At 40.1% G+C, this 60,372-nt stretch overlaps 6 protein-coding genes across 6 annotated transcripts; all 6 read left to right on the forward strand.

Moving 5' to 3' along the window:
- Positions 1 to 4,202: 4,202 nt before the first annotated feature.
- best4 (bestrophin 4) lies at positions 4,203 to 7,999 on the forward strand (the record flags this gene model as incomplete). Its single annotated transcript, XM_083990769.1, has 9 exons — positions 4,203 to 4,354; positions 4,458 to 4,558; positions 4,654 to 4,887; positions 5,610 to 5,764; positions 5,868 to 5,945; positions 6,465 to 6,617; positions 6,715 to 6,795; positions 6,906 to 7,060; positions 7,705 to 7,999. The coding sequence occupies 9 exons, from the start codon at positions 4,203 to 4,205 to the stop codon at positions 7,997 to 7,999; spliced, it is 1,404 nt and encodes a 467-aa protein (XP_083846895.1).
- Positions 8,000 to 9,118: 1,119 nt separating this feature from the next.
- Positions 9,119 to 18,889, forward strand: hectd3 (HECT domain containing 3). Its single transcript, XM_083990919.1, has 20 exons — positions 9,119 to 9,214; positions 9,613 to 10,106; positions 11,024 to 11,277; positions 11,396 to 11,531; positions 12,416 to 12,537; positions 12,656 to 12,769; positions 12,889 to 12,971; positions 13,755 to 13,920; positions 14,222 to 14,303; positions 14,548 to 14,730; positions 14,822 to 14,874; positions 14,980 to 15,148; positions 15,239 to 15,352; positions 15,964 to 16,053; positions 17,051 to 17,257; positions 17,737 to 17,866; positions 18,014 to 18,088; positions 18,276 to 18,357; positions 18,452 to 18,523; positions 18,692 to 18,889. The coding sequence occupies exons 2-20, from the start codon at positions 9,765 to 9,767 to the stop codon at positions 18,774 to 18,776; spliced, it is 2,559 nt and encodes an 852-aa protein (XP_083847045.1). The 5' UTR covers positions 9,119 to 9,214; positions 9,613 to 9,764; the 3' UTR covers positions 18,777 to 18,889.
- Positions 18,890 to 19,794: 905 nt separating this feature from the next.
- On the forward strand, positions 19,795 to 23,539 carry rps8a (ribosomal protein S8a). Its single transcript, XM_083990783.1, has 6 exons — positions 19,795 to 19,870; positions 20,975 to 21,081; positions 21,345 to 21,444; positions 21,677 to 21,852; positions 22,345 to 22,474; positions 23,387 to 23,539. Exons 1-6 carry the CDS (start codon positions 19,867 to 19,869, stop codon positions 23,494 to 23,496), a joined length of 627 nt encoding a protein of 208 aa, XP_083846909.1. The 5' UTR covers positions 19,795 to 19,866; the 3' UTR covers positions 23,497 to 23,539.
- A 1,155-nt stretch (positions 23,540 to 24,694) lies between these two features.
- Positions 24,695 to 34,126, forward strand: acadm (acyl-CoA dehydrogenase medium chain). Its single transcript, XM_083991667.1, has 12 exons — positions 24,695 to 24,806; positions 27,031 to 27,136; positions 27,728 to 27,825; positions 28,398 to 28,467; positions 28,665 to 28,765; positions 29,380 to 29,460; positions 29,557 to 29,687; positions 30,247 to 30,355; positions 31,074 to 31,214; positions 32,370 to 32,465; positions 32,956 to 33,204; positions 33,295 to 34,126. Exons 1-12 carry the CDS (start codon positions 24,792 to 24,794, stop codon positions 33,364 to 33,366), a joined length of 1,269 nt encoding a protein of 422 aa, XP_083847793.1. The 5' UTR covers positions 24,695 to 24,791; the 3' UTR covers positions 33,367 to 34,126.
- Positions 34,127 to 35,909: 1,783 nt separating this feature from the next.
- On the forward strand, positions 35,910 to 37,731 carry LOC311000137 (major histocompatibility complex class I-related gene protein-like; the record flags this gene model as incomplete). The annotated part of the gene is made up of 4 exons (XM_083990770.1): positions 35,910 to 36,159; positions 36,510 to 36,754; positions 36,903 to 37,194; positions 37,631 to 37,731. The coding sequence occupies 4 exons, from the start codon at positions 35,910 to 35,912 to the stop codon at positions 37,729 to 37,731; spliced, it is 888 nt and encodes a 295-aa protein (XP_083846896.1).
- Positions 37,732 to 40,953: 3,222 nt separating this feature from the next.
- Positions 40,954 to 51,270, forward strand: rabggtb (Rab geranylgeranyltransferase subunit beta). The gene is made up of 9 exons (XM_083990906.1): positions 40,954 to 41,016; positions 41,378 to 41,485; positions 43,048 to 43,245; positions 44,032 to 44,137; positions 44,349 to 44,401; positions 44,495 to 44,605; positions 44,909 to 45,034; positions 47,333 to 47,482; positions 49,193 to 51,270. The coding sequence occupies exons 1-9, from the start codon at positions 41,014 to 41,016 to the stop codon at positions 49,331 to 49,333; spliced, it is 996 nt and encodes a 331-aa protein (XP_083847032.1). The 5' UTR covers positions 40,954 to 41,013; the 3' UTR covers positions 49,334 to 51,270.
- The last annotated feature ends 9,102 nt before the right edge of the window (positions 51,271 to 60,372 follow it).

The raw sequence follows: 60,372 nt of genomic DNA on the forward strand, positions 1-60,372 counted from the left end.
TTCAACCTAATGACACTGGAGAGGAAACCTACACAAAAGAGGAAAGAAAAGAACGTCGAGGTCATTGTGGAGGAGCAGGACGCAGACAGTTGATCGTTATCTAACATGTGGAAAACAGACAGGCGTCTCACTCTCACACTTGTTGGCTTTGAATGCTAATTGGTTTGTGTTCAGTGAGACGGGGAGAGAGCGAGGGTGCAGCGGCGAAGGGTGTGGAGCTTCCTGGAATTTAAAAAAGATGAGGTGTATGTTCCACACGGGTTTTCACATATTTTCCATCAGAGCTTTATTTATCAACATTATTATATAAGATGTACTGAACTTCCAAAAACCAAACGCCTTCAGGTCAAAAGACAAAACGGATAAATGAGTGAATGTTGCATTTTGTTATTTTTAGTACAATTGTGTGTTTAGCTTTAGACACTGAGGTCACAGCCTCACATTTTGCTCTTTTTTTTCTACATATTTTTGGGAGGAAATGTGGGACTTTTGCAAACCTGCAGGGAATTTACAATATCCAGTTGGCTGTTCAGTAAACCCTGCGATGTCCTGTCAAACTTTGGATTTCTCCACATGCTGTGAGATATTTGATGTTTAAAAAAACAAAGGACAAAGCTGATATGCCTTCAGCTTAAGTATCATATTTGTAGCGTGCAAACCAGTAAACACGGAAACACTTATTTTAATTACCTTGTCAGATGTGATCAAATCTAAAATGTTAGTTTGTGAAATCTTCCAAAGTTTGTCTCCCTCTGTCTGACATCAAGAACTCAGTGTCTGCTGCTGTTGTGTAAACTGCGTCATGGGCCATGTGAAAACACAGAGGTTGACAAGCACAGCAGCAGGGGGGCGGGGCTTAATGAACTGTCAATTAAAACATTAAACATACTTAGTGGAAGGAATTTGAGTGACTTTTATTTTTACTTAGTTTATTTCAGTTGGACTACTTCAAGGTCAGTAGGATAATAAGTGAAGAACAACATTTAACAACATCATTTTTAATCCCAGATATGATGTTAATGGCACTATGAAGAGGAATAAAACAACACTTTTCGAGAAATACAATTTCTAACTAGATAAATGAAATTATAAAACTGCATATACTTTGAATATTTTCTGAGAGTGGTGAGGGAGAATCCATGACCTCTGTATTTCTGAAATCTTCTCTCCGGTCCTAATTTTGAAAGTGAAACTGTAGGAATAATGTTAAAATGATACTATGTAATAACATGGATGGATAATTCTTCATTGGATGAAAAGCACTGATCTTTAAGTTTTCACTGGCAGATGATGCACTATCTTGATCTTGTTTTGTTTTTTGTATGCAGCACTTTTGAATATTGTTGAAAGTCAAATAAAAAAAATGCTTTTTTTCAAGGTCTCTGCTTCAGGAATGTTTTTGATAACGATTATTAATAACACAACAGACATGCTGAGAGGAAGCACAAACCAAAACTGTGTCATTCGCTCTCTGCGGCCCCTCAGCTCTCTCTGCCCCGACAATGACCCAGGTCGGCCCCCGTGCAGCAGCTACCTGAAATCCTACTTTTTCATTTGAGCTCTAATTTCACTCACCGTGGGAAGCTGTAATTACTGCATTAGGTTACTCAAACGGAGCTGCTCTCCCTGGCCCGTTCTCAGAGGTCTCAGCCCCCCGACCAGTATATCCAGTGGCCGAGGCCAGGAGACGACTGGGCAGAACCAGTTGTTGGGAGGATCCATGAATGTTAATCTGGGGGTGAATTTCATCTAGATCAAGATCACAGACCAACCATTGTCCATTCATCGGATATAGACTGGGACGAGACATCAACATGAAAGTGGAAAATATTCGATTTAGTGACATATATGCTGATTTAAGAGCAATAAGAAACGCTAATTAGCATATTTACATGATGGAAAACAGCTGTGGGCTCCAAGACAACATAATTAAATGATGGCTCTCTGAAAAACAAGTTAAAAACCCAGTTGATCTGTATTTACACAGGTAGAAAGTATCATGAATAAACTTCTTACACAGCATCTAACATGTTAAACTTTCTTTTTATTGTTTTCTGTCAACAACACAGCCTTTGGGTGTCTTTGTTTATGTGATAAATACAGACAGTGACTCTTCTGCAGGGAGCCAGGCTGCACATCACAGGAGCGCCATCTAGTGACTGATATTTATATTGTGAAGAAACTGAACGTAGGGAAATACTCCACCAAATGCATAAATCTGTTGTTAATGAGTGTAATAAAAGATACAGATACAAACAGGGAGGCTCATCCGTCCAGAGCAGCTGAATGAGTGACACAGAGTCAGGCACAGAGAACAGGGAAGTCGTCTGATGGAGGATGGGTGGCCTCGTAAATATCCAGTCAGGGGTGATGAGCAAACAGAGCGAGAAGATAAAAAACCCAGCTAGAATAAAAAAGACTCTGATTTACAGTGGACTGCTGTAACGATGTGAAAAACAAACAAGCGAGTGGAGCAGAACAGCCAATGACAAAGGCTGAGGGACGGGAGGGGGTGGATCCATCTGACGGTCTACCTGCATCACCCTGCAGAAAGATGGTTGAGACGGCTGTTATCAGAGCCACTGACGACCAGAACAGTAAATAACAGTGAAAAAGCAGCTGCTGTGTAATCAATCTGTGTGCACAATGTTTGATTTTCTGTGGAAGGGCGTTATTGTCTCTTATATAACAGGTCCAAACTACTTTAGAAACAAATTAATATCATCATTCACCTCCTGAATATTAACATGACTTTAAAGGTCCTAAAATAAAAGTATTTTTTACAGATGTTGGTTGGTTTCAAATATTATAGCACATAGGTTTGTATAGATTTACAATGAAGTATAAGACTTGTAGAGAGTTACCAAGATTCACAAAGATCAAAGATAAAGATGAAATAACAGCAATAGATGAGCCCTATAGCAGGACAGGGACAGAAGAGCAGCAGACTGTGATTCTTGAAAATAACTAAACCCTAAAACTCCTGACGCTGCTCACCTCTTATCTATAAATCCTTCATTTCAGTCAGTCGTCTAAAGTGAGTTCAGCTGCCTCTGGTCCAAACTGAAACGATTTAAAACACTAAAGAGGAAACATTTCCTTCTAATTCCAATTTCACAGCTGAGAGCTTCATAAAAACAAATCAAATGTTGGTCTTGGACGTGAGGTCGTGTTTGTAAAAACCAGCTGTAATTGGTTTATTATGGTCTGTAATGACACCAGAGTCACACAGTCTGGTTTTATACCCACGTGCATTCCTGCCTGAACAAACAGCACAAACTGAACACGGCTGATGGGGAAGTGAATATGAGTCTAGAGACACTTTTTTTTTATCTTTACAAGTGCGTTTTTACACAAATGTACATGGATATGTATATTTTCTGTAGTCTCTTATATGATCACTGCAAAAAATTCCCTATATTTTCTGCATTTGCTGCTTTTCTTTGTCTTATGTGATTTTTCTGTTGGGGTTTGAAAAGACAAAAGCTACAAAGTTTGAGGATTTGTGGGGAATTTTGATATGAGAGTGCGATTTCAGTGTGAATGGACCTAAAAATATAAAATTGATAATGTGATTTTTGTTTGGTCTTGAACCAAACAAACACATCATTTGGACACTGCACTTGGCCATATTGTGATATTGATTAGATTTCTCACAATTTGTCATCAAAACAATTGACTGATTAACAAGAGGCAGAATCTACAAGAAAATAATCTGTAGATAAAGGGTGAGCCCACACCCAGCAGGGTTCACTGGACACTTTTGGACACCACTGAACAATAATCGATACCAATAAACTCTGTTGATTTTGTTTGGAGTATAGTAGCTATGTCAGATTATAGAAAAGTGAGCTGGTAACACTTTACAGACAACTGGTCAGTGACAGTGTAGTTTATGTAGAGGTTGTTTCCGTGCATGCAGTCACTGTACTGTAGGTGTGTGTCTCTTTAGGCATCAAGTTCCCAGGTAATAAATCTAAAATGTTAATTTATGGCTTCACAGCAGAGAAGTTTAAATTGAAACTCAGGGGAAGAACTTTTCTTCTTAGGGCAGCTCAGGACCAGGTGATACACCGGCCTTCACAGGTACGACGGGCTCTATTGTGCTTTATACACATACATCATGCCTAATGTGTAATACATTTCAAATATTTGTTTGCTTTTTCATTTTGCAGGAGTCCTCCGCCGTTACAGCAGTAAACATGACGGTGTCTTACACACTCGAGGTGGCTGACGTCCGGTTCGGCGGCTTCTCCAAGCTGCTGTTCAGGTGGAAGGGGAGCATCTACAGGCTGCTCTACAAGGACCTGCTGGTGTTTTGTTTGGTTTATCTGTTCTTCAGTGTGTTTTACAGGTAAATGAACTGATTTCTTCTTTTAATTCTGCTGCAGCATGATTCAGTTTTATCTTTATTGCTTTAGTGCGTCCCAGTGAAAACATTTTATCTGCTTTCACAGGTTCCTCCTGTCACCATCACAGCAGGATCTGTTTGAGCGTATCGCCCTTTACTGTGACCAGTTCACCAACACCAACTTCATCCCAGTTTCATTTGTGCTGGGTGAGTTAGACTATAATATATGTACTGGAGATATATATATTAATATAAGACACTGCATGTGATGTGACTCAGTGATGATGTTGTATATATCCCAGGTTTCTATGTGTCTCTGGCCTTCAATCGTTGGTGGGGTCAGTACACCAGCTTCCCGTTGCCTGACAACCTGATGATGGTGGTGTCTGGAAACGTCCACGGCGCGGACGAGAGGGGTCGTCTGCTGCGACGGACACTCATGAGATACGCCAACTTATCCTCGGTTCTCATTCTCCGCTCCATAAGCACGAGAGTTCTCAAGCGTTTCCCCACTTTGGAGCACATCGTGGAGGCTGGTGAGTCCAACACTGGAGCCGCAAACTAACTAACTATTCACAGCTGTTAGAAATGTGCTGCTTTAAGACTTTTAAGTATTGTGCACTGCACTTCTCTGAGTTAAGGCTTATATTAGTTATTAGTTCATAAAATATGAGACATGAGTGAAAATAAAAGCTATTAAAACTATTCCAATAGGAAGGACCCCTGAATAATGTCAATTTTTTAGTAATATTTCAGCTGGACATCTATATTTTTTCTTGATTGCTTCTCTCTGCTTTGTAAGTTGCAAATTGTGTGCATCATGCAGTTCTAAAAATCCTAAAGGGCTGAAACTAACAGTTTTAATAATTAATCAATATGCTGATTATTTTCTTGATTTATTATTTGTCCATATGAAAATGTAAAAAAAAAGTAAAAATATTTTTTTTTTAAATGACTCTCAAGCCCAGTTTTATGTTGCCAATGACTTAGTTTTGTCCCAAACCTTGTAATAATGAAAATAAATCTTACTTATTAGAATATCTAGTTATCAAATTGGATCACTGAATGACCACTGAAAAATTAATTATTTAATATACTTAATCAAAATAGCTATTTGATCTCCTGATCAGTTACCTCCAGGAATCGTTGCAGCTCTATACATATACACTATACGTTGATATTTTTGATCATTATGAACTTTTTCATTTGCTGTCTGAATGATACCTGAGTGATATCAGAGTGTGTAACGTGCGTGCAGGATTCATGACCACACAGGAGCTGAAAAACTTTGAGTCGCTGCACTCCGAGTTCAACAAGTACTGGATGCCTCTGACGTGGTTCTCAAACCTGGCGGCCCGAGCCAGAGAGGAGGGTCGAGTCAGGGACGACATCGCTCTGAGGCTTCTGATGGATGTGAGTGGTTTAACATTTTCATTGTCTTACACATTTCAAATGGGAAACAGACAAATCTTACATCATACACAACCAATGCATCGACTGCAACTTGTGTTTGCAGGAGCTCAACAACTACAGAGCCAAGTGCAGCCTCCTGTTTCACTATGACTGGATCAGCATCCCTCTGGTCTACACTCAGGTACGATGAGTCAGTGGTGAAGTGTTTGAGCGATTTCAGTACTTTCAGAGATTTGATATCGTAAATATGGCCCCAGTTCTGAAATGAGAGGATGTGCTGTCTTTTCTTTATCAGTATCTCTCTGTTAGGTTCATCATTCTGGACCCTATAGGTCATTTTGATGGGTACAAGTCTTACAAACTGAGCAATCAATCAATTTATGCTGACAATACTTTTAATTATATTTGAATAAAATTATTGTTTTTTTCTTCTTTTTATGATTCAAATAAGCTCCATCACCCAACTGCAATAGTAAAATGCTGCTCACATGTTAGTGCATTATTTATAAATATCATCTAATGATAGTACAACACTTCCCCGGCCCATTTCACTTTTAATACTACAATATGTGTATTTATTAATGCAGGACTATTTAGTTTTATTTTGAAATGTAGTTATAGTATTAAATCACTTTTATACAAACTGAATCCAAAATGCATTAGAAAACTGATTGTTTGGCTTGATTGTTGCTCTCTGCAGGTAGTTACTATTGCAGTTTACTCGTTTTTTGCCTTCTGTATCATCGGCCGTCAATTCCTGAACCCAGAGAAGGGATACAAGAATCACACACTGGACATGTACGTCCCCGTTTTCACGCTGCTGCAGTTCTTCTTCTACACCGGCTGGCTCAAGGTAACACAGCAGCACATCCATCCGCTCGTATAAAACGACAGATTTAGACCTGATTCTGTGATTCCTGTGATCCCATCTGACGCTGTCTTCTTTGCAGGTGGGCGAGTTGATCATCAATCCGTTTGGTGAGGACGACGATGACTTTGAAACAAACCAGCTGATCGACCGAAACATTGAGGTTTTACACTCAAGATTTCCCTCCAATAAAAAAAACACTGAAACATCTTGTATGAGTCCTCACCATCCTTAATTTAATTTTCTTCCTCTCTCACACTCTCTCTTTTGTAGGTGTCGATGCTGGCTGTGGACGACATGTACCAGAACCTGGCTCCGATTGTGAAGGACAAGCACTGGGCACAGAGACATTTCTCCATCCCTTACACTCTGTCAACAGCAGCAGATAATCTCAAACCAGCTTTCAAAGGCTCTACCTTTGACATGAGGTTAACTATTACTTTACCTTTCATGTTTCATCGCCTTTTGCTTGTTGCAGCTGCACAGTCCAGACTCCAGATAGACAGGGCCGTTGCTAGGAATTCTGGGCCCCCTGAAAGAACACTAAAGTGGGCCCCCTACCCCCCTGACTTTTCCACTTTTTTTTTCTTAGGCTACGTATGTATTATCATTTTTTATTTAGCCTATACTTTGTCTATGGATATTCTCATTCATCCAGGTCATCGTTCTTTTCTGGGCGAATTGAATCGTAGGCAACTGGACTTGTATTTGTCTGGGAAGACGTTTCGCCTCTTATCCAATGGGCTTCATCAGTTCATACGCAACACACACACAAAAAAAATTGCCTACTTTGTTTTGATGCTAATGCAGCATTTCTATATAATCAGGGTCTTATGCAGAACTAGAGAATGCATTTCCTGAAGGAAATACGGGTGAATGCTGAAAGCCGCTGAATGCTGAAAACAGAATAATTCAGTCAAACAAAGATTAGACTACTGGGTTTTTGGGGGCCCTACTGGGCGCTGGGCCCCTAGAATTATCATCACCTTTCTCCCCTATACAACGGCCCTGCAGATAGATAAGTCACAACCACTGCAACATTTAGTCTTAAAACTGTCTCCCATGTTTGCAGGATGAGTGCAGAGGATCTTGAGATTCACCAGCCTGCAGACGCTCCTGTGAAGAAACGGTATTTGCATCCGAACGGCTCTCTGGGTGATGGTCTCAACGGTCTTCTACAGAACGGTAAAGGTATCCTGCGTGGCGGCAGGAGTCTCCCCTCTCTGCTGGACACCTCATCACATCCATATGAGGAAGAAGATGATGAAATAAACGAGGAAGACGATGTTGATGTTTCCCCTGAGGATGACACCAATCTCCCAGAACAAGAAAAGACGCTTATTAAAATTTCAGTGGAACAGCACTAGAGTGAATGATGTTTAGCTCCATGTTGCATCCTGGTCCTAGCCCTGCTGCAAACATGGTGTTTTTTAAACCAAAAATGAAAACCATCACTGTACAAAATATTTCTTGATTTAACACAAGTGAATTAATTTGTGAAATAAAATAAACTATTATGTAAGTATGGAAATGCATACAAGCAATCCTGTTTTTGTGTGTGTTTTTTTAAATCTCAGTCCTATTGTTACTGTCTGATCCCATGCAACCAACAGCAGCTCTGTAACTTGGCATCTGTCTCATTTTTCATATTAATCCTGAACAAACATAGTTTTGAAGTCTAATGGCAGACTGATGCAAAAAAGGCCAGTAAGACACCTCAATGTAAAGATAAAAGACATACATTTATAATTTTACTGAGCAAAGGAGACCTTAGAAAGCATGATATCATCGGGAGTGCCTATGTTCCCACAGCCCTATGTTCCCACTGGACTCTCTCTACCTGTCTAGCCTCTACCTGGTCTTTTTTACTAAACTTAACCAACTCCTTTCTTCATTGCCTAAACCCAACCAATGGTGGGACCAAAGGGCTGTGGGAACATAGGGCCTAATTTTCAGTGACAACAAAAGTTAGAAATGTGGGAACATAGGGCTGAGGGAACATAGGAATGACCCCATATCATCACAGTAATTATGGACTATGACGGATAGGTGGATCTTTTGACTGGTTAGTAGCCGACTTCAGCTGCCAAATTCTACTACAGATTTTACGTCCACATTATATGTTGTCAATGATTAAAATTGTACCTAAGTACGCTGCGGTAAGCCACTATACGAAATACTACTCCTATGTATGTGACCCTGGAGCACGAGAAGCCTGCTTTCAGCCTACTTGAACCCACGTGCTCTGCCTGTATCTTCAAAAGCATAACGTTTTAGCTTCTCAGAGTCATCAAATTAAAACTGCCTAAAATCCAGTCACAACGATGTGTGTACTAAACTGTGGGATGATATTTTTTAAACAGTAGTTTGCAAAAAAAGAAAAAAGAAAAGAAAAAGAAAGTAAACTGCATGCGTAAAAAAACAAAAACACATTTATAAAATTGGAGACCTTTATTTTGAAATGAGAGAAAACGACGGAAGTTCGAGAGGGTCAAAAGTCTTCTTCTTCCGCGTTGTCAAATATCCGCAACACAGAAATCTTCCACACCGTTTCACGTATTAAACTCTTTCCAGCGACAAAGGTATGTTAACGGGTCTTATGTCTACACATCACTCTGCATTTGAGTTCACAGATCACGTTTGTCGTCTTCACTTCTGACTTTATTTAACGAGTCTTTCCGTTTTGTTGTCAGCGTCGCTAACCGTCACTCACCACAACACCTAGTTAGCCGGCGTGCTAACGTCAGCTAGCTCACTCTTTAACTGTTAAAAGAAACTAAACGTTTTCTCACAGTTTCTAGAAACTTTGGTAGCTGATAGGTCGGCTGTTGACCTCTTGTTGTGATTATTATTATGATCATTATTATTACGTTGTAAAGCTAAAATGTGATTTACAGTGTGGGGGTTTTGGTTGCTTCATATGGAAACTCCTCCTGATTATTGGAGAATATTCGGTTTTGTTTTGTGTTTTGTTTGACAGGATCACCGGGGGACAGTGATGTAATGTCAGCTGACGCCCCCCTCCTCCTCCTGATGCTGCTGCTGAGCTGCTGACTGTCACTGACCCTCACCCACCACCACCACCACTAAGTTACAACTACAACAGCCATCCTCTTCTCCACCAGCACCACCATGTCTGTGGGCAACAACCCTCACCTGCTGCTGGGCAGGATCCGCTTCCTGAACAGGTGCATTGAGTGTTTCAGGAAGGGCGAGCCGGTGCCGGAGTGTCTGTGTTATGTCACCAGAGAGGTGTGCTACAAGATCTGCAAGGATTCATCCTCCACCTCTGGACCATCCGCAGGAGGCTCCACCGCTGGGAAAACCCTGGTGTTCATCTTCGAGAGCCCGCACCAGACGCCCCACACCAAGAGAGCATGCAAGTACAGCGCTGAACCAAAGAAAGGGACCTGCATCCGGACCACAGGGGAAGAGTACTGCAACAGCCAGGGCCTGTGGGTCAAAATGAATAAGGTAAGTTAAACTCATTCGTTATGTGAAAATACTCCCTTACAAGTAGAAAATACAGTACCCACACTTTGACTAAAGCCAGGGCTCCAGACTAAGTGGGACATTTTGCCCGTGCAAGTGAAATTTATCATCTACTTGCACATGTGCAACCAGTAAATTTGCTGTTTTTGTTTAAAAACTGGTAAAATGTGGAAGAGGCCAACGTGTGTGAGAATTATGAATGAAAAGGAAATGCAAATAAGGCGATTTAGAGTGCGCGCCTCTAAATTTTATGTTTGCACTCAAACACGTATGCACACCTACGGAGGAAGACAGGTGCATAGCAAAGGACCAGAACGAATTTGACTTCTAATGCATCTCTGCATTCAGAGCATATTCACAAAAGTGGATATATATCAAATTGCACAAAATAAAGACCCACAAAACAAAACAAGATTCACTGCATTCAGGCCACATTAATAAGAAACAGATATCTTTGCATTCAGAGCAAATGGAGCAAATAATAAGAAACTGAGGAGGAGCATTACAACTGCATGTGTTCACATCACGTGTCTCGTGTGCCTTTCAAAATAAGTTATTTTTCAAAATAAAAAATGTCCAACATCAGATGTGCATTAAATATTATTTACTTTTTTGACCAGCTGTCCGCGACCCATCCAGAACGGGTCCGCGACCCACTTTTGGGTCCCAACCCACCAGTTGAGAACCACTGTCCTAACCCTAACCCTATAAATGATGAATTCAGTACTTATTGCTTAACTAATGCTTAATAGTGTGTACTTATAATGTGTTATAAGTATTATAAGTGTTACCAAAATTTAGTCTGGAGCCCTGAAAGGTTTAATGCAGTTAGTTTAGTAGATTAATGAATGGTGGATAAACACATGTTGACATTATGTTGTGTGTGTGTGTGTTCTCAGGAGCAGCTGGAGGAGCTCCGTCCAGGTCAGGAGTTGGAGGAAGGCTGGATCCTGGTGTATAAACACACGGAGGGAGGCGACAGGCTGGTGCCGGTGGAGTCGCCGGAGAGCGTGAGCAGGCAGCAGCAGCTTCTCGGCTACGACCACAAAGCCTGCAACAGGTGGGAGCAGGTGGTGGACGTGGAGAACGCGCTCTACATGGGGGCCAAGCCCAAGATCGCTGAACGTGATGACGCCGCCGTCCAAAAGCTGAAGTGAGCCCCGTTTAATGTGAAGTCAAAATACAGAATCAAACCTTTTTTTTTTTGTTAGGTTGGTTTTTCTTCTGCGGGAGATTTTCAATTTGAGATTTTATTCCCTCAAACCTTGAAGGTATGTTCCTCCCACCTGGACGTACGAATGTGACGAGGACCTGGTGCACTACTTCTATGACCACATAGGGAAAGAGGACGAGAACCTGGGGAGTGTGAAGCAGTGTGTGACCAGCATCGATGTTTCCTCATGCTCAGTGAGTCACACACACATGAAGCTGTTTACATTTCCTATCCATTAGATTAAATCAGTGTTAAAGGGATAGTTCAACATTTTGGCTAATTGGCCCATTGCCATAATCCCGATAGTTTTAGGAGTAGGTTGGTTACCTTTAATTGTCGGTGCAAGCTATTTTTAGAACGGCGGAGCAGAGCCGCGAGCTGCTCAGAGCTACGCTACGGAGGCTCATGGGATTTCTTGGTTTCCCTCATCAAACTCATCAAATACACAATCCAACAACTCCAAAACGCTCTGGTGGACAAGTTGTGACCTGCACATTCACCACGCTATGAGATAATAACAGAACGTTACCAGACAGAGTTGTTTTAGAGGGAAATGCAGAGACTGCTTGCTCAAAAACTGTCCCTGACAGGAACGTGCATCAGCGGTTTTGCATGAATTCACCTCTAAAACAACTCTGTCTGGTAATGTTCTGTTATTATCTCATAGCGTGGTGAATGTGCAGGTCACAACTTGTCCACCAGAGTGTTTTGGAGTTGTTGGATTGTGTATTTGATGAGTTTGATGAGGGAAACCAAGAAATCCAATTAGCCTCCGTAGCGTAGCTCTGAGCAGCTCGCGGCTCTGCTCCGCCATTCTAAAAATAGCTTGCACCGACAATTAAAGGTAACGAATCTACTCCGAAAACTATAGGGATTATGGCAATGGGCCAATTTGCCAAAATGTTGAACTATCCCTTTAAAGCCAAGCAATTGAAAACTCTCAGCTATTTGTTGTTGTTATCTTCTGATATAACAGAAATGACATCGGCAGTGATGACTCTTAAAGTGAGATTGTTCTTGTGTTAAAAAAAGAAGAAAAAAAACGACTAATTAATTGTTTTACACTTGAACTCGACAGGAGGATCCCAGTGGAGGTGCCAGCTGTCTGACAGACGGGGACACTGAAACGTACTGGGAGAGCGACGGCATGCAGGGACAACACTGGATCCGCCTGCACATGAAGAAAGGCACAGTGGTCAAGTAAGCAAAAAAAAAAAAAAAAATCTATGCCTGCTTTAAGATGTGCAGTATCTCATGTGAACTTTAATCCAGTCATTAACGTCTTTCTTTATCTTATCTGCTTCTCTTTGCTCCTCAGTAAGCTGATACTGACTGTGGACTCTACAGACGATAACTACATGCCCAAGAGAGTCACAGTGTTTGGGGGAGAGGGAGACAACCTGAAGAAACTGAGCGATGTCACCATTGACGAGTGAGCTTGTGAAAAATTGATTTAGCATATTTGTGTCCCACACTAAGCCGTTCATTCATCTTCACTTTAAGTGTCCAGATACTTTCAGTCAGTTTGACTATAGTTGTTTTTGCCTCTAGCAACCTGATTGGAGAAGTGTGTGTGCTGGAGGACATGACATCCCACCTGCCTGTCATTGAAATCCGTATTGAGGAATGTAGAGGTGAGATTCTTTTTTTTTTTTTTTAACAGGTGTGAGTGTATTTAAAGGGATAGTTCAACATTTTGGCAAATTGGCCCATTGACATAATCCCTATGGTTTTAGCAGTAGGTTCGTTACCTTTATTTGTCGGTGCAAGCTATTTTTAGAACGGCGGAGCAGAGTCGCGAGCTGCTCAGAGCTACGCTACGGAGGCTAATGGGATTTCTTGGTTTCCCTCATCAAACTCATCAAATACACAATCCAACAACTCCAAAACGCTCTGGTGGACAAGTTGTGACCTGAACATTCACCACGCTATGAGATAATAACACAACGTTACCAGACAGAGTTGTTTTAGAGGGAAATGCAGAGACTGCTTGCTCAAAAACTGTCCCTGACAGGAACGCGCATCAGCGGTTTTGCATGAATTCACCTCTAAAACAACTCTGTCTGGGGCAGTTTTTCAGCAAGCAGTATCTGCATTTGCCTCGAAAACAACTCCGTCACCGTTATTATCTCATAGTGTGGTGAATGTGCAGGTCACAACTTGTCCACCAGAGCGTTTTGGAGTTGTTTGATTGTGTGTTTGATGAGTTTGATGAGGGAAACCAAGAAATCCCATGAGCCTCCGTAGCGTAGCTCTGAGCAGCTCACAGCTCTGCTCCGCCGTTCTAAAAATATCTCGCACCTACAATAAAGGTAACAAACCTACTGCTAAAACTATAGGGATTATGGCAATGGGCCAATTTGCCAAAATGTTGAACTATCTTTTTAATCCCCTGGTTTCTCTGTCCTTCTCCTCAGATGAGGGAATAGACGTCCGGATCCGAGGTTTGAAGATCAAGTCTTCATGTGAGAGGGATCTGGGTCTGAATGCTGATGTTTTCCAGTCGACCAACCTGGTGCGCTACCCCCGTCTGCAGGGCACCGTGCCCGACGCCCTGTACCGCAGAGCGCTGGTCATCCAGAGGTAGGTCGACGTTCATCATGCTGCCACGGCTCCTGAAGTCAGTAGAGTTACTGTCACAGATTTAAATGTTTGTCCCAGTTTTTATGAATGGTGCATTCCCTAATTATTTAAATCTGATTTGAATCTGATTAAAATGTATTTTAAATCCACCTGTGATGCATTTAGAGTGAAATTTCACCTCCATAGATATTAAAATACAAGTTAGACACCATTCCCCAACTATAAATAGACAATGAGCAGTAATCAAGATGAATTTCTCCAGGTTTATGATGGTTATTTTGCTCTTTCTCGCTCTCTGCAGGTTCATCTGCCTCCTGGACAGTGTGCTCCCACACTTGGTGCCGGCCTGGGACTACAGCCTGGGAACCTTCAATCAAATCAAAGTGAGCCATCTTAAAATGTTTTGAATGTACAGAGCTGAATAAAAATCTCAGGCAATTAGTCCCAAACTGACAGCGCTGCCAAACCCTTAATAGATTACACTATTATTTAAACTGCCTAAGTGATTTATTCACTCATAAATATAAGGGAGTCATATACACTGTGTAAATGGATGCATCTTTAAACTTGTGCCAGCAACTGTTCACTTACAACAGACTTGTTTGTGTGTTGTCTGGCTCCCTCTAGAGCATAAAGCAGTTCCTGCTGCTGTCAAAGCGCCGCTCGGCTCTCATCACCCAGTGCCTGAAGGACTCAGAGACCAGTAAGCCGAACTTCATGCCCCGACTCTACATCAACAGACGTCTGGCCATGGAGCACAAAGACAACCCGTCTCTGGACCCGACCTGCAAGAACGCCGTGTTCAGTCAGGTGATGACTCCACTCTTATCTCTAGACGCTGTGATATAATACCAGCGTTGTTACTGTTGCTTTATTATTAGTTTGTTCTGTCTCTTTGCAGGTGTATGAAGGTTTGAAGTTTGGTATGAAGTTTGAGAAAACATTGGATTATAGGTGGGCTTTTTTCTTTTTTCTTTTTTTGCTTCAGTTTTCCATCTCAGTTTCAGATTTTTCTTCCTGTAAAGAGCATTCAACTCTAACATGGTGTTGATTCATCAGGTGGCCTGCTCACTATGACCAGTGGTGGGAGTGCAAGTTCATCGCGGAGGGGATCATCGACCAGGGAGGTGGATTTCGCGACAGCTTGGCCGACATGTCCGAGGAGCTTTGCCCCAGCTCAGCCGAGTGTCCCATGCCTCTGCCGTTCTTCTCCCGCACATCCAACCAGGTACTTACTGTCCACCGCTGCCCCGTACACTGTGAAGATTTTACACAGGACGCAGCGTCTCCATTAAACTGTCTGTCGCTGCTCTCTCAGGGCGCCCTAGAAGCCAGAGATTACTACGTCCCCAACCCGTCCTGCAAAGACTTCTACAAGTACGAGTGGATCGGGCAGCTCATGGGAGCTGCTCTCCGAGGGAAAGACTTCTTGGTGAGTGATTCTCCCATCCCACCTACTTTAGAGTTTAGACTGTATGTGATTTTATGAATTAAAAATGGATGGGTGTACTGACTTATTACTGCAAAATCACAACAAAGCTCTGTTTACCTTATTTTTTAATGTAATCTTATCTATTCTTATTTATTTTTTATTTTACTTAACAAAACTACTGCTGTCTCTTCTTTAGAAATATTGTCTTGTTTTAAATGTGTCTCCTTTTTATTTTGCAAACAACATGACAGGGAGAACGGCGTCTCGCTCCCATGTTAAACAAAGGTTTTTCATGAAAGTGATAATAAATTGAATTGAATTGAATTATTGAGTCAACGCTTTGTCAGGACCAACATTATATATTATCAACAGTATATTCAAGACTACAATAAAAAAAACTTGTGGCAATCTAGAAAAGAGAGAAAAAGATAGACATTATCTCCACCAGCAACCCGTCATAAAAAAAAAGGAATATACATGTCATGAATGAAGCCAATACACTTCATTCTTTATAGGAAACACCCATTAAAAGCTTCCATAAAGTTACAATAATATAACAAATGTTTAAGCAACTGTATTGACTTTTTTCCCTGACTTCTGCTGGTGTACAGGTCTTGGCTCTGCCCGGGCTGGTGTGGAAGCAGCTGACTGGGGAGGCTATCAGCTGGATTAAAGATTTCCCTGCTGTAGACTCTGTTCTGGTGAGCGTTGTTTTGTTTTTTTGTTATTAAACTTTTTATTTGAAGAAGAAATAAGTTATGTTGCTCTGTACATGTCACCAAGTCTTATTATCAAAGCAGATGATGAAAGAAAAATAGATAAATAGATTTTTTTTTTTAAAGAGAAAGAAAGAAGAATTCACATCATTACAAAAGCACCAACACTCCTATACAGGTATACATACTTGTATCTAAACTGGTAGGCAACTTAAGGATCCCAAAAATGAGAAATGATAATGACAGTTTGCATTGCTTTATGTTATTTTCGTTCCCATGTAGATCACAATCTGCTGCACTGATCCAGTTTTACTAAATCTGATCACACCTACTGCACGTCACACTTTTCTATGTCTACATTAAAATAGACTTTTCTGTCTGTCTGACATAACTAATCATTGTCCTGACTCACTCTGTCAGGGTTCCTACAGCTTAAGCCAACTTTAATTTAAGACTTTTTAAGACATTTTTAAAGCCACTTGAAATGAAATTTAAGACAGACTTCACATTAAACACAAATGCAAAAAAAACAAAAAACAAAAACGTCACCACATACATAGGGTTAGGGACAATTTTACCTACTTTCCTATGTGGTCCAAGGTACAGTGACTGCTACATGAATAATTGGGGGGGGGGGTGTCCTTTCAAAATAAATGCATAAAAAGTCCGAAAAAAAAAAAAAAACTGACTCGGGAGCTGGTGGCGGTGAGAGATTTAGCGGCCACTAACTTCTCTATGTTGGAATGTTACCAATTATTTTGAGATTTGAGACTAATTATAATCAGAAAATCCCACTTACCATGTGTTAACATTTTTAAGACGTTTGAAAAATTGATTTAAGACATTTTAACGCCAATTAAGGCCTTGTTTTCAGATTAATGAATTCAATGCCTTTTAAGACTTTTTAAGGATCCGTGGCGTAAGAACCATGCTCTGTGCTCCAAGTCGCTGTCTCAAGGTAAATGTGGATGTGTGTGTTCAGGTGAACCTGCTGGAGGCCATAGAGAACCTGGACCAGGAGACGTATGAGTTCCGGTTCGGAGAGGAGCTGGTGTACACCACGCTGCTGAGTGACGGCCAGATGGTGGAGCTCATCCCCGGCGGCAGCAACGTGGCCGTTCGCTACGAGGACCGCAGCGAGTTCGTCCGCCTGGTGCAGAAAGCTCGACTGGAGGAGAGCAAGAAGCAGGTCCGACATCGGAGCCGTTGTACTTGTACAATGCTACTTTGGATTAGGGCTGCAGCTAACGATCATTTTCATTATTGATTCATTTGTTAAATGAGTATTCAATTAGTTGTTTGGTCCATAAAGTGTTAAAAAATATCAATCAGTGTTTCCCAAACCACAAGATGACGTCCTCAAATGTCTTGATTTGTCCACAAACCAAAGAGAGACTCAGTTCATTGTCATAAAGGAACAAAGACGCCAGAAATATTCACATTTAAGAAGCTGAAATTGAGAATTTTGACTTTTTTTCTTTTAAAAAACTACTCAAACCAATTATTCGATTATCAAAATAGTTGAAGATTAATGTAATTATCTATTATTGTGCGAGTAATCGATTAATTGTTGCAGCTCTACTTTGGATGTGGTCAGACTTCCTCCTATTGTATATGCATGAGCCTGATCATTGTGTGTGTATGTGTATGTGTGTGTGTGTGGTATAGATTGCAGCCATGCAGGCGGGGCTGCTGAAGGTGGTTCCTCAGGCGGTGCTGGACCTGCTCACCTGGCAGGAAGTGGAGAAGAAGGTGTGTGGAGATCCAGAGATCACCGTGGAAGCCCTGAAACGACTCAGTGAGTGTCCAGCTTGGAGTTTCGTTTTAAGAGATCTGATTCTGACTGAGATGATACTGTGTTGTAGAGAGATTTACTGAAGCCAAATGGTGTTCGATGCTTGAATACGGACTCACAGCATCGTCATTGTCTCTGTCTCTCCACCAGCACGATATGAAGACCTGGAACAAAGTGACGTTAGGGTCCAATACTTGTGGGAAGCACTGACGAACTTTACCAATGGTTAGTTCTCTGTTTATTTTACAACACTTTTAGTCAACGTCTTACAACATTATCAAATTAACCGTGTAGCTTGAAGACTGTCCTGTATTCCAAGTGTATATGTTGTGCTGAAAATATGCTGCATTATTGACTTATTGACTGCTGTCGATGACGCGTGAGTGACTGTGGTTTTGAATTTTGTTTTCAGAGGATCGCAGCAGGTTTCTGAGGTTTGTAACTGGTAGAAGTCGTCTTCCTGCACCTATCTACGTCCTTCCTGACAAGCAAGGGTGAGAGACAATTATTGTTTGATATTCATAAAAAAAAAAAAACTAACTAAAAACACAGACGAGATGCTAAATTGTTGTCTGCTTCCTGATTTAGCTCTGAAACGACAGATGCCCTCCCACAGTCCTCCACATGCTCCAGCACTCTTTATTTACCCAACTATCCAAGGTATGCACATGTTCTCTGTTTTATGTAATAAAATATACTACTGGGGTTACAAAGTTCACAAGTTGCTATTATGTTGAAGCCTAAAGTATCCTCCAGTTATTTTCCTGTTCTAAAACGTATATACATATTTAACTGATATCTCATCCTGTCCTTTGTTCTTTTCTGCAGTGCAAAAGTTTGCGAAGAGAAACTACGTTATGCTGCATACAACTGTGTGGCCATTGATACAGACATGAGTCCCTGGGAAGAGTGATCTCTCTGCTGCTTCACTGAATGAATGGAGAAAGCTTGCCAAGTTTATCACCGTATCTACACAACTGCCATTTAATCAAAGCTGTATATAATAAAGAACTATATGAAAACATGGATATGATGTCGAGCTTTTTGTTTTTCTTGAATGAAATATTAAATGGATGTGTTCAAATCTGTTTTTTTTTTTTAAATATTTATGACAACGGGACATTATGAGAAGACATTTGACTTCCAGGAAAGTTTCTTTATGAGAAATGTTATACAAATAAAACAGGGAGCAGCAAAAGTTTTAGAAGTTACAGAAAATAAAAATGTATTATTTGTATGAAACTAGGGGTGGCTCTCAAGGAGATCTGTTTTTATTGTAACCACTTATTAACATAGCAACGCCAACCAAAAAATTACAAATTTGCTTACACAAAATACTCAGCTCCACACTTTATGTATGTCTGTTTGTTGTTGTTACATTTACTCATTCAGGTACTTCTATCCAGATCAACTTAGAAAATTTAGATACATGTTAGATAGTACTTTATTGTCATTCAATTATACACACTGTTGTACAGAGAATAAAATGCAGTTGCACTTGCTCAGACAGATAAAAACTGACCTAAAAACAAACCAGAATAAATAGGAAAATATAAAATATGCATCTCAGAAATACTAAAGAAACAGTAAAGTGCTAAGTGTGAAATCGGACCCTAGGTTAAAATAACTGAAACAGAATAAAAACAAATAGATATAAAAGAAAAATAATATTAGAAAAGGGGAACATATTTTACTGCACTATGTACTACATCCATTCATTTAGTGAAAGCCAAGGAGATATGAAATTGGAATACTAATAAAAAGTAAAATGGAATAATAAATAAAAAAGTAACATTTAAATCGGTGTTATTAGTTTGAGACTTATAATAACAGTATATAAACAAAAATACTAATTGGTGTATAAAAATTCACTAACATCTCATGATCCTACCACGTTGTTGCGGGAAAATCTCGTTCGCGGTGGCGTCAGTTCTCGCGAGAACACGTGGCTTCAAACCTCCCCATGATCCTTCACGGTTCCTCTTTCTAGCCGGCGCCTGAGAATGGGTACGTGTTTTCATGCTCGGGTCGGAGGGAGAATCCTTGTCCATCTGGGGTTTAAACGAAGGAATAATCCGATAATGGTTGGCTATATTGAACATAAATGTTACTTGAACAGATGTAGCTTTATCTTTATTTTCTACAGTCCGTTTATTTTATTTTATAAACGTAAATTGTAGTGGATGCTGGATGCTAGATGCAAGATGGCTGCCCGCATTGTAGTTCGCGGAGTTTGATAGAAGTATGGTAGAAAACAGGCCCAGGTGGCAGTTTGTGGGTTTTTGTGTCTTTTCAAAAGATTTAGTTTAGCTTGTTTTAACGTGTCGGGTGTTTAAAAGTTGTTTTCTGCTTGTTGTAGTTGGTTGAAAAGCGCCAGGCTGACTGTTAGCTTGGGTTAGCATTAGCTAAGCAGGCTCGTCGTGATCCTGACATGCTGCTGCACGTTTATGCTGTTTAGTTTTCTGGTTTCTCAAGCATGTCTTGTGCATTTAACCTGACTTATTTTACATTTTTGGTTGTAATTCAGTTTAATAGCACGCTCCTCTGTTCCTTGAGGAGCGCACTGCTTCCTATGGGTGATGGTTCAATTTCCAAGAAATACGCGTCTAATGTAGTTGGCCCTCCATTTTTGCTTACTTGAAATCAGACTGTAAAGCATGGCATGTATTATATTAGGACTGTAAACGGTAGTTGCTTTTGTTACTGATAATTCTTGCCGAAGCCATTTGTTGAATGGGTAGTGTCATAAACGTGCACGAGGTTACGCCTTGAGTATCTTGGTTTTAATTGTAAAACTGCCGATTATTAGGATTTGCAAAGATTAAAGTAATATATACTGCCAGATTAATTAGTGTTGTCTTCAAATGCCAAAGGTGTATATTTATTTTACATCAGAAAGCCAGCGTCCATCTCTTACAAATGTAGTTTTGATGATTGCAAACAGGTGCTTGAGTAACATGATGAATCTTTTTAAGCGGAATCCGAATTAACACTGCGGACAACCTACCTTGGAGAACTGATTACTCGAGCACCAAAAAAAAAACCTTTGTAGTAAACATCCTGAAACTTTATCTGGTGATCTAACTCCTGACTCTTTTCTCATTCATTCAGGTATCTCAAGGGACAACTGGCATAAACGCCGCAAAACCGGCGGTAAACGCAAGCCCTACCACAAGAAAAGGAAGTATGAGCTCGGGCGCCCTCCTGCAAACACAAAGGTGAATGAGATTTGTGATTTACCTCCATCTAAAGTTGTCTTTGATGCGTGGGTGATGAAAACTAATCCTTAGGTAAATGTCCTTTTTGGATCGTTTTGGTTCAAAGCTCTGGACTTACCGATGTTAGGACTTGTCATAGTTACACTGACACGCTTAAGAGCCAATACATGGTGCTGTATTTACCCATAAGCCCTGACTAACGCAGGCTGTGAATATGTATAACCTGAGTTGTATTGTAATGCATAAAACTTCTGTTTCTGTAGATCGGACCTCGCCGCATCCACACAGTGAGGGTCCGTGGTGGGAACAAGAAGTACCGTGCTCTGAGGTTGGATGTTGGAAACTTCTCTTGGGGCTCTGAGTGTAAGTTTATCTCAAGGTCTCATTGATTTCATGGGACCATGTGAGCCCCCTTCATCTTCTGCATCATGTCTTCCTATGATGATAACTTTGTCCAGTTCTGCTACTGAATGAAAGTGATGATAACCGTGACTCTGAGAAAGACCAGTTTAATATTAATCTGCATTTTTTTTTTTTTAAATATTGATCTAAACTGCAATGTCAATTAACACTGGTTGCTTTTGTATATGCGCAGGCTGCACACGTAAGACCAGGATCATCGATGTGGTCTACAACGCCTCCAACAACGAGCTGGTCAGAACCAAGACCCTGGTGAAGAACTGCATCGTGCTCGTCGACAGCCTTCCCTACAGGCAGTGGTATGAGGCTCACTACGCCACTCCTCTGGGGCGCAAGAAGGGAGCCAAGCTGGTACGTTGGAAAGATGCAACATTTCTAGTACCTTGTGTTTTCATTTGTGGGTTATAGTGCAAAGAAATTTTTTTAGCAAGTTGAACTCGAGCCATTCTTGAGTAGATGGATGTTAAGTGTCTTTTTGTTGCATCTACACAAGAGTAATGCTGTGAATCCTACTGGTCTTGTGTATTGCAATAATTCTTGCAACCAATTACAACTTTTTCACTTTATTGGTTAGATTTACATGTCTGTTGTTTATAAATACATTCACTTTGACATAAGACAGGATATTGATGCTTTTTCTCACTGATGAGCTGCTTGTCTTTCCATGAAGATAACTTTGTCCAGTTCTGCTACTGAATGAAAGTGGTGATAGTCGTGACTCTGAGAAAGACATGTTGCCTTCAGTGACATCAATGTTAATTTAATTACACATTTAAATCCTCCAGTGAAGTGAGGTTGATTCATATCTCTCTAATAAGTAAACCTTTTTTTCCTCTGCTCTAGACTCCTGAGGAGGAAGAGGTCCTGAACAAGAAGAGGTCAAAGAGGACCCAGAAGAAATACGATGAGCGTAAGAAGACAGCTAAGATCAGCACTCTCTTGGAGGAGCAGTTCCAGCAGGGAAAACTGCTCGGTAAGTCTGGTGTTTGTGGTGTTATGGACAACTCTTGGGTGTTTTTTTTACTAGTATCAGCATTTGAAAATCTCTACCACAGACTGGATGTTCACTGAAAGTCATGGTCTCATCCCAGGGCATCAAATGTCATTGTGCATGTGACCCAAATTCTGCACATCTTTGCACAGACAGTTTTTGTAATGAAGAGTCTGTGTGAAAATGTGCTGACTGAAGGACAATATGTAGTTAAGTTTGTACACACGAGCCAGTGTTTAAAAAAGGAAAGTAAGAAACCAGTTGGATATGAAGTTGGTCCCTTGTAACTGAATCATACCACTAGATGTCAGACTTTACTTGGTGTATGAGCCCATGAATGAAAGTCTTGCCAACTGCGACACTGACATTTGATCTTCATGTTGGCAGCCTGGGCAGTTAGATGTTTACATCTAGTGGCCCTGTTTTTATTTATTAACCCACATGTTAATCCCACACACAATATTGCTTGATGCTAATGAAACACAAGTTTTATTTGGCACAGGTTGCAGATGAAGCTGTAATTAATTTGTCAGTAATGTTAGTTCAGTCAGTTTCTATGAAACTTTATTGTTTAGATTTACAAGTTTGTTACTTATGAATACATTCACTTTGACATGAGACAGGATATTGATGCTTTTTGTCACTGATGAGCTGCTTGTCTTTCCATGAAGATAACTTTGTCCAGTTCTGCTACTGAATGAAAGTGGTGATAATCGTGACTCTGAGAAAGACTTGTTGCCTTCAGTGACATCAATGTTAATTTAATTACACAGATGCAGCTGTGATTAATTTGTCAATAATAAATGTTAGTTCAGTCAGTTCCTATGAAATGACACTGGTCTTGTTTTGAGAAGGCTTCTCCACCCTCATCACCGTTTCTCCTCTCTCCTGCAGCTTGCATCGCCTCCAGACCCGGCCAGTGCGGCAGGGCTGATGGTTACATCCTGGAAGGCAAGGAGCTTGAGTTCTACCTGAGGAAGATCAAGGCCAAGAAAGGCAAATAGATGTACAGCTGTTTGATAACGTGAATAAATTCTTCCCACCACACGACCGTCTGCTGTTGCTCATTAAGCCGTTTTGTTTTATTGCTGTTTTTAAGGCTCTAAACTGACTCATTAAAATTAAAACTCTGAGGTTGGTTCAGCTGTTATGTTCAATCATCACCAAGGTCAAGATTCATGACTCCTTTCATAGGCTGAGATTCATTAAGGTTTTCATCTGAGATGTTAAATAAAAGAAATCAATCACTATAATTATTTTTAATTGAGTTAAAGTTGGGTTGCTATTAGGGCTGGGTATCGTTTAAAAATTTTCGATACCAGTATACATCCTGACATACAAGTGCACAACCATTTACAGATCTCTGCAGTCCTTAACATTCATAAGTAATTGGTTTACAATTTAACATAACAGTGAAATCCCCATATTTGTTTTTACTTTGGCCAAATCTTGTTTAATTATCAATCAAGCACTCAGTCTGGCTTGTTGATGGAGAATTTGTCTGATATTTTTACTTTTTGGCCAGTGAGTACTCAATGTTTGATCATGGCTGCTCAATCTCAATCAAAATAGACATTTTAATGCTGTGTGTAATTTTCACTGTGACATGCTTTCACTTGTAGATCTGAGTGTCTCACACCTGTTCACATACTAGTAAAATGCACTAATTATTAGAAACGTTATAAATGCCAGAATTTTCACTACGAATGAAACTAATGGGCTCTATGCACAGCTCCACTACTTCCTGAACTCTGAGTAGTCACAATGGTCAGACACACCTGGATTAATCAGTTTGTCCAATAATGTAAGACAGGAAATAAAGGAGCTGTCTTAAATTCAGGAAGTAGTGGAGCTGTGCATAGAGCCAATTGATGCCCATTTTTCAAATCAATTATTGGATAAGAACACCAAGCATGGGGTGTTTTCAGAAGACTGCTTTTCTGTCATAATAATGTGAAGGGAAAGGAGGCTGTTGGTTTGGATGCATCATCACAATGTGCTTGGTGCCTTATAATGGACATTTAAAAAATGAAGTGGTTCATTTAAATGAGAAATTAAAATACAGCTGGTGATGCTGCAGTAGTATAAACACCATCAGCTGCTGAGTGCACGCAGGCAGTTGTAAAACGCAGTAGAGGTTAGGTTAGGTAAGAAAATGGGTCAAAAGTCGTTTTACGTACGACGTAAGCCCACACGTGACCAAATCCGGCCGCTGTGATTGGCTGAGACGACCTTCATCTGGATGTAGGGTAAAGGTACTGCTCCAGTTTGTACTGTGTCAGCGACGAGAGTCAAAACAATGCTGCTTAACAAGGTACGTTTACTTGTATTAACTAAGCTTTAACTCAGCTGTATGTTTATGTGGATTTAGTCATCAAAATATTGTTGAGAGATTGTCATCCTGACCAACACCTTCACTTGTTGTCCAGGCAACATTTTGCCAGCTACGTCGTTAGCTAACGGCAGCTAGCATGAAGCTACAAAGGCTAAAACCAGAGACGTTATAAAACACATAAGAAACTGTTTATCAGTAATGTTTATCAAATTTATTAAACAGAAGTTCAGCATCAAATGTTTTATCTGCTTCAGATTTTGTGAGTGTCCGTGTGATGGTTTTTAAATGTCCTCTTGGTCTGATTAGTACAGTCCCGTTTAATGGTTTTATGAGTCTGAACCTCCATATAAACATGCAAGGCAGTAGTTTAAAAGTTACAACTGGTCTAAATTGGTTGATTTAAAAAAAGAAAAGAAAATGTATTAAGGTAAGTGTCCAAAACGAAATATATATAAGAAGCTGTTAGCAGTTGTATTTGACTATACAAATGTTTCTGTATAAGACTTAGTTAAGTGCAAAATATTTCAATTTGTGTGCATGCTGTTAAAAGGGATAGCACACAGGACCTGTAATTTCCTTGTTTGCTGTGAAAGAAATACAGTTGTAGTTTGAGAAATGTTCAGTTCAGTTCAGACAACTTTATTAGTCCCCGGGGGGCAATTCAGTTTAAAGGGATAGTATCATTTTTTTTAAAGTAGGGTTATATGATCTACAAATAGCCCCTAAGTACTTTAATTGCAGTAGAAGACTCTCTGCACTCCTCCCGTTAGCAACGCCAGCCCATAGCCCTGCCCAGAGATTTACAACATACAGTGTTGTGAACAGACCCAAAGAAACGGCCTATTTTCGCGGCCTAAAAGAGGTTTTATACATACACAGTTGCATTGTTTGCTATAATATAATTTTTTCCAGCCCCTCAAAGTGCAGGAAAAACACAGTTTTTATTTGGAGCTAACCGACTGCTGATCGGCGGGCGCTAACCCTGGGCGGAGGGATACGTGAGTTGGTTAGGTCCAAATTTTTTTTTTTTTTTTTCAATTATATTATAGCGAACAATGGAACTGTATTTTTTTTCAGGTAAAACCTCTTTTAGGCTGTGAAAATAGGCCGTTTCTTTGGGCCTGTTAACAACACTGTATGTTGTAAATCTCTGGGCAGGGCTATGGGCTGGCGTTGCTAACGGGAGGAGTGCAGAGAGTCTTCTACTGCAATTAAAGTACTTAGGGGCTATTTGTAGATCATACAACCCCACTTAAAAAAATGCTACTATCCCTTTAAGCAGTTCTGGTAGAGAAAAACACACAAACAACAACCATGACTTAAAGCAGAAGTGAGTGATATATTTGTGTTAATATAAGTCTTAAATAGTTATATCTTCCGACAGCAATCACTTACATAGAGTGTTTGGACTGAAACACGGGTCTCTCAGTCACTCTGCTCTGCTCTGAGCCGAAGAGAAAACATTTATCGTATCCTACAGTTTTATCCAATGAGGAGAGAGAACGGCATGCAGGGCTGTGTGTGCAGCCAAGGGACGCCGTGAATGTGGTGACGTAGCGACGAGGACTGTTATGGTGCGTTCAAGGAAACTCGTATTTTTCCGACCGTGAAGTGGTACCAGTTCGATCTGGTACGAGTTCACCGGTCGGAAGTTACGAGTGGCCGTTATAGTGACTTTCACCGGTAAAACAGGTCGGAAAAACACGAGTGGGTTGCCTGGAACGCTACAAAGTCGTAAGTTGTGACTTGAAGCTGTAATTTACGATTTCAAAAGCCTGCCTGGAACGCAGCATTAGCGAAAACGACCGGATCACTCACTTCTGCTTTAACAACAAGCAGCAGACAACAACAGGAGTAAAATATACATCCCCAGGGGGCTAAGGCACTTCAGCCACTGTCTCATAATTGTGTGGAGTGGCACAATTTGATAACAGAGACCAAGGATAAGAATAAATAGTAATATATATATATATATATATATATATAAATAAGTTTTAAACAAAACAACTTAACATTTTGCATTTCTACCTCAGAAAAAAATGCCTGGCTCTGTTAATTAAAATGTACTGTGAGGTGGAAACTATGTCTAGCTGATTATGTCATAACACTTATGTCCTATGACTTATCCTCCTCACACACACACACACACACACACACACACACACACACACACACACACACACACACACACACACACACACAGGTGCTCAGAGCCAGTGTGCGGTCTGGGATCAGGCTACAGGGCTCCGCTGCCGCCAACGCTGCTCATTCCTCCAGCGGCCACGCTTCACCCCAGGGCTTCTCCTTTGGTGAGTAGCAGGTGGAAATTTTACACTATTGCAAAGGAAGAGTTCACAGTTTTTACCTGTTTTTAAATTACCATTCACTTGCTTTTACGCAGAAATGAAAGAGTCACTGGTGCTTTTGTAGCTGTAGCTGTTTTTCCTTCCAGTGTTAGTGCTGGATGCCAAAATCCACAGTTGTCGTGTTGGATGCCAAAATCCACAGTTGTCATTCTGGGGAAAAGTGTAAAAGTTTATTTGAAGTTGATGTGAGGCTTAAAGGGCCAGAGTTAGATAAAGTATCTCTGTTTTTCATTAACTCTTAAACACATGCCTCAGTTATTTAGCAACCTACAACTGCCTTACTCTCTGTTGGATCCATTCATGTCCTTCACTTAAACACTCAAGTTCCTGCTGTTCCTCAAACTACTTGTCTGACTATGGAGATGACTTGCTTCATTGTAACTCTAACTGTTAGTTGAAGCCTCATTTGCTTTGGCTCAACGATGCACAATTCATTGCAAGTGTTTTGAAGGGATTTAGCAGAAAACACACTTATTATACAAAGTGTGTGTCTGAGTGTGTTACCATGTGTCATCTTGCTGCTTTGACCCACAGAGCTGACGGAGCAGCAGAAGGAGTTCCAGCAGCTGGCCAGGAGGTTTGCACGTGAGGAGATCGTCCCTGCTGCACCTGTTTATGACAAGAGTGGTGAAGTGAGTTTTATATAACCCAAACTCACATCTTAATGTTTTTTGTAGGGTTTAATGTATTATTCATAAGACACTATACATTTTCTGACTGTGAACTTCACTGTGACACAGAACCTTTAGTGATGTCAGGGCAGAGTGTGTTGGTGTTTGCTGTCATGAGGCTGAGGTGCCGCAGACGCTACTGATAGTGTTAAACAGTGAGATGTGAACAAACGGTCAGTCACCTTTGATAAATAAATGCACCTGTGCACTGGAAATTTGGCTCATTATTGATTCAAGAATAATTAGACTAGCTTGACAAAAGTCAGCTTGTTGTGGGCCTCCACCAAGGGTTTGGTTGTTTGTCTGTTATCAATACCTGTGTGTGTTGTTTCTATTTGTCTAGTGTGTTTATCAAATCTATTTTTATTTCTTTATTGAAAGAGGTCTTTGTTTTTCTACCTTTCACACCCTCTTCTGGATCATGTGAACAACAAGACCCCTGGCACTCCATGAAGTCTTTATTTACTTTCTACTTTTCTCCTTTTTTTTTTTTTTTTAACATGAATATAACTCTAAATGTTGTCCTTTTACAGTATCCTTTCCCCATCATCAAGAAAGCATGGGAGCTCGGTCTGATGAACAGTCACATTCCCCAGGATTATGGTACGTTAACATTTAGATTTTCCCACTGAAGCATCCTCTCTAGTACCAGACAGTGTAGTTTCTTAGCTCATGACCTGAACAATACATGTTAAATTGGCTTTGTGAGATGATTAGATCAACATGAATGGATTATTTCAGGCAAGTTGTTGGACTTCTGTTTTGAAAACGCTGTTATGTTCGTCTCTTTTCGTGCTCAGGTGGAATGGGCCTGTCGATCTTCGACAGCTGCCTCATCACAGAGGAGTTGGCTTACGGCTGCACCGGCGTCCAGACGGCCATAGAAGCCAACTCTCTGGGCGTAAGTTGTTGTTTAGCAGCTCCTCATCAATGTTAAAAGAGCCAGTTCATTCAAATCACAAAAGATCTCAGCACGCTAATTTAAATATTGTAAATTTTTCTAGAACATACGAGCAGTTTTACACATAAAATAGAAGCACATGCTCTATTTATCTGTTGATTGTTATTGGTTAGGGTGAGTGTACATCAAGTGCAGATTGGGTGATTTGTGTGTTAGTGGTGACATACTTGTTTGGGATGTGTTGGAGAAGACTTTGCGCAGAGGTCTGGCTCTCCTAACTCCTATCAATACGAGATCTTGGCGAAAAAACAATGCAACTCTGGAGGGAAATAAATGTTGTGACATTGCAGAAGCTAATTGAAACAATGCCACAGTGAATGCATGCTGTAATCAAAGCTAAAGCCGGTCCAATGAAATATTAGACTGTGACTTTTTTGGGACGGGCAGTGTATATTATATTATATTATATTTAATAACGTACAGATAAGTCTGTGTTTGCATATCACATCCATAAGCACTTCTGATAAAAGAATAGAAGAGAATTGTTTTAAAGGGGGAAAAAAAGACTAACCCTACAGTGAGGAGGTAATTAAGTTGCTGTTTCTCCCTCACAGCAAATGCCTGTTATTCTGGCTGGCAATGAAGCACAGAAGAAGAAATACCTGGGGAGGATGACTGAGGAGCCACTCATGTGTGTAAGTATATTCAGGACATCACGGTGTTTTACGAGCCTCGCTGTGTGTTCAGTCAGATGAGACGACGTTAACTCGTGTCTGGTTGGTCTCCTGCAGGCGTACTGTGTCACAGAGCCGGGGGCGGGCTCGGATGTGGCCAGCATCAAGACCCGCGCTGTGAAGACGGGAGATGAGTATGTTGTTAATGGACAGAAGATGTGGATCACAAACGGCGGGAAGGCAAACTGGTATGTACTCAGATACCAGATTATTAGGTTACAATGCAGTCTAATGTAACAGTCCTTTAACAAAGAGACGGTGAAGAAGATGAAACTGTTCAGTCTTGGTGTTGTTTAAATTGATGAAATTGGCCCATTGCCATAATCCCTACAGTCATGGCAGTAGGTTTGTTACCTTTAATTGTCGGTGCAAGCTATTTTTAGATCGGCGGAGCAGAGCCGCGAGCTGCTCAGAGCTACGCTACGGAGGCTCATGGGATTTCTTGGTTTCCCTCATCAAACTCATCAAATACACAATCCAACAACTCCAAAACGCTCTGGTGGACAAGTTGTGACCTGCACATTTACCACACGTTTTGGAGTTGTGTGTATTTGATGAGTTTGATGAGGGAAACAAAGAAATCCTGTGACAATTAAAGGTAACGAACCTACTCCTAAAACTATAGGGATTATGGCAATGGGCCAATTTGCCAAAATCTTGAACTATCCCTTTAAGGATAATGAACGCAAAAACACATCTGTTATTCTATAGGTTATGTGACCATTTATACGTCTTTTATAATCCTAGGTACTTCCTCCTGGCTCGCACCAACCCAGACCCCAAATGTCCAACCAGCAAGGCTTTTACTGGCTTCATTGTGGAGTCCGACACTCCAGGAATTCAGATAGGAAGGAAGGTGAGACGAGGAAGAATATTTGCTTTTTTTTCTAAATCATGGTCTGGTTTGATGATATGATCAGCGTTTTTCTTGGAGGTTCAAAACCTTGTATGAACAGGGAGATGTAGTTTTATTGAAGACAAATAACAAACCCAGAGCTCTCTGTACTGTAGGTGATAACAGAAACTGGTTTTCAACACATTCTGCAGATGAATGGAAACAATCCAACGGACTGTTGCGTGCGTGTTAATGAATATCTGTGGGGCCTGTTGTATGAAGGTTAACAGTAGTGTCAGGTTACATCTGCTGAGTAGAACCAGGAAAGGCCCTCGGACGTGTTTTTGCAGGGACTGATGTCATGAGAAACAAGAAGGAAATAAAACAATGCTCCGTTTTTATCCAGATGAAACTGCTTATAACAAACCTCTGATTGTTCTGGAAGTGACACAGGAGACGTGTCTGGTGGTTTTTACACCTGCTTCAGTTTCAAGGGAATCGTGCTCTGTATTTGTTTAAATGGAAGAGGATATTTCTGGTGATAAAGTTTCAGTCAATCCCCTAGAGATCATTAAAATATTTTTTTTTTAGGATTGGATTAAAGAGACTACTAATCTAGGTTTATAAAAACTAAAGAAAGCATGTTCTCCAGCCAGGACGGTCCTCTAATGTCCGTCTGTGGAGCAGTCCTCCCGTCTGACGCTATGACAACATGTCTCTGTTTGTTCTGTGCTCGTAGGAGATGAACATGGGTCAGAAGTGCTCCGACACCAGAGGCATCACCTTCGAGGACGTGAGGATACCGAAGGAGAACGTCCTGATCGCAGAGGGATCCGGCTTCAAAATTGCCATGGGCGCCTTCGACAACACGAGACCACCGGTATGTTTTCTGTTGTTGTTAATTAAAGCAGAAGTAAGCGATATTTTTGTGTTAACCTAAGTCTTAAATAGTTATATCTTCCGACAGCAATCACTTACATAGAGTGTTTGGACCGAAACACGGGTCTCTCAGTCACTCTGCTCTGAGCTGAGGAGAAAACTTTTCTTGTATCCTACAAGTTTTATCCAATGAGGAGAGAGAACTGCATGAAGGGCTGTGTGTGTGCAGCCAAGGGATGCGCGTGAATGTGGTGACGTAGGGACGAGGACCAATAGATCCATGACGAGGGCGGGGGCTGCTAACTCCATCGGCTGACAAGAAGTTATGGTGCGTTCAAGGCAACTCGTAACTCGTGTTTTTCCGACCTGTGAAGTCGTACCAGTTCGATCTGGTACGAGTTCACGGGTCGGAAGTTACGAGTGGCCGTTATAGTGACTTTTACAGGTAAAACGGGTCGGAAAAACACGAGTGGGTTGCCTGGAACGCTACTAAGTCGTGACTTGAAGCTGTAATTTACGGTTTCAAAAGCCTGCCTTGAACGCAGCATTAGCGAAAACGACCGGATCGCTTACTTCTGCTTTAACTAAATCAGTCCAAACAGGAAATAGTTGGTGTCTGAGTCTTTTCTTTTTCTTTTTTGACTTCAGTTAATCAGAGTTCTTTTTCCACCTTGACTGGACATCACATTGAACTGGATATATAAGATATTATTTTTTATATATTTTGGCAATAAGATTAGAAACATTTGGAGTCCTTATACTAGCAGTGTTGCATTATGTGTTTTTGCATTTTCAAGTCTGTTTCTACTGGATTTCTGAGTTTCTGAGCCTAAAATAGTTCAATTTGACCAGTTAAAACTGCAGGAGTCTGGTGTCAAGTGTTTTACAGCCACAGAAGAAGAAAATTCCTGACAACTGAAAACTTTCTTTGACGTCTTTAATGCGGAAATGATGCAGAAAGAAAATATTTTAGTTACAGGTGGTAGAGCAGGAAGACTGGAGTCTGACACAGACACCTAGACCTACAACACCAACTGAAACAACACTTTACCTGCGTCTCTCCAATATCTAAAAACCGCAAATAGAAGAAATCCATGTTTAATTGTCATATATTTGTCACTGTATATTAATGTCTCATGTTGCTGTTGTATTGCAGGTGGCAGCAGGAGCAACAGGCCTGGCACAGAGAGCGCTCGATGAAGCCACCAACTACGCGCTGGAGAGGAAAACCTTCGGCAAAGTTATCGCTGAGGTTTGTTCACACAGACCTTAAAGTGTTTTTTTGTGTCTTTATACTACTACTACTATTATTATAGGGGCTTCCCTTTGTCACCATCTGTACATACTGGTCTGAAGGGCTTGTACACATGATATAGGTGTAGGTGTGAGTGCACAAACGCAGTAAAATGTCCAAACATTTACTTTTCTTTGCTGATTTATGACACACAGCCATTGAAAACAGATTGCTTTACCCAACGGCCACAACACAGAACACGTTTCAATCCCAACTTTGATGAATAAATCTGACCTGTGGGGTTACACGCCATGGCACGGTCAAAACCCTTATGGCTTCCCCAACATGTGCACCTAACCTGACCTGACTATATAGACACAAAACCCTGAACAGATACTGCCACCTACTGGCATAAATGTGCACAACACCCATAAACTAAACAAAATGAACAACCTGGCTCATACAATTAGGTTGTTAAAAGCTCCGCCCGTCTCCTCCCGTCTCTTAGCACCAGGCCATCTCCTTCCTCCTGGCTGAGATGGCGATGAAGGTGGAGCTGGCCAGGATGGCGTACCAGCGCTCGGCCTGGGAGGTGGACCAGGGCCGCAGAAACACCTACTACGCCTCCATCGCCAAGGCCTTCGCCGGAGACATCGCCAACCAGGTGGCCACCGACGCCGTTCAGGTGTTCGGAGGCAACGGCTTCAACAGCGACTACCCGGTCGAGAAGCTGATGAGAGACGCCAAGATCTACCAGGTGGGTGACGATGTTGAGCGCTGAGCGACGGCCGGTAGAGCTGTTGTTTGACAGATTTAAATTTTCTTAAACTCCTATTTCTGTTCTCAGATCTACGAGGGAACGGCTCAGATCCAAAGGCTCATCATCGCCAGAGAACACCTGGGAAGATTCAAGAAATGAACTCTGCGCCCTTGACTTACCGTCCTCATCCAAATGCCGTTTTGTTGTAACTTTTCTATACATATATACGTGTAGCAGGAAATAGATCTGGTTGCATAACCTCAGGGTACAGAGCAAAGATGTTGTTTGCCTTAACGCCGTCTCGTCCTGCCTTGCTTCTTCAGACTGATTCACACCCTGGACTGACAGCAGTCCACACAGCCTTTGAGCAGATGTTTGCCTCATTAAGTCAGAAAATATCACACGACCATGTCCCGTTTACCTGCTATTTGCATTCAGGTGATCGTCTCCCTCTGTAAATATATCACATGACAGGAAAAATAAGGAAAAGGTTCTCTGTAGATTGTAAACAACGTCAACCAGACACAAAGTCCTCAGCCTGGCCGTGATGTTAATTCCAGGGCATTAGAGAAAATGCTGTATTTATTTAACATTCTCCTGGTTCACTGTTCGCCAGATGTCCATCATAAGTTAAACTGTAAAGTTGATTTTATCAAGTGAAATGAGATTTGTCTGGAGGGTGGTGTGCTGCAGCACTTAAATACAGCTTGTGGGTTTTATTTCTAGCACTCTCTTTTTCTGATTGACAGTGAAATCAAGATGATGGTTACGATGCTGATGTTCATGCCTTATTCTGTCTCTGACTGAGTGTTTGTTTGGCCACTCAAAATAAACTCACACTTAGAAAACAATTCCTCAGACTTTGTGGATGTAATGTACATTTATCAAACCTACAATAAAACTTGAATCTTAATCACAACAGATTTGGTTCCCATCAGTGTGTAGGAGACAGGAATGTGTGACTAATGATGTAACAACTGTAATTACATGATGTCAGAAGATGATTTTCAGTCAGATTTAGCAAATAATCCTCTAACTGTATCTATCTAATACAGAGCCATCAGCTTTACATTTCCCCATGGAGGATCTCTGAAGCACTGATGTAACATGTATAATATCATTTGTTGCCTGTGTTCAGTTGTCACTGACATGATTCATGACAATGATCAATTCCTCCAAAACCTTCTGTACATCATCCATTCATTAAATTATTCCATTCAGTGCAGAAGTGATCATGGTTTTATGTTCTTTCTTTTTGTGGACAGTAGTGAAGAAATGAAAATATGTTCTGACTTAATTTTGAAAATGGATGAAGCAAGAAAACCACAACCAACTACCGTAATTTGTGTTTTATTGATTTAATGACCTCAGCAAAGACATTGTAACACTTTTCTCCTGTATTTTAAGATGACAGGATAATGAGAATATATCGTTCATTAAAATGTGATTAGATGGACGGATAGATACTAGTGTAAGATGATGGTTTTACCAAAACTAACCCTTAAAGGTAAATTCCTTTTCCTTTTCTTTTTTGAACTAGCAACTTTATGTGTTGTGGCTTAATCTAAGATATCTTAAAATGGTGGGGTCAACATGAACTAAAGAAATACTTTTTAATTTATTTATTTTTGCAAAATATGAATAATGTGTCTTTTTAAACACTTTTAACTTCTAGCAAACAATTTCTGCATTACTCTTAGTTTATCAAATTTATATCAACAATATTAAATGATCAGAACCGCTATACTTACAATGTGAAACACAGAAAGAGGAAGGGTTGATTGGGCAATTGGTACTGTAGGTTTTGTATTAAAATGGTTAACTAAAACAACACTTGAAAAGTGCAAAAACAGCCTTTGTGAATTTTAAATGATGTTGCAATTCCACCAAGTTACAAGAAACACAGCAGTGCAATTAATTCAGTCAAATTCCAAGTATAATCACATTCCTATATCCTGGGTTATTTTTCCCATTTCCGTGTAGCTAACTTATAATCATGTGCACGTCCGTGTTTGGGACGTCTGTCCGTCAGTTTTGCTTCCTCTGCATGTCTCTCTCGTGATCCTGTCTACAGCTGTACAGCTGCCGATTCCTTTCAATAATTTTCCCACTCTCTTATTCAAATATAATGCGCATTTTATATTTGTTCCTGCTTTTCCTACAATCTTCATTTTCAGGTAAGTTTAATTTTGAATACATCTCAATTTCAGCGCAACGCAACTGCGTCACGCCTATAGGCTACTGCGGTGGTCCCATATTTTTGATTCGATTTCTCATTTCAATAACGTTTTGTTTTTCCTCGGCACGGTCTGTGGGGGACACCCGACCATATGGGTTAGCACAAGTGGTGGCGGCAGCATACCCTATTCAAAAAATAATAATAAAATAATAAATCTAATTATCTGATTAAGATAAAGTTTATTACATTACTTTTGAGGATTTAACATTAAACATTAAACGTTATGTAGCTATTCATAACTAACACAAACAATTATTTCATATGTGCATGCAGTGTGCTTTCGACAGTGTTTGAGAGTGAATGTGCATCTAGTCACAAGACTGTGGTTTGTAACATGGCATTTCCTTTTTTATTTCAGGTTTTTCAGTCATGCTTTAGACTGTAAGTTTTAACTGATGAGTGTTATGATGATGGTGAATGTATAAATTATTTTTGTCCCACAGCAAAACACTCGCTGACCCTGATGTATTTCCTCACCACATTCAATGGAGTCTTCCCTGAGTTCACTGGTGCTGCTCTGCTTGATGACCTTTTGGTGCTTTACTGTGACACCACCACAAAGTCTGTGGTATCAAAAGAGGACTGGGTGAAACAGTACTTTGATAAAAACCCCAACAGGCTGAAGTGGTATACTGTCCAGTGTTTTGACGTTCAGCCCCATGTCCTTAAGGCCAGGATGAACAATATGATGCAGCGTCTAAACCAAAGTGGAGGTACACTTTTGTGAATTAACGCTGTACACACAATGATTACTAAACAATAGAGCATAGTTTTCAATACAGTAACTATGATTCTGTCAGGTCTTGGATGTGATGTTTTTTTATGCCTTATTAACTTTAACCCTTTGACAAGGGATGTTGAGTCAGAGTTGGCATCTTACCCAAAGCCTGTTTTTAAAGGTGCTAAATAAATAAATAAAGGAATTATTATTTATTATGCTTTGTTTTGAAGCGTGAGCACGCCAAAATACTGAATCATGCAATGCAAACTTATAAGGTCCCATTGCCAATGGCAGTATCATCTGTATAACATAGTCCCTCCTGTCTGTCTGTGTCTGTCTCAGTTGTCCACACTTTACAGTGGATGGGAGGCTGTGAGTTGGATGAAGAGAGTGCAAAGATTACTGGTTTTAATCAGTATGGCTACGATGGAGAAGATTTCATATCACTGGACCATAAGACTCGGACATGGGTCGCCCTGAAACCAGAGGCTGTCTACACTAAGCAGAAATGGGATGCTGATAAAAGGAGAATAGAACTAAGTGAAAACTTCTATACCTACACCTGTCCTGACTTGCTGAAGGAGTATGTGAAGTATGGGAACAACACCTTGCTGAGAAGAGGTAAAACACAACATCAATAGTAAATAATGATATAATACATATAGACTGTATTGCTATAATCCCTCTCTTCCCAACCATCTATCCCTCTCTCTCTCTTTTCCCCCAGTTCCTCCCTCAGTGTCTCTCCTCCAGAAGACTCCCTCCTCTCCAGTCAGCTGCCTCGCTACAGGTTTCTACCCTCACGAAGCCGAGATGCTCTGGACCAAAGATGGAGAGGAGCTTCATGAGGATGTGACCCAAGGAGAGATCCTCCCCAACCACGATGGCACCTTCCAGATGAGTGTTGACCTGAACATTTCATCCGTCAACCCTGAAGACTGGAGGAGATACGACTGTGTGTTTCAGCTCTCCGGTACTGAGATCAACATCACCAAACTGGACAAAGCCGTGATCAGGACCAACCGGGGTAAGAGTAAAATCTGTGTTTTTTAAATGTTACTGCATGTTTATTCAGTAGGCTACTTTAGCTTTTGTTCCTGGGGTATAGTAAGGATTCATCTTCAACAAAAGTCATAACAATCAAACCAGAATTCATCTTCCTCATCCCAGGATCACTGCTCAGATCACAAGATAATCAGCAGATCCTTTCTGGTTTTCCAAGCTGTAAAAAGTTTTTAAATGCACAAATGTCAGGTTTGCCTTGACCATTTTAAAATACACTGCAAACTTTATTCAATGCCCTGTATTCAATGAATGTACATAATTGGTTATTTATTGCTGCCTGGCTGTATCTGTCCAATATATTAAGGATGTTTTGTTCTCATGGTTGTACAATTTGAGATACTAAGACAAATGGATGGATGGGTGGAAACTAATTAGATTTTTATTTTTTTTTTCAACAGAGAATCCCAGCCAGGAAAACAGCAACACTAAAATCATCATCATCCTCTTCTTCCTCATCCTCTCAGTGGTTGCCTTCGCCTTCCTCGACAAAAAACGTTGATCTGCTCACTTGACTTTTCAGTACTTTGATTTTAGTTACTGTAGCATTACAAAGTCAGCACAAATTTTAATACCGTCGCTGACAGGGTACCACTTCTCACCTCAGGGAAGAAACTATGCTATGCATGTACATGCAGCTTATTTAGTCATACTTATTTTATTTTTTCCTAAGCCAACATCTATCAGCTAATTATGATAAGAACAGATGGAGAAGTGTGGTGACATAAAGTCAGAGCAAAAATCAGCAGGAGGCTGGGATGGTCAATCCGACCCAGGACTTGTCATATACGAAAGAAACGTTTAGATTCTCATATGAATTTTACTTATGCAGGAGTGTTAACAGAAATCATCCTAATCAGCCTAACCAAGAACTGTACTTCAGTTTACTACCTAAATCTAACCAGGTAGTTTTTGTGCACACAATGTAGAGCTGTAGGTGCAGTATTTCAGGAAACACTCCTATGTGTCATGAGAAAATGAAAAAAATATGAGTTTGTTGTTTAGGTTGGAGGACTTGTTGGACATTATATGTAGCCACTGCCACAAGTCCCGCCATAAAATAGACACTATAAAATAGAAAAACTGACAAATAAACCACATAAACTAAAAGTAACATAAATGCATTATTTGTAACAGACAAGCAGACTCAAAGACAGAGATAATGACTGAGAATATCAATTAAAAGCATCCGTTGAAGAAACAACTAGGAAAACACAGTTTGCCTTATTACTGAAAGCTAAGTGGGATCATTTTTTAAATTTCTGATGGTAGCATTTTTCACGAATTTGCGAGTCTTTAACTGAGAACGAAAAACCAAATTGTAAACTTCAGTGAACATTAAACTAATAAATCAAAAAGATAAATATTTTATAATGCTAACAATAGTGTTGATTACATAACATAATGAATATGAATATATTGAATAATTGATAATGTAGTTGAAACATAATGATAATGAGGATAATAAAGACACAGTGAATGTCTTTATACGTGCAAATAGCATATCAGAGATACTGTCTAAGAACACTCTGGCCATTCTATAGAAATCTTTGGAGTGGCCTAAGTTACATAAAAACATCACAATTCAGTGGATGAATTGTGTGATAGTTTTAGATTATTGCAATAAGGGGAAACATGTCATGAAAAGCTTAAGCTAATGGCTATGAGTCAGTGTGTGTGTGTGTGTGTGTGTGTGTGTGTGTGTGTGTGTTCTCTTATATATGTAAAAAAGAATTGCGTAAATACTAATGTAGAGATGTGGTCTTATTGTTACAAAATTAATACTTTCTTGTATGGATAACGTATGGATAATTTCCTTGTATCCATTCATTGAGCCTCTGGAGCTGACCATTTGACCTTTTCACCTATCGATGGTCTGGTTGTACATGGTACAAATTGCTAGAAGCTGCTGGATGGACGACATCTTTGGGACCATATCTCTACATGTTCGGTACTGTGAACTCATTTACTGGTCTGAGGCATCTCAATCCATGTCATTTATGTTTGAGTTTTTTTAATGAATGAGTGTTTGACATGCACAATGTGGAGCTGGCTTGCCTTGTTTGATACAATGACAATAAGTTTCTACTCTATTCTATTCTACAGTATGTTATGCTATTTTTTTGTTTATTTTCATGATGCAGTGCCAAGTAATGGGTAAAATATCATTCAAAAGGAACAATGGAGTTTCCATGTATTGCTGTTTCTTTGTGTTGTTTTACTTTTCAATAAACTCTTCCACTTTCAAAGGTGTGGCTTTTTTCTTAAGTTTACATTTTTTATCTGTGACTACAGCGGCATTGATTTGGATATTATTTTAGCATGGAGGAACTGGATGAGAGGATCAATTATCTTGAGGTGGAGTTAGTTCCCAGATCAGCTTCACTAGAATAAAAACAGGAAGTAAGGGGAGAACTGCGAACATGATCACATGGATTCACAGATGATTTTTCCACCAATACACTAATAGAACTAGCTCATAGATATGTTTCTGCCTGAAGCTCACTGGTCAGTTTAAGTCACTAGAGACGTTTTTCTTTCTTTTTTACTCTTCAGTGCATGGATCCAAGTGGACTCTGATCTGAGCTTGTGCATGAGGCAACTAGTTTAGTCGGATCAGATTTACTTAGATCAGAGATGTGACAATAAGGAGGGAAAATTGTTAATTATCAAATGAAGTAGGTTAAAACTAATTTTTCAAAATTAAACTCTGTGGTGGGGTGCAAGGTTGCTACACATGAAATAAACTAACAGCAGTATAAATCATTTACAGCAGTACTGACAATAAGAGTAAATTCATTCAACCATTGTTTTAACAAAGGGTTACACTGAGGCAGAGATGTCATTTACATTTACAGGTACATGGATAACCTTTTTAACATGTAGGCCTACAAGGACATATTACTTCATTTGTTGATATGTTGTTGCTTTCTATTTTTCTGTTTCATTTGTTTTATTCTTTTCTTATCATTTTCTACTCCATTTAGCTATTTTACCGGTATTCATCCCCCTCCCCAGCTCAGACCACTATTTATTGATGTGTGGTTGTTAGGCTGTATGCATTGTTGTATTGTAAGTTCTGATTATTAAGATAGTTTTGATTTATTGTTTTATTATTATTGTGCAATACAAGTGAAAAACATAAAGACAGGAAGGACCTAACACAGCAACACAGCCAGTAAATAAATTGAAAAAAAGAAAGAAAGAACAAAACAAGAGAAGAAGAAAAACAAACATCAGCAGCCAATTAAAGAGAGTTAAATTATTATAAACAGAACAAACCTTCCTTTTTTTCCACTTTTCCTTCATTTCCCCCCTTTTTCTTGTCCCCTTTTCCCGCTCCTATCCCTCCTCCCTCCTCCCCTCCTAACCTTCTAGTTTAACAAATATATTACAATGTAGCCTAGATCTACAGAGATGAAGTCAATCAAATAGTAGGGGGATACAACATGGGTGAGTACAACCTCAAACAGGCAAACAGAGAGGAGACAAGACAAAAATAAAAGGAAACACAATAAAATACAAAAATAAAAAATAAAAGGTGGGTTAAGAGATTTTTTCTTGTGTGAGATGAAGTAAGTCAGTTCTGAGAAGGTCGAGCAACCAGTTTAAATCAAATCAAATAGACTAGGCCTATATAAAAGAGGTTTAAATGCAGTTTAAACAGTGAACCAGCAGGTGGCAGTGGCGGCAATGCGCCTCCTCCAAACCGACACGGAGAAGCAGAAGAAGCAGCAGCAGGAGGAGGAAGCCAAGAAGAAAGTATCATGCGAGATTTCTCAGGATGGTAGGAAAACCACCCAATTATCGTCATGGTGTTTGTTAGTAAATGTATTTAAAGATGCCATCACAGCCGAAGTGTGTTTAAAGGTCCCGCCGTCTCCTTTCTGTCCAGATTTAACCGCTAATGTGTGAAAACAGTGAGAAAAGGAGCTAAACTGTAGCTAGCATCAGAGTTAGCATGTAGCTGGTTGCTAGCTCAGCCTGACAACAACCTCGTCCTAATGATTCATTCAGCTTCAGGTTTCATAAAGACAGGGTGTTATTATGGATGTATCGTACCGTGTGGACGTGTAGGTTGAGTGTGTGTCCTGTCATCATCATCACACTGTTGTCATGTCATGTTGTCATGTTGTGTGTGGTGTCAGGGTACCCAAGTGAAAGATGTCATCATCAAGCCTGAAGCTCCCAGCTCGCTGCTGCTGGACAAACATGCGGACTACATCGCTGCCTACGGCTCCAAGAAGGACGACTATGTGAGTCATGTCTCTTATAGGCTCATATTTAATGTGTTATACAGTCATATATTGATGTGTCCACCTTGGTTTCCTCTGACCTCTTGTATTTATATTAAGACAGAAAAGCTTTGATACTTGCTTTTGTGGTATTCACATCGTGTCCTCCTACTTGAAAGATACTCAAGACAATTTTATCAAAGACATAAAAGTAATGAACAATATCTTAGTTAGTTAGTTAGTATTTCAGACATGTTAAAAGAAATAAAACATAATACAGAAATGGACAGACATAACATAAAAACTTTGCAAAGACAACATATGAACAAAAAATGTTCATGAAAAAATAAAATAAAATAATTGAAAATAAAGGTAATTTGATTTTTTTGTTTGTTTGTTTGTTTGTTTGTTTGATATCCGAAAAGGAGTGGGAAGAAGTAAAACTTATTTACTCCCACCCCTTGTTCATAAATTATCTATCAAGTTATCTAGTCATTATTACTTGAATTTATCTATCAAGTTATCTAGTCATTATAATCTATACAGTAAGTTAATTTATGAGTTATTTAACTGGATTTATTCTAATATGTTATTATATATTATATCTTATCTAGGAGTTCTGGTCTCCAACAGCTGCTGAATGTCTGTTCTGTATATGCTACTGAACATGACATAAATTATAATGCCAGCAAGAGTTATGTTCTGATCTGCCGCACTAGAGCAGACCAAAAAATGTCTTTTCCTGTTTTTAAACTGTCAAATAATAATATTGCTCCTTGTAAAAAAGTCCTTACAGAGGACATGACAGATAATGACGACGATATTTATTTTTTTGGAATACTTTATTTTGAAGTTTTCAATTATGCAAAAACAGTACAACTTATTCCCACAGGCAAGTTAGTATAAAGACAAACAAATAAATACATGATAATAGTAATAAGAAAATGATTAAGAAAATGAAATGAATACATAAAAAATAAAATAAAATAAATAAAAAATAACTAAATAAATAAAAGACAATTATTACATTGTGACACATATCTCACTAAGACATCTTAAACATTGTACTTAGACATTAATATCAATTTACAACTGATCCAGTTTAAGGATTACAGAGAGTCCACAGCTGTTAGGGGTAATGTTTCTATAATCTATATAATCAATAAAAGGGTGCCAGATCTTTAAAAAAGGTGTCATATCTATTTCTCATAACATATGTGATCGTCTCTAAGGGTAATGATGACGATGATATTTATAGGCAGTGCTGCACAGATGACGTCAGAATATCTCTGTTCAAAGCTCTGTACAGCGCATACCTGTGGGTTAACTATAAGAAAGCAAGCATGAAAAAACTACAGGTTGCTTATAATGACGGATTAAGAATTTTACTTAAAAGACCTCGATGGCTGAGAGCGAGCGAAATGTTTGTAATAATTTCAGTTTTTGATAGTTTTTGTGTTTTTCTTGCCTATGGACCTCGAGTCTGAAATAAAGATATATACTGTAGATTGCAGTGTAAGATATGATTAAATGCTCACGAGTCAGGCTGAGGTAGTGAATGATCTTCCTTTGTGTCCGTGCAGGAGTACACGCTGTCCGAGTACCTGAGGATGAGCGGGATCTACTGGGGGCTGACGGTGATGGACCTGATGAGCCAGCTGCCTCGCATGAACCGAGAGGAGATCGTAGAGTTCATCAGAGCCTGTCAGCACGAGTGTGGGGGCCTCAGCGCCAGCATCGGACACGACCCCCACCTGCTCTACACCCTCAGCGCTGTCCAGGTGACTAGACTTCTTAACAGGCCCAAAAATCAACACAATCAATCATGTCCCAATATAATATCACCAATAATAGGCTTCAACGTTGGCCTGGAGGGGGTTGCACAACATGTAGCTGCATTTAATGAGCCGTCAACACTTTCCCTGCACCTGAACGCTGACTGAACTTCGCTCGCACTTCACAGCCCAGCACATCTTGTTTAAGTTTTATAATTTTTTTTAGTCAGAACGGAATTCAGCATTCTTTATTTTTATAATTTCCATATTCTTCTTGCTTTAACTTAAATGCAATTAACTTAATTAGTTAATTAGTCCAAACCGACTCGACCCGTCGGGTTTACTCGGGTCGGCTCGGGTTGAAGTTGAGAACTCTACAGGTGACTCCCAACACAGTCAACATGAACCTTTGGCTATGTAAAAAAGAAAATGTCTTAAAATCAATTGATGAGACGTCATGCTTTATATAATAAATCAAATAAGCAATTGAAATAATCTGTCTATTATGATAATAAGGTGTTTCTAATTATTCTAATCTGAAGGATCAATCAGATTAGATCTGTTTTTGCCTTTAATGGAAAGCACAGTCGAGAGAGAGACAGGAAATGAGGAGGCAGAGAGCGGCTGCTCTACCAACCGAGCTAAACACCGCCCCAGATTAGATCTGTTTTTAAAGATGTTTTTATTTAGCAGAACCTATTTTTGTGTGTCAGCATCGGGTTGGTGAATTAATCACCATTCATGTTTATTTCTGGTTTGATTACAGCATTTTTTTTTAAATCTCTTCCTCAGATCTTGTGCTTATACGACAACGTGGACGCGATCGATGTGGACAAAGTGGTGGAGTACGTCAAAGGGCTGCAGCAGGAGGACGGCTCATTTGCAGGAGACAAATGGGGTGAGAAGAGTTTACTCTGATTTATGACGTTTGGAATAATGTCTCCTCTATAAATGGAAAAATAATTCAAATAAGGAGGTAACACACCTCAGTATGAGCACACACTTTATATCCAAAAGTTTTATAGTATATGAGTTATCATATAGTTTGCTTTAAATATTGTATAAAATAGTGCAGCATTTGTTATAACGACGGCTCTTTGTCTTTACAGGAGAAATAGACACAAGGTTTTCCTTCTGTGCCGTTGCTACACTTGCGTTACTGGTACGTGTTCGACTTTTTCCACTGGTTTTTATCATAAAGCTCACACACAACAACACAGTCATTTAACAATGTCTGTTCTCTGTTGTTTTTAAGGGCAAGATGGACAAAATAAACGTCGACAAAGCCGTAGAGTTCGTCTTATCCTGTATGAACTTCGACGGAGGTTTTGGCTGCAGACCTGGCTCAGAGTCTCACGCTGGTCAGGTGAGTTTCAACTTGAAACTAAAAGTTAAATGAAAGAAATCATGTGTTAAGTTGTTATTTCCCACACAGCATCGGACATTTTAAACCATTATTCACACGCCACAAATGTGCGGCTGCAGGCAGATGTCGTAGGAGGGAGGCTGACTCAGCTAAGAGGTTGTCAGTCCGCGATGGGAACAGGAGGAAATGTTCTCACTCTGCTCGGCTGCTGTTGACGTCCACACGCCCCTGAACCGAGTCACGTCTTCAAATCAAATCCCCCCTCAAATCACAATGTTCTTCTTTCCCCTCTCCGTCCGTCAGATTTACTGCTGCACCGGCTTCCTGTCGCTCACCGGGCAGCTGCACCAGATCAACGGCGACCTGCTGGGCTGGTGGCTCTGTGAGAGGCAGCTGCCGTCCGGAGGCCTGAACGGACGACCGGAGAAGGTTGGTGAACCGACGCCGGCTCGTTTGTGTTAGTTCTGCTGGGTTGATGTTTCACACTACGGCTGGGACGATTATTCTTTTCTTTTACGTATTTCTTTGGGTGCCGATTCTTCGATATTGCCGATTTTTGCTATTTTTAGTTTGCTTTTTTAACACCAGACCATGTGAAAAAGTTGAATGATGATGATGATGATGACTACAGACTATTATACCAGGAGCCATATTTCCCCTCAAAAAAAAAAAGCACATCACATGTGAGTCAGTTTTTCAGATTTATTCTGCAGCAGCATATTTTAATAATTTCAAAGTAATCTGCTACATTTAGCTGAACTTATATTCTCTTTTCAAAAGCCTGGTCTGTAGGATGTGAATCTTTGAGTATCTCGATTCGATTCAAAATCAGTTCTCATAGTTGAAGTTGTTTATTATCGTAGGATAAGCCCCTTGAGTTGTCACAACTCGTTTACGAGGGGGTCCTACACACATAACATCAAGACATAACACAACTCAGCACAATACAATGAAAGGAAACAAGACAAGACAGTACAATACAATACAGACAATAAAATAAAAAGACAAGACAAACATATACAATAACTAAGACAAAATTGCAACCAAAGTTTGTACAAATATTAGATGAAATATGGCGACAGAGTCAATGAAAGCATGTGCATCTCATATGCACATAGACATAGATAAATGTGAAGATTCAACCTCCATCCTGATACCGAGCACAGTGGATGTGGCTGCTCAGCTGTAGCAGTGTGTATTTTATAACAAGAAAAGAAAAAACAAAACAAACAGCGACCGTCCTCTCAATCGACGTTAGAGGGTCAGGTTTCTGATCGGCACGAGCCTAGTCACAGACGTTCAATAGAGTATTTTGACCTTATCAGTTAATGGTTATTAATCGGTTAATGAGTGTCGGTTATCTTAGCTCGCTGCAACGCTGTGTACGGAAGCCTGTGAGGGCGCGCCGAGAAATGGAGGAGACGTTAATAAAAAACAGAATCGTAGAAGATAAGAATCCTGATTCTTACATGAATTGTTTTTTCCCCCCAAACCACCAAAGTTCAAGAGTTTAAACATAAAAGTATTGAGTCTCTGCAGAAAGTGAGGCTTTTAATTTCAATCAATCTCTGTTGGAAATAAAATACATCCACCACCACATTATATCGTGTCATTGCTCCTGGCTCAGACAGGATTGAACACAACTGCATGTGAGATAAATTAAATGTCAGAGAGGGAAATAGATAAACACCAGAGGGATCCTCTTTTCTCTCACTTCACATTTCACACCCTCCAAATCAATTCTGCAGAGTTTTAGATTTTGTTCCTCTCTGCTAAAAGCACTCAGGTCTTTGTAAAGTGTCTTCATCAACACCAGTCACTCTCAACAAGACGTACGTTAAATATATAATGTATCAGGTGAAACTATAAGTTAAAGGAATAGTTCACCAAAAAATGAAATTCAGTCATTGTTGACTCACCCTCATGCTGTTGAATACTCCGGAGTAGTTTTATATTCCTCAAAGTGCATCTGGAGACCTGGGAGGCCGGTTCCTAGTCCAACGAAACCTTTATATGAGAGTAATAGGGCCCGACACAAAAACGTCCATAAAACTACACAAAAACCTTGTTATATTCCTTTAAACTGCTCGTCCACTGCAATCCAAGTGTCCTGAAGGGAGATTGTCCAGAGTTTACTCGAAATGATGTAATTTTTACAGCCTAAACAGTCCTGTATTGAATTTGTTTGGGGCGCACTCTCGTGACCGGACTTGCCAAACTGACGTTGTTTGGTGTAAAATCTGGACTATATCCCTCCAGGACACTTGGATTGCAGTGGACGAGCAGTGTGGAGGAATATTACAAGGTTTTTGTGTAGTTTTATGGACGTTTCTGTGTCGGGCGCTGTTACTCTCATATAATGATTTCGTTGGACTAGGAACCGGCCTCCCGGGTCTCCAGATGCACTTTGAGGAATAAAAAACTACTCCGGAGTATTCAACAGCATGAGGGTGAGTCAACAATAACTGAATTTCATTTTTTGGAGAACTTTTCCTTTAATATTATGTGTTCAGCAACCAGAAACCAAACGGCGGGACTACGGATGGAAATAAGCCTAGAGCTAAATCTGGTGTATTTACATTTTGGATGTTCATGAATACGCAGAGTCCCGTTACAAATAAACAAATAAATGAATGAAACCCAGATAATTTTGTTTGAATTGTGACACAACGAACCACTGCAGAATCGACATGTGTTGTAATTAAACGACGTGTTTCCTGGGCTCAGCTTCCAGACGTGTGCTACTCCTGGTGGGTGCTGGCGTCGCTGAAAATCATCAACAGGATTCACTGGATCGACAAAGCCAAGCTGCGGATGTTTATTCTCGCCTGTCAGGACGAGGAGACGGGAGGTTTCGCCGACAGACCAGGAGACATGGTGAGCTGTCGGACACAACAACACAATGAAAGTCTGTGTGTTGCCGTGGAAAGAAGACGTTTGTCCGACCCCGACTTTTCTCAGAACCAACGTCTTGTGTTTAATCTGCATCTGTCATCTCCCGGCACCCAGGGTCTTATTTCACCTCCTCTGTCCTCTTTCTTTTTCCTCAGCTGTACACACAGATCCTATCCTTTGTGTCTCTGTCTCATGTAGTAAAGATAACTTTTATCTTACAGTAGATACACTTGGAGCTGCCTCAGCGCTTGAACGCCTGAAGCTGTGCTGATAAGAGTTTGATAAAAAACCTCTGGAAGATGCTGCACTGATGTGTGTGATATGGCTCAGTATTTTTAGTTTTTGGAACAAATATGAAACTCAAACTTTATCAGAAGAAAACTGAAGTAAATATAGAAGCTACATCTATTTTTCCCTATTTTAATAAACACTGTTAGTATCTGCTGTTCATTTGCACATTGTTAATATAATAATATTAACCAAGTAATAATTTAGTTTATAAATACCAGAAAATAATGGAAAGTATATTTTAATTTAGTTTTGTCAGAGTTTGTCCAAAACCCTGAACGTCTTCAGTTTATCCCCAAAGAATACAAAGACAATCAGCTCATGTTTGCATTTGGGAATATGAAACCAGACAGTTTTTGCTACACCAGTTTTCTTAATTACATAAAAAAAAAACACAGAAACAAAAAAAAAGCAGGCTGCTCATCTCTGCTGCCTCCTTTTCATATTTTCCACCATTTGATCCAATTTATAAGATGTTACTTGAATTATATGTCATATTTCTGGCTCTGTGATGCTGATAGCTGCGTTTTTACATCCTAAAATATATACAGTATATATCGATAGTCTCCCATAACATCTCCCCCACCCCCCTACCCAAACAGCTCTGCAGAGCAACACAGTCTACCTCCTCCTACCTCAAAGCACCTTAACAGCACCTTTGAAATGCACAGTTTTTACCTTTCGTTTCTTATGTTTCTATTTAAAGGGATAGTTCAGCATTTTGGCAAATTGGCCCATTGCCATAATCCCTATAGTTTTAGCAGTAGGTTCGTTACCTTTGATTGTCGGTGCAAGCTATTTTTAGATCGGCGGAGCTACGCTATGGAGGCTAATGGAATTTCTTGGTTTCCCTCATCAAACTCATCAAATACACAATCCAACAACTCCACAACGCTCTGGTGGACAAGTTGTGACCTGCACATTCACCACGCTATGAGATAATAAGACAACAGAATGTTACCAGACAGAGTTGTTTTAGAAGTAAATTCATGCAAAACCGCTGATGCGCGTTGCCTTCAGGGACAGTTTTTCAGCAAGCAGTCTCTGCATTTACCTCTAAAACAACTCTGTCTGGTAACGTTGTGTTATTATCTCATAGCATGGTGCATGTGCAGGTCACAACTTGTCCACCAGAGCGTTTTGGAGTTGTTGGATTGTGTATTTGATGAGTTTGATGAGGGAAACCAAGAAATCCCATAATGAGCCTCCGTAGCGTAGCTCTGAGCAGCTCACGGCTCTGCTCCGCCGTTCTAAAAATAGCTTGCACCGACAATTAAAGGTAACGAACCTACTGCTATGACTATAGGGATTATGGCAATGGGCCAATTCGCCACAATGCTGAACTATCCCTTTAAAAATCTATACCTCTGACTCTTGTTTACTGTCCCTCTCTCTGCTCTGCAGGTGGATCCTTTCCACACTCTGTTCGGGGTCGCCGGTCTCTCCCTCCTCGGAGACGAGCAGATCAAGCCGGTGAACCCGGTGCTGTGCATGCCCGAGGACGTCCTGCAGAGGGTCGGAGTGCTGCCCGACCTGCTCAGCTAGCGGCCTGACACCATCATCATCATCCCAACATCACACATCCACTCACACACACACACTCACACACTCTACTACCACAGCTGGATGTTGGGAGCAGAGAGAGAGAGAGGACCACCACCACCACCACCACCACCACCACATCGTAGTGTTAGCTGAAGTCTACACACACATTTCAGACGCAGGTTTTGGTCTCCGCTAAGCGAGGACCAAGAAAACCTGACTCATTCCCTCTGAGCCTCTCCGTCTTTAAACCCTCCACCGCTCATTATGTCATCAAGCCAGTTTTCTTGGGTTCACTGCAAGAAAATAAGGCTCTGAGAGGAGGAGGTCTAGGCAGGTTGTGAAGGAATGAGGAAAAAGAAAGAAGATGTTTTTAAGTGTAACAGCACATAAATCATGAAACAACATTCCTCAACATGTTCACATGTATCAGTCTGAGGGAAAAACACACAACTGTTGGCACAGGAAGGAAACAGTTTGGAAATGTCTCTCTCTGGTATCTCTGTCTTGCTCTCGTCACCTTTTCAGCGTGTTAACTAGCCAAGGAAGTTATTATCGTTTCTGGGAGACACCTTGATTTCTTCCTCTGTTATTCCACTCCCTTTCATTGTCATGTTTGTTAGCTGAATAACTGTCGAATATTCAGTTTTTACGTGACACATTTGAGAGCGTAGACGGGTTATGTGTGTGGGTGAGAAACAGCCAGATTCTACTGAAAAGTGAAAGTTAAGTTTTCTATGTCACAGTCTGTTAGTCGTTTGGTTTAAAGGCACCACATCTCATTACTTTTCTGTTTTTTCTTTAGTTTTGTTTCTTGTTTTGGGAGCCTTTTCCTGCAAAACCTGTTTCAAATAAAATAACTTCCATAGTTGAAAAGTGAGAGCATGACAAGGGCGAACTATCCTCATCCTGTTTACGCGACAGCAGTCACACCAACACTACTAATAATACCTCTCACAACTGGAGATGCAACACGGGACGTTTTTTTTTTGTTCATGTTACTGCATTAGAATAACCTCAGTTTAACAGTACAGGGCGAGACTATTGCTTTGGCAGGCAGCGAAAGGAAGGAGACACCCAGAGCTCAAACACATGGCAGTGTCTGAGTCTCTTGCCAAGTATATTTTACATCTTATCCACGGTCTCGGCTGCGCTATTTATTCAAATCCTTGTTACTCAGTCCAGCATTGTAATGTAGCTGTGGGCAGAGGGTTAGGTTTGCCCCCACACTGTGTGCAGAGTCATGAAATGTTTCCAGTCTTATGTTCAGATAATTCCTAACAGAATCCGTGAAATGACTTTTTCCATTTGATTTGTTGAACTTGTTTATTTTTTTCTTTCAGGAATAATAACCGATATTCATTGTGCAGCACTTTGCGTTGTCTCACTGAATGCACCTATTTTTCTGTTGTAACACAACAGTAAGTCAAGTAAATAAGAGCAGAGACGTTCTATATTGTAAGAGTAAATCAATCACGCAGTTCAGTCAGTTCTCAGATTTTCCCCAATTTGAGAGACTGGACAACACTTTTTAGCATTTTTAAGTCATATATAAACATTTATGCATTTTTAATGAGTACAGTTGACAAATAGTGTAATAACTTACAATGTCCCTGAAGTTACCAATGAACAATAACTGAACTGAAACACTGTCACGGTTATGCAAAGTAAAAACATTGACCATATGATCTAAATTAAAGTGTATATCATGAGAATAGGATTTAAATTTAGTTCACGGTGAATTGTGTTGCTTCAAGATTGGTGTAAACTATAGAAACAACTCAAGTCAAAACTGTAACTGTTTTAAGGTCTCTTGTTTGTGTTGTGGGGGCAGCTCTGGTCCAACAAGCTGCTGACTGACTAATGCACATCTCGATGTGTGAATATTAATGTAAATTATTTGTTATCTGAGTTGGCAATAAATGTATGATTTCTCCTCAGCTGTGATTCAGTTTGTTTCTGCGCTGAGAGATTTGGGAGCATTTTGAATGTTTGCTAATTATCAAGCAAAGAAAAATGGGGCTGTGTTTATCACCGGCTCTATCCCACTGGGATCAGGCATCTAATTTTATTTTCTCAGAGAGAAGTAATCAAGGCAGCAGCCAGTTAGCAGATTAACATGGTGGATGTGTCTGTTTTGTGCCTCATGTATGTTTAATCTAATTACTTTGCTTTGTTAGGTTTCTTTTATTTGTGCACAGAATTAAACGTGGAGTTCAAGTGTGTTTCGATCGGAGATGAAACAATAGGCTGATTGATTGATATAAAATTAATTTTCAACTATTTTTTATCTTGGAATTAGTTGTTCCAATCATCTATAAAACTAATATACTAAAAAGTCTTGTTCCTACTTCTGCACAGTGAGAACTTTCTGCTATTTAATTGCAAACATAATATTTGGGTTAAAAAAAAAAGAAGATATCTCGGCATCAATGAATCTGTTGGGGAATTTTTGCAGTTTAATAAACCAATAACTTATTGATTAAATGTTCTGCGAGTGAGACTTTTGACAAAAACAAAAACTATTTGTCAGTTAAGACAGACACTACATACAACATGTCTATAGATTCAAACATGTTTATGGTGAACCTAGCTGGCATGTGAATTTTTTGTAGGCTATTATATTTTGTTTCACATACACCACATGTTGATTTATTTAACACTGAGTTAAATTAGTATACGTAGTTGCTAAAGCTTTTTTTTTAGCTGTAGTTTGTTCAAACTACTGCCAGGCTGAACTGCATGTAGTTTTACAAGCTAGCTACACTTGCAAAGTAGCTTCCCCAACACTGGTGATATTATCTTGTCATTGATTATATAAAAAAATATATTTTTGCTGATTTGAATGGCTCAACATGGCAGAGTGTAACCAGCTTCTAGCTGAGAGCCGGTGCACACCTGTGCTCCATAAGTAGCTGTTGACTCTAAATGAATTCAAATCAACATTTTTCTCCCATACAATCAATCAACAGTCATCTAATCAACACAGTTTCTTCACAGCAGGTTCCTGGTATAATAATATCCCATTTGTTCCTTGTGGCTTTGAGAGTGCAGACACCACTAGGTGGCAGCCTTACTTTTCAATATGAAGTGACGTTGATCCAGAAGCAAAGATCCTGCTAGGGGCCTGATTACACTGAAGGAAAAAAAAAGTGATTCTATTGGTAGTTTAAGTTGCTGAAATATATATAAATGTGGGTTCGCAGTGAGAGGACACAGTCACAGCTCATGAGTTATTTGTCAATTGGCCAATTATATATTAAAGACCAAGAAAAACAAAATAACCATTTGCAATTTAAAAGGTTGAACCACTGCATATATTTGCCTTGAAAAAAATACTTAAAACTAATCAATATATATATAGTATAAAGTATATAACTTATAACACTTTCTAATGCATTTTACATTGTATGTCGTATCCACGGTGATTCATGTGGTGGAGGCTGTAGTAATTACACTGGCACCCCACAAAATGCCACGACTGTTACCGTGCAAGAAATTATGTTTCATAGCAGTGGCAGATGGTAATAATGGAGCAGCATAAAGATTGATGCTCTCCGCCTGAGTAATTAGAGCCAGGTAATTCTCTCCTACCTGTTTGCCTCCATGTAATAAAGATAAGGACTTTTTTTTTTGCAATGTACAGGCTGATAAGAAAATGACACTTTACCTGGAACAATTTCTAACAATTGCTTTCATAAAATGTCAGACTAATGATAAAGTGATAACAATAACTATGTGGAACATTATTATCTCCATCCACTAATTACTGCATCATAATAGTGAAAGGCTCGGTACATTTTCATTTCCATGCACCTCATGTGTTCAGATAAACTTTTAGGAAGTGAAGAAAATTTGTACAGAAACGAGTTGGAGCAATATAAAATGCCTCATTTAAAGCTCTGTTTCTTGATTATAATAAAAAACTACCAATTATTAACAGCTACATTGTTTATTTGTGCTACTAAATAAATGACTAATGAGCAGTTTGAATAATATCAATAAATAGCCTACAGGAATGGACAGAGCAACCACAGCCTTTTTGTGTTGGTTTTGCATTTCTTAAAATTGCTGAATAGCGCTGCTGTGGTCATTTTGTGTGTTTTGTTTTGTTTTTTGGGTCATTTGTGTATATTGTTGTGTATATTTTGTATATTTTGTTTTGGGATTGTTTTGCTTCTCCCTCTGGGCCTTTTGAATCTCACAGTTTTGCATCTCTCTGTTGCTGTTTTGCATCTCTCTGTAGTTGTATTGAATCTCTGGTGTTTTTGTGCATATTTGCAGTCAGTCTGTGTCTATTTGTGGTCAGTTAGCTTCTGTTTGTTATCATTTTTTCCCCCATCTTTTTGTTGTTTAATTGACTCCACAATGAGAAAATGTTGACTCTATACTGAGGTTTTGTTCCAGAGCTCCAGGTTTCTTGTGTCTGGGTATATAGACCTGTTCAGTAATCCATTCACGATACCAACTTGCATGGCATGTCACCCCCGGCAGCACCTCTGTTCCTGCCGTATGCATTTTTAATCATGTGATATTTTCAGTGCAGCGTGGACCTGCAAGAAATGTACTGGCAGCCCTGTGAGTTTTGTATTTATTTGTCTATTTATTTTGTCGATGGGGGAGCGGTAATCTGTGGGCCCCTGGCGTCTGGGCAGAGAAAAACCTGCTGGTTGTTAGGCTACTGAGAAACCCCACCGGCTCTCATTAGTGAGGAAGAGAGAGAGAGATGAAGAGGAAGACAGGAGGTGGAAGAAATAGGGGAAAAAAGAAAGGCATGAGTGAAAGATAAAGGCAGGGAGCGAGGAAAGCAGACAGAGAAGGAGAGGAAGAAGAAGCAGAGAGACAGCAGGATAGATCGCAGCTTTCACGTCTCCGTCTTTTTGTTTGTTTGCAAGGAGAGCCGCAACCCATTTTTTCCCCCCTCCCTCTACTCTCCTCTCCTCTTCTCAGTCCCGTCACCCTCTTGTTATCTCTCAGCACAAAATACTGAGGATTAGTCCAGGCCACGGGGGCTGCAGCCAAATGCTGCTGAACCACAGGCGCAGCAGACAATCACTTAATAAATGTTTAATTAAACCACTGTTGTTGTGGTTGAGTGTGGAGATGACTCATAAGTTTGGAGGAAAATGGGAAATAGTTTTGAAAAGGCGACGCAAGAGATTCCTGTTGTACCTTTCACCCAGTTTGTGGTTATTATCAGGGACGCAGCATGACAATGTTATTACTCACCCCCAGCAGCTCCGCACTCTGGCTTGGAAAAGATGCAGACTTTTGTTTGGAGAGAGTTTGTTTTCACTGAATTCATTATTTACCTCGTGTCACTGTGGAGATTTTTTTATTTTTTTTATTTTTTTTTGGTCGATCACCGTTACCACCGGTTTCTGCTGACAGCGTCGGTTGTTGCTTTGGTCAATTTTGTGATGTCCTCTGACGCACCTGTCACATAAAAATATAGATTTTCACTGCTTTGGTTGGAGTGGAGGATCAGCTGGGGACCATAATCTCACAACCAGCGAGAGGCTGTATAGCTGAAGAAAAATGTAACTCCTACTACCTTAAAAAAACAAACAAATTGATCACCGAGATGTGCTGAGGCCACACGAGGCTTCTTCTGTCTGCGAGAGAAAACACCACATCAAGTCAAGGATGAAGATGATTTTACATCCTATCTCAAGATACTTCACTGCAGGAAATATTTACTTTGGCCTCAGTTCAGCTTAGAGGAACAATAACACTGATGCTTATGTGATAAATATGAAGCCATGCGAGAGTAAGGTTAACTTATCGTAGTGTAGCCGGTGTCGTATCTGGCCCTCTGCGTTGTGTTTCTCACATATTGTATCTGTATGTCTTATTGTATTGTATTGTATCGTGTCATATCATATTGTTTTACGACCTATTCTGCCCAACCTTGTTTTCTAGTTTACACGTAATTGATTTGTAACAGCAAAGACATGTTGAAGGACATATAATGCTGAACACAATACGATACAATATGATACCGATACAATACAATATGATATGATATGATATGATATGATATGGTACAATACAATACACAATGATACGATACAATATGACATGATACGATATCACAAGATACGATACAATATGATATGATACAATATGACACGGCCTCGTGCCTACGACCGAATCACAGCCGTGCTGATATACAGTACAACAGCACTCCCTCTCGTGTGATATTGCTTAAATATGATACAATATATGACACGATACAATATTGATACGATACAATACGACACGGCACGATACAATGATGTATGATACGATACGATACAACAATATGACACGACACAATATGATAGGACATGATACGATATCACAAGATACGATACAATATGATATGATATGACACGATACAATACAATACAATAAGACATGATACAATATGACATGATATGATATCACACGATATGATATAATATGACACGATACCATACAAGATACTAAGCTGCCAGAGAGGAACTGAATGTCACTAGCATAGATAAAGTGAAAAGAGACTGTACCAGTTCACATTAGTATGTAGCATCAACATCAACAAATTCATGGATACAGGCATTACCACAGTTCTCAGTACAACCACTTGTTTAGTGAACAACATCAACAGATCAACATTGTCATCAACATCAAAGGAGCTCAGTGACAATGTTCATTAAAAAACAAAAACTTCACCACTGCAGCAGGTACAACCAGATAATGAGGGAACAGATGTGTCAGTCAAAATCATGGGCTGCCACCTGCTACCGTGCTTCTCCCAAAAACATTGTCCATTCCTGACAACTAGTGACTTTATTTCATTATTCATAGTGTCTTTAGTTTGAAGTCAATTTTAAATAAAGGTTAGCAGCTCTGTTTTTTCCCTTTGTTTTCAGTACCTCAGCATCCTCAGGTGTGGTTGATACTCTGGGAGTTAAATCACATTTGAAGTTCGATGTTTCTTGGTGGTTTTATTTGACTTTTGATTTGTGATGATACTACTTATTCTTTGTTTTAAAACCCCTGTTCCTCCATCTCAGTTATTCTAAGCTCAGCTCTAACTCCAAGAATGTAGGGGAAATTAGACTTCAACACAAGACTGGATGATGTTTATGAAGAAATGCTGTGGATTAACACATATGGCAGCTTAGCCGACAAATTTCCTTCATCTGCTAATATGTATGTTTTCGTAGTGAAATTTACCGGGTTTTATAAGGAGGAGGTGGTCACAGCAGCTGCCAGGACCGCTTCCTCAGGGCCTGCTTGCAACGGAGCTGAAAGTTGACCTGGGGAAGCAACTGAAGTTCTCTTGGAGCTCACTGTCCCCTGGGAAGACTGTATTGAGGAGGCCAACGAGAGGAAGAGGGCAAAATACCTACATGTCCTTACAATTGACCGTTATTTCTGGGCTATTTCTACGCAATCAATCGTTATTTCTTGGCTATTTCTAGACATTATGACGCAATTAATTCTTATTTCTTGGCTATTTCTTGACATTATCACATAATTAACGGCCTGTAAATTACAGAGTTATCAACTTTCTTTTTTACCCAATGAACACAAACCACCTGGCAAGTGAAAAGTAGTGAGTTTTGTCCAAGGCCCCAGTACATAATGGTATATTTTGCAAAACACACAACCCTGAATCGGAGGTTGTATGGTTTGCAGACTATATACAAGATTTATTAGTTTCAATAGAGATAGATTTGGTGATAAATGGTGGAGCAAAGTTCACTCTTGAACTTGTAAATAGCAACAAAGAAAAGAATCTAAGCTCAAGGCCCAAAGCTGCTCTGGAGCTTATCATATCATATGACTTATACTTAGAACAGTAGAGCATTTTTTTACAGTGCTGTGTTGGTATTTTAAAGGCTCTGAATATTTCCTCCATCCCTATAAAAGTCATGTTTTTTTGTTTTGTATTTATTGTGGAACTTCTTTCTTTCCCATTAGTATACTGCGATCATCACTAAGAGGCACTGAAGCACAGATCCAATACCTTAACTGCAACAAATGGGAATCAGAGGTTAGTTTAAGTTAATAGACAGATACAGAAAAACAAGGGAAAATAATCTTAAAGTTTATTCTAACCAGAGAGCCAGCAACCCATCAGGCTCTTTATTTCGCTCACTGTTCATCTTACAATATATGAATACAAATAAGTCTGGTGTCTTAAGATGAGCCATTACATGCATTAACAAAATGACACAGTGTTCAAAAAGGACTCGTGGTAATAAGATTTCAATTTATGCTGCTTCTTCTTTTCAGCGGCAGGAGAGACAAATCTGTCAGATTGAGTCAAAATGAATCATCCTGGTAAGTCTTCATGGAAGCGGAGAGGAACATGGGACAGCAGCTTATCCTGTTTCTGTAGCTGGAGGCGATCTGATGTGTGAGTACATCCTCTGTGCTGAGTTGTACTATGAGATGCTCCACTTGTGTGAAAGTGCTGTGCTTGAGTTACACTTTATTCAGGTCACGGTAAGACTGCACCTGTGCTAGAAAGCGCACTGTTAGATCGCTATTCTAAAGTGGTTGATTAAAAGATGATGAAGATGTTCGTTTCACGTGAGAGAAAAATGTCAAAATGATCTGTGGGCTTTTATTTTGATCCCTGCAGGTAATTTGAATGTTTCTCCATGATTTAAAGGGACAGTTCAACATTTTGGCAAATTGGCCCATTGCCATAATCCCTATAGCCATAGCAGTAGGTTCGTTACCTTTAATTGTCGGTGCAAGTTCTATTTTTAGAACGGCGGAGCAGAGCCGTGAGCTGATCAGAGCTACGCAACGGAGGCTAATGGGATTTCTTGGTTTCCCTCATCAAACTCATCAAATACACAATCCAGCAACTCCAAAACGCTCTGGTGGACAAGTTGTGAGCTGCACATTCACCACGCTATGAGATAATAACACAACGTTACCAGACAGAGTTGTTTTAGAGGGAAATACAGAGACTGCTTGCTGAAAAACTTCCCCCGACGGGAACGCACATCAGCGGTTTTGCATGAATTTGCCTCGAAAACAACCGCGTCTTGTAACGTTCTGTTATTATCTCATAGCGTGGTGAATGTGCAGGTCACAACTTGTCCACCAGAGCGTTTTGGAGTTGTTGGATTGTGTATTTGATGAGTTTGATGAGGGAAACCAAGAAATCCCATTAGCCTCCGTAGCGTACTATAGGCTATGGATTATGGCAATGGGCCAATTTGCCAAAAATGTTGAACTATCCCTTTAAGATATATAATCTGCTAAAACATTTTTTGATTGGTGGGAAGTGTCATTTAGTGGGAGTAGCTACTGTGCAACAACAATGAAATATCATTCTCCAGAACATGCTTCAGAAATCCTCAGTCCACCTCGCCTCTTAACAGACCGACAGACTGTGAAGAGCGACTCTCGTCTCCATCAGCTGGGAACCTCCGGCTGTGTCTTTGTGCCGGCGTCTGTCAGCAGAGGAGGAGGGTTTCAACGGAGCAGAAAGGGCATCATCACCCAGGCATCCTCTTACCGGGTTCACTGGACTCAAGCCTGGGAACCAGACCAACACTGACCGTTCTCATCGAGCAGATTCACCCAGGCACTCAGAGTGAAACCAGAGCCCTGCTTCACAGCGTGGTGTCCAGTATTTTTAGACACATCGCAGAGAGGACAAAGTCTGTGCTGACTCCTCTCTCGTGTCGTGTGCACATTCATTATATCCTCTGTAACTGTAAAAACTTTCTTTTCTTTCTAAGTCGACTATGAGCAGTCAACCTCTGCTGCTTGGAATCTTACCTCATTAAGCAGGATGTGCTCTTGAAATGAAGAGATGTTGTATTTGTAGACGCAATTATGGTTTGAACGTCAGGTCTTCAGGCACTTTTGTTTTCACACCTTTTCATCTCATAAAAAAGGACATGCAGTTTCCGTGGGAACATTTTCTTCTGTGCTGTGTTCAGGTCTGATGTCCCTTTTGTCTCTGCAGCTAATTATTCATCACTGTTCATCATCAGCAGTGACTCTGTGACATGACGAAGCGCTGTAATTTATGATCTGATAATATAAAAAAAATAAAAATATGAACAAAAACAAAACAGTTTCGAGTTGTCAAGGACACTGTCATCTGTAAAGAGTGTTTAATTATTTGACCACCAAAGCCTGGCACTTTGGTCAAAACTGAAACATTTTAATGAACGTCTGATGGATTGACATGAGCTTTTCTGCAGATATTCATGGTTGTCTGAGGATGAATCTCTGTGACTTGTGTGATCCCCAGCGCCACCACGAGGCTGATGGTGAGATGTTGAACACAGTCGACATTATACCTGCTTAAAGGGGAACTATGCAAGTCAAGTCGCTTTTCCACTGTTTTACTAACCCTCCTCCCGGCCATTTGTTTATAACTAAACCGGCGAGAAAGCAATCCATGCAGCGGAGGATAATGTTATTTATCATATACGATGTTACAACATGTGTATTTGTGTTGTCTTATCATAAACAAGAGATAATGGATTATGGAGCACATTTGTGTCGCAGTGCCGCATAGGCAAGAGCTGGGAGACCGGGTCGGTGGCTCTGATCTTACATGGTTGGTTTTCAACCGAGAGACACTATGGGAGCGTATCCCCGTTTTTCCCAAAAAGGGTCTTATGTTCCCCGCTGTTGCCGGCCGACTAAACTTAACCAACTCCTTTCTTCATTGCCTAAACCCAACCAATGGGGCAATTCCACTTCTCACTCAAAAATGGCAAAAATCTGCAAAGTCACAACTCCACTTCCAGGTATGGGACCAAAAATTGCATGTTCCCCTTTTGGGGAAAAGCGGGGAACATAGGACCCTTTTTTAGAAAAACGGTCCTATGATTCCGGTTACATACAAAGCAGGGAACATAGGGATGACCCGGATGCGCTACATTGAAGGCAGAGAGCCTCCATTCTTCCTGAAACAAGCTACAAGTCATTTATTTAACCACCACAATTACTCAGAAGATGTTTAATTAAAGTAACAATCTTGCAATCTCAGCAGTCACCATGAGCATGTTAGCATGTTGGTGTTAACTCAA

Source organism: Trachurus trachurus, assembly GCF_905171665.1.
Source record: "Trachurus trachurus genome assembly, chromosome: 17".
Classification (NCBI taxonomy): domain Eukaryota; kingdom Metazoa; phylum Chordata; class Actinopteri; order Carangiformes; family Carangidae; genus Trachurus; species Trachurus trachurus.

What these genes read in the sequence shown, in the direction of transcription:
- hectd3 (XM_083990919.1), top strand. Translation starts at nt 9,765, where the DNA reads ATGTCTGTGGGCAACAACCCTCACCTGCTGCTGGGCAGGATCCGCTTC. An exon ending in GAGAAAACATTGGATTATAG is followed by an intron (nt 14,875 to 14,979) that starts GTGGGCTTTTTT and finishes TTGATTCATCAG; the next exon opens with GTGGCCTGCTCACTATGACC. An exon ending in TCCGAGGGAAAGACTTCTTG is followed by an intron (nt 15,353 to 15,963) that starts GTGAGTGATTCT and finishes GCTGGTGTACAG; the next exon opens with GTCTTGGCTCTGCCCGGGCT.
- rps8a (XM_083990783.1), top strand. An exon ending in GCCCTCCTGCAAACACAAAG is followed by an intron (nt 21,082 to 21,344) that starts GTGAATGAGATT and finishes CTGTTTCTGTAG; the next exon opens with ATCGGACCTCGCCGCATCCA. An exon ending in CTTCTCTTGGGGCTCTGAGT is followed by an intron (nt 21,445 to 21,676) that starts GTAAGTTTATCT and finishes GTATATGCGCAG; the next exon opens with GCTGCACACGTAAGACCAGG.
- acadm (XM_083991667.1), top strand. An exon ending in TAGAAGCCAACTCTCTGGGC is followed by an intron (nt 28,766 to 29,379) that starts GTAAGTTGTTGT and finishes TCTCCCTCACAG; the next exon opens with CAAATGCCTGTTATTCTGGC. An exon ending in GAGACGCCAAGATCTACCAG is followed by an intron (nt 33,205 to 33,294) that starts GTGGGTGACGAT and finishes TTCTGTTCTCAG; the next exon opens with ATCTACGAGGGAACGGCTCA.
- rabggtb (XM_083990906.1), top strand. An exon ending in ACACCCTCAGCGCTGTCCAG is followed by an intron (nt 43,246 to 44,031) that starts GTGACTAGACTT and finishes TCTCTTCCTCAG; the next exon opens with ATCTTGTGCTTATACGACAA. An exon ending in CAGAGTCTCACGCTGGTCAG is followed by an intron (nt 44,606 to 44,908) that starts GTGAGTTTCAAC and finishes TCCGTCCGTCAG; the next exon opens with ATTTACTGCTGCACCGGCTT.